This window comes from Aegilops tauschii, chromosome 1 (assembly GCF_002575655.3).
Source record: "Aegilops tauschii subsp. strangulata cultivar AL8/78 chromosome 1, Aet v6.0, whole genome shotgun sequence".
In the NCBI taxonomy this organism is placed as follows: Eukaryota; Viridiplantae; Streptophyta; class Magnoliopsida; order Poales; family Poaceae; genus Aegilops; species Aegilops tauschii.
The window spans coordinates 327828020-327891016 of NC_053035.3; the positions used below are offsets into that span (position 1 = coordinate 327828020).

The 62997-nt window shown below is 45.7% G+C and overlaps 4 protein-coding genes and 1 pseudogene across 4 annotated transcripts; 4 read left to right on the plus strand and 1 right to left on the minus strand.

The window, feature by feature from the left end:
* The first annotated feature begins 16438 nt into the window (after nt 1–16438).
* LOC109735887 (uncharacterized) lies at nt 16439–18195 on the plus strand. Its single transcript, XM_020295088.4, has 4 exons — nt 16439–16725; nt 16822–16961; nt 17044–17695; nt 17827–18195. Exons 1-4 carry the CDS (start codon nt 16653–16655, stop codon nt 17955–17957), a joined length of 996 nt encoding a protein of 331 aa, XP_020150677.3. The 5' UTR covers nt 16439–16652; the 3' UTR covers nt 17958–18195.
* Nucleotides 18196–21259: 3064 nt separating this feature from the next.
* Nucleotides 21260–24514, plus strand: LOC109735884 (pentatricopeptide repeat-containing protein At1g80880, mitochondrial). The gene is made up of 2 exons (XM_020295085.4): nt 21260–21860; nt 23097–24514. The coding sequence occupies exons 1-2, from the start codon at nt 21337–21339 to the stop codon at nt 24124–24126; spliced, it is 1554 nt and encodes a 517-aa protein (XP_020150674.1). The 5' UTR covers nt 21260–21336; the 3' UTR covers nt 24127–24514.
* Nucleotides 24515–25289: 775 nt separating this feature from the next.
* On the plus strand, nt 25290–26540 carry LOC109735886 (uncharacterized). Its single transcript, XM_020295087.3, has 3 exons — nt 25290–25576; nt 25677–25732; nt 26017–26540. The coding sequence occupies exons 1-3, from the start codon at nt 25423–25425 to the stop codon at nt 26464–26466; spliced, it is 660 nt and encodes a 219-aa protein (XP_020150676.1). The 5' UTR covers nt 25290–25422; the 3' UTR covers nt 26467–26540.
* Nucleotides 26541–28004: 1464 nt separating this feature from the next.
* Nucleotides 28005–32612, minus strand: LOC109735883 (nicotinamide adenine dinucleotide transporter 1, chloroplastic). The gene is made up of 9 exons (XM_020295083.4): nt 32168–32612; nt 31965–32060; nt 29859–29965; nt 29716–29764; nt 29503–29612; nt 29093–29190; nt 28895–28983; nt 28672–28766; nt 28005–28545 (listed from the first exon to the last, which is right to left on the minus strand). The coding sequence occupies exons 1-9, from the start codon at nt 32301–32303 to the stop codon at nt 28294–28296; spliced, it is 1032 nt and encodes a 343-aa protein (XP_020150672.1). The 5' UTR covers nt 32304–32612; the 3' UTR covers nt 28005–28293.
* Nucleotides 32613–55349: 22737 nt separating this feature from the next.
* LOC109735873 (NADPH-dependent diflavin oxidoreductase 1-like) lies at nt 55350–59780 on the plus strand (annotated as a pseudogene).
* Nucleotides 59781–62997: the final 3217 nt, after the last annotated feature.

Here is a 62997-nt window from a genome sequence, read left to right on the forward strand (position 1 = left end):
TAACATAGTTCCATTAACCAAAAGAGGTGGTGACCCAAATAAATCTATCATAGCATTATAAGAGTCAAAAGTATGGCTACCCAAGAAATTCCCTCCGGTAATGGTATCAAGAATATATCTATACCAAGGATTAGCACCTACATAAAAGTTGCGGAGAAGAACGGAAGTAGATTGCTTCCTGGCAGATCTATTTTGAGCATTGCAAATTCTATACCAAGCGTCTTTTAGATTTTCTCCCTCCCTTTGTTTAAAATTTAGAACTTCATTCTCGGGAGACAATGGAGAAGATAGAGGACTAGCCATAATGACAAGCAAGCGAAAAAGAGGCAAACAGAAAAGAGAGGGCGAATAAAACGGCAAAGGTGAAGTGGGGGAGAGGAAAACGAGAGGCAAATGGCAAATAATGTAATGCGGGAGATAAGGGTTTGTGATGGGTACTTGGTATGTTGAATTTTGCGTAGACCTCCCCAGCAACGGCGCCAGAAATCCTTCTTGCTACCTCTTGAGCACTGCGTTGGTTTTCCCTTGAAGAGGAAAGGGTGATGCAGCAAAGTAGCGTAAGTATTTCCCTCAGTTTTTGAGAACCAAGGTATCAATCCAGTAGGAGGCTACTCGCGAGTCCCTCGCACCTACACAAAACAAATAAATCCTCGCAACCAACGCGAGAAGGGGTTGTCAATCCCTTCACGATCACTTACGAGAGTGAGATCTGATAGATATGATAGGATAATATTTTTGGTATTTTTGTGATAAAGATGCAAAGTAAAATAAAAGCAAAGTAAAAAGCAAAGGAAATAACTAAGTGTTGGAGGATTAATATGATGAAGATAGACCTGGGGCCATAGGTTTCACTAGTGGCTTCTCTCGAGAGCATAAGTATTCTACGGTGGGTGAACAAATTACTGTTGAGCAATTGACAGAATTGAGCACAGTTATGAGAATATCTAGGTATGATCATGTATATAGGCATCACGTCCGAGACAAGTAGACCGACTCCTGCCTGCATCTACTACTATTACTCCACTCATCGACCGCTATCCACCATGCATCTAGAGTATTAAGTTCATGAAAACAGAGTAACGCCTTAAGCAAGATGACATGATGTAGAGGGATAAATTCCTGCAATATGATAAAAAAACATCTTGTTATCCTCGATGGCAACAATACAATACGTGCCTTGCTGCCCCGACTGTCACTGGGAAAGGACACCGCAAGATTGAACCCAAAGCTAAGCACTTATCCCATTGCAAGAAAGATCAATCTAGTAGGCCAAAACAAACTGATAATTCGAAGAGACTTGCAAAGATAACCAATCATACATAAAAGAATTCAGAGAAGATTCAAATATTGTTCATAGATAAACTTGATCATAAACCCACAATTCATCAGTTTCAACAAACACACCGCAAAAGAAGATTACATCGAATAGATCTCCATGAGAGAGGGGGAGAACATTGTATTGATATCCAAAAAGAGAGAAGAAGCCATCTAGCTACTAACTATGGACCCGAAGGTCTGAAGTAAACTACTCACACTTCATCGAAGGGGCTATGGTGATGATGTAGAAGCCCTCCGTGATCGATGCCCCTTCCGGCGGAGCTCCGGAACAGGCCCCAAGATGGGATCTCGTGGGTACAGAAGGTTGCGGCGGTGGAATTAGGTTTTTGGCTCCGTCTGATATTCCTTTTCTGCGAAACTCTGAAATAGGCAAAAACAGCACTTCTGGGCTGGGCCTCCGGTTAATAGGTTAGTCCAAAAAATAATATAAAAGTGAATAATAAAGCCCAATAATGTCCAAAACAGTAGATAATATAGCATGGAGCAATCAAAAATTATAGATACGTTGGAGACGTATCATGGCCCATTAAGGCCCATTAACTCCCCGGGGGGTTCCGGTAACCCCCGGTACTCCGGAAAATGCCCAAACTCATCCGAAACCATTCCGGTGTCCAAACATAACCTTCCAATATATCAATCTTCATGTCTCGACCATTTCGAGACTCCTCGTCATGTCCGTGATCACATCCGAGACTCCGAACAACCTTCGGTACATCAAATCACAAAACTCATAATACATATCGTCATCGAACGTTAAGCGTGCGGAGCCTACGGGTTCGAGAACTATGTAGACATGACCGAGACTCATCTCCGGTCAATAACCAATAGCGAAACCTGGATGCTCATATTGGTTCCTACATATTCTACGAAGATCTTTACCGGTCAAACCGCACAACAACATACGTTGTTCCCTTTGTCATCGCTATGTTACTTGCCCGAGATTCGATCGTTGGTATCATCATACCTAGTTCAATCTCATTACCGGCAAGTCTCTTTACTCATCCCGTAGTGCATCATCCCGCAACTAACTCATTAGTTACATTGCTTGCAAGTCTTATAGTGATGTGCATTACCGAGAGGGCCCAGAGATACCTCTCCGACAATCGGAGTGACAAATCCTAATCTCGATCTATGCCAACTCAACAAACACCATTGGAGACACCTGTAGAGCATCGTTATAATCACCCATTTACGTTGTGACATTTGATAGCACACTAAGTGTTCCTCCGGTATTCGGGAGTTGCATAATCTCATAGTCATAGGAACATGTATAAGTCATCAAGAAAGCAATAGCAACAAACTAAACGATCATAGTGCTAAGCTAACGGATGGGTCTTGTCAATCACATCATTCTCTAATGATGTGATCCCGTTCATCAAATGACAACTCATGTCTATGGCTAGGAAACTTAACAATCTTTGATTAACGGGCTAGTCAAGTAAGGGGATCCCACTCACTTTCTTGTAAATACAGGCTTCTCCAAAAGTTTGTATAAAACCATATGCTTTGATCACACTATCAAAACGTTTATTCCAACTCTGAGATGCTTGCACCAGTCCATAAATGGATTGCTGGAGCTTGCACACTTTGTTAGCATCCTTTGGATCGACAAAACCTTGGGGTTGCATCATATACAACTCTTCTTCTAGAAATCCATTCAGGAATGCAGTTTTGACATCCATTTGCCAAATTTCAAAATCATAAAATGCAGCAATTGCTAACATGATTCGTACGGACTTAAGCATCGCTACGGGTGAGAAGGTCTCATCGTAGTCAACTCCTTGAACTTGTCGAAAACCTTTCGCACAAGTCGAGCTTTGTAGATAGTAACATTACCATCAGCGTCAGTCTTCTTCTTGAAGATCCATTTATTCTCTATGGATTGCCGATCATCAGGCAAGTCAACCAAAGTCCACACTTTGTTCTCATACATGGATCCCATCTCAGATTTCATGGCCTCAAGCCATTTCGCAGAATCTGGGCTCATCATCGCTTCCTCATAGTTCGTACGCTCGTCATGGTCAAGTAACATGACCTCCAGAACAGGATTACCGTACCACTCTGGTGCGGATCTTACTCTGTTGACCTACGAGGTTCGGTAGTAACTTGATCAGAAGTTTCATGATAAACATCATTAGCTTCCTCACTAATTGGTGTAGGAATCACTAGAGCTGACTTCTGTGATGTACTACTTTCCAATTCGGGAGAAGGTACAATTATCTCATCAAGTTCTACTTTCCTCCCACTCACTTCTTTCGAGAGAAACTCCTTCTCTAGAAAGGATCTATTCTTTGCAACAAATATTTTGCCTTCGGATCTGTGATAGAAGGTGTACCCAACAGTTTCCTTTGGGTATCCTATGAAGACACATTTCTCCAATCTGGGTTCGAGCTTATCAGGTTGAAGCTTTTTCACATAAGCATCTCAGCCCCAAACTTTAAGAAATGACAACTTGGGTTTCTTGCCAAACCACAGTTCATATGGCGTCGTCTCAACGGATTTAGATGGTGCCCTATTTAACGTGAATGCAGCCGTCTCTAAAGCATAACCCCAAAACGATAGCGGTAAATCAGAAAGAGACATCATAGATCGCACCATATCTAATAAAGTACGATTACGATGTTCGAACACACCATTACGCTGTGGTGTTCCGGGTGGCGTGAGTTGCGAAACTATTCCGCATTGTTTCAAATGAAGACCAAACTCGTAACTCAAATATTCTCCTCCACGATCAGATCGTAGAAATTTTATTTTCTTGTTACGATGATTTTCCACTTCACTCTGAAATTCTTTGAACTTTTCAAATGTTTCAGACTTATGTTTCATCAAGTAAATATACCCATATCTGCTCAAATCATCTGTGAAGGTCAGAAAATAACGATACCCGCCGCGAGCATCAACACTCATTGGACCGCATACATCAGTATGTATTATTTCCAACAAGTCTGTTGCTCGCTCCATTGTTCCGGAGAACGGAGTCTTAGTCATCTTGCCCATGAGGCATGGTTCGCAAGCATCAAGTGATTCCAAAAGCCCATCAGCATGGAGTTTCTTCATGCGCTTTACACCAATATGACCTAAACGGCAATGCCACAAATAAGTTGCACTATCCTTATTAAACTTATATCTTTTGGCTTCAATACTATGAATATGTGTATCACTACTATCGATGTTTAGTAAAAATAGATCACTCACCAAGGGTGCATGACCATAAATGATATTACTCATATAAATAGAACAACCAATATTCTCTGATTTAAATGAATAACTGTCTTGCATCAAACAAGATCCAGATATAATGTTCATGCTTAACGCTGGCACCAAATAACAATTATTCAGGTTTAAAACTAATCCCGAAGGTAGATGTAGAGGTAGCGTGCCGACGACGATCACATCGACTTTGGAACCATTTCCCACGTGCATTGTCACCTCGTCCTTAGCCAATCTTTGCTTAATCCGTAGCCCCTGTTTCGAGTTGCAAATATGAGCAACAGAACCAATATCAAATACCCAGGTGCTACTGCGAGCATTAGTTAAGTACACATCAATAACATGTATATCAAATATACCTTTCACTTTGCCATCCTTCTTATCCGCCAAATACTTGGGGCAGTTCCGCTTCCAGTGACCAGTCCCTTTGCAGTAGAAGCACTCAGTCTCACGCTTAGGTCCAGACTTGGGCTTCTTCACTTGAGCGGCAACTTGCTTGCCGTTCTTCTTGAAGTTCCCCTTCTTCCCTTTGCCCTTCTTCTTGAAACTGGTGGTCTTGTTGACCATCAACACTTGATGCTCCTTCTTGATTTCTACCTCCGTAGCCTTTAGCATCGCGAAGAGCTCGGGAATTGTCTTATCCATCCCTTGCATATTATAGTTCATCATGAAGCTTTTGTAGCTTGGTGGCAGTGATTGAAGAACTCTGTCAATGACACTATCATCAGGAAGATTAACTCCCAGTTGAGTCAAGTGGTAGTGGTACCCAGACATTCTGAGTATATGTTCACTGACATAACTATTCTCCTCCATTTTGCAGCAGTAGAACTTATTGGAGACTTCATATCTCTTAATCCGGGCATTTGCTTGAAATATTAACTTCAACTCCTGGAACATCTCATATGCTCCATGATGTTCAATACGTCGTTGAAGTCCCGGTTCTAAGTCGTAAAGCATGGCACACTGAACTATCGAGTAGTCATCAGCTTTACTCTGCCATACGTTCTTAACGTCATCAGCAGCATCTGCAGCAGGCCTGGCACCTAGTGGTGCTTCCAGGACGTAATTCTTCTGTGCAGCAATGAGGATAATCCTCAAGTTACGGACCCAGTCCGTGTAGTTGCTACCATCATCTTTCAACTTAGCTTTCTCTAGGAACGCATTAAAATTGAAAGGAACAGTAGCATGGGCCATTGATCTACAACAACATAGACATGCAAAATACTATCAAGTACTAAGTTCATGATAAATTAAAGTTCAATTAATCATATTACTTAAGAACTCCCACTTAGATAGACATCCCTCTTATCATCTAAGTGATCATGTGATCCAAATCAACTAAACCATGTCCGATCATCACGTGAGATGGAGTAGTTTTCAATGGTGAACATCACTATGTTGATCATATCTACTATATGATTCACGCTCGACCTTTCGGTCTCAGTTTTCCGAGGCCATATCTGCATATGCTAGGCTCGTCAAGTTTAACCCGAGTATTCTGCGTGTGCAAAACTGGCATGCACCCGTTGTATGTGAACGTAGAGCTTATCACACCCGATCATCACGTGGTGTCTCGGCACAACGAACTGTCGCAACGGTGCATACTCAGGGAGAACACTTATACCTTGAAATTTAGTGAGAGATCATCTTATAATGCTACCGCCAAACTAAGAAAAATAAGATGCATAAAGGATAAACCTCACATGCAATCAATATAAGTGATATGATATGGCCATCATCATTTTGTGCCTTTGATCTCCATCTCCAAAGCACCATCATGATCACCATCGTCACCGGCTTGACACCTTGATCTCCATCGAAGCATCATTGTCGTCTCGCCAACTATTGTTTCTACGACTATCGCTACCGCTTAGTGATAAAGTAAAGCAATTACATGGCGATTGCATTTCATACAATAAAGCGACAACCATATGGCTCCTGCTAGTTGCCGATAACTGTTACAAAACATGATCATCTCATAAAAAAATCATATATCATCATGTCTTGACCATATCACATCATAGCAAGCCCTGCAAAAACAAGTTAGACGTCCTCTACTTTGTTGTTGCAAGTTTTACGTGGCTGCTACAGGCTTAGCAAGAACCGTTCTTACCTACGCATCAAAACCACAACGATTTTTCGTCAAGTGTGCTGTTTTAACCTTCAACAAGGAGCGGGCGTAGTCACACTCGATTCAACTAAAGTTGGAGAAACGGACACCCACTAGCCACCTGTGTGCGAAGCACGGTGGTAGAACCAGTCTCATGAACGCGGTCATGTAATGTCGGTCTGGGCTGCTTCATCCAACAATACCGCCGAATCAAAGTATGACATGCTGGTAAGCAGTATGACTATTATCGCCCACAACTCTTTGTGTTCTACTCGTGCATATAACATCTACGCATAGACCTGGCTCGGATGCCACTGTTGGGGAATGCAGTATTTGAAATTTTTTCCTACGATCACGCAAGATCTATCTAGGAGATGCATAGCAATGAGCGGGGAGAGTGTGTACACGTACCCTCATAGACCGAAGCAGAAGCATTAAGTAACGCGGTTGATGTATTCGAACGTCTTCGCGATCCAACCGATCAAGTACCGAACGCACGGCACCTCCGCGATCTGCACACGTTCAACTCGGTGACATCCCACGAACTCTAGATCCAGCTGAGGCCGAGGAAGAGATTCGTCAGCACGACGGCGTGGTGACGGTGATGATGAAGTTACCGACGCAGGGCTTCGCCTAAGCACCACGACAATATGACCGAGGTGGAAATCTGTGGAAGGGGGGCACCGCACACGGCCAAAATCAACTTGTGTCTCTATGGGGTGCCCCCCTCCCTCGTATATAAAGGAGTGGAGGAGGGGAAGGGCCGGCCTCCTATGGTGCGCCCCAAGGGGGGATTCCTACTTCTACTAGGAGTAGGTTTCCCCACTTTCCTAGTCCAACTAGGAGGGGAAGGAAGGGAAGAGGGAGAGAAGGAAAGGGGGGCCGGGCCCCCTCCCCAATTCAGATTGTGCTTGGGGGCGGGGCACGCCCCACCACTTGGCCGACTCCTCCTCTCTTCCATTATGGCCCATTAAGGCCCATTAACTCCCCGGGGGGTTCCGGTAACCCCCGGTACTCCGAAAAATGCCCAAACTCATTTGAAACCATTCCGGTGTCCAAACATAACCTTCCAATATATCAATCTTCATGTCTCGACCATTTGGAGACTCCTCGTCATGTCCGTGATCACATCCGGGATCCGAACAACCTTCGGTACATCAAATCACAAAACTCATAATACTTATCGTCATCGAACGTTAAGCGTGCGGACCCTACGGGTTCGAGAACTATGTAGACATGACCGAGACACATCTCTGGTCAATAACCAATAGCGGAACCTGGATGCTCATATTGGCTCCTACATATTCTACGAAGATCTTTATCGGTCAAACCGCACAACAGCATACGTTATTCCCTTTGTCATCGGTATGTTACTTGCCCGAGATTCGATCGTCGGTATCATCATAGCTAGTTCAATCTCGTTACCGGCAAGTCTCTTTACTCGTTCCGTAATTCATCATCCCGCAACTAACTCATTAGTCATATTGGTTGCAAGGCTTATAGTGATGTGCATCACCGAGAGGGCCCAGAGATTCCTCTCTGATACACGGAGTGACAAATCCTAATCTTGATCTATGCCAACCCAACAAACACCTTCGGAGACACCTGTAGAGCATCTTTATAATAACCCAGTTACGTTGTGACGTTTGATAGCACACAAGGTGTTCCTCCGGTATTCGGGAGTTGCATAATCTCATAGTCAGAGGAACATGTATAAGTCATGAAGAAAGCAATAGCAATAAAACTAAACGATCATTATGCTAAGCTAACGGATGGGTCTTGTCCATCACATCATTCTCTAATGATGTGATCCCGTTCATCAAATGAAAACACATGTCTATGGTCGGGAAACATAACCATCTTTGATCAACGAGCTAGTCAAGTAGAGGCATACTAGGGACACCCTGTTTTGTCTATGTATTCACACATGTACTAAGTTTCTGGTTAATACAATTCTAGCATGAATAATAAACATCTATCATGATATAAGGAAATATAAATAACAACTTTATTATTGCCTGTGGTTAGAATCATTACTATGTAATCTAGATTATTGACTCTGGTGCAAGTGGGAGACTGAAGGAAATATGCCCTAGAGGCAATAATAAAGTTGTTATTTATATTTCCTTATATCATGATAGATGTTTATTATTCATGCTAGAATTGTATTAACCAGAAACTTAGTACATGTGTGAATACATAGACAAAACAGGGTGTCCCTAGTATGCCTCTACTTGACTAGCTCGTTGATCAAAGATGGTTATGTTTCCCGACCATAGACATGTGTTTTCATTTGATGAACGGGATCACATCATTAGAGAATGATGTGATGGACAAGACCCATCCGTTAGCTTAGCATAATGATCGTTTAGTTTTATTGCTATTGCTTTCTTCATGACTTATACATGTTCCTCTGACTATGAGATTATGCAACTCCCGAATACCGGAGGAACACCTTGTGTGCTATCAAACGTCACAACATAACTGGGTTATTATAAAGATGCTCTACAGGTGTCTCCGAAGGTGTTTGTTGGGTTGGCATAGATCAAGATTAGGATTTGTCACTCCGTGTATCAGAGAGGAATCTCTGGGCCCTCTCGGTGATGCACATCACTATAAGCCTTGCAACCAATATGACTAATGATTTAGTTGCGGGATGATGAATTACGGAACGAGTAAAGAGACTTGCCGGTAACGAGATTGAACTAGCTATGATGATACCGACGATCGAATCTCGGGCAAGTAACATACCGATGACAAAGGGAATAACGTATGCTGTTGTGCGGTTTGACCGATAAAGATCTTCGTAGAATATGTAGGAGCCAATATGAGCATCCAGGTTCCGCTATTGGTTATTGACCAGAGATGTGTCTTGGTCATGTCTACATAGTTCTCGAACCCGTAGGGTCCGCACGCTTAACGTTCGATGACGATTTGTATTATGAGTTATGTGTTTTAGTGACCGAAGTTTGTTCGGAGTCCCGGATGAGATCACGGACATGATGAGGAGTCTCGAAATGGTCGAGAGGTAAATATTCATATATTGGAAGGTTATATTCGGACATCGGAATGGTTCCGAGTGATTCGGGTATTTTTCCGGAGTACCGAGGGGTTACCGGAACCCCCCGGGGAAGTGTTGGGCCAACATGGGCCTAATGGAGAGAGAGGGAAGCCCGCGAGGGGGGGGGGGGTGGCGCGCGCCCACCTCCTAGGGAGTCTGAATAGGACAAGGAGGAAGGGGCGCGGCCCCCCTTCCCTTTCCCTTTCCCTTTCCCTCTCCTTCCTTTTCCCTCCGGTGGAAGAAAGGAAAAGGGGGGGGATCCTACTTGGACTAGGAGTCCAAGTAGGACTCCCCCATGGCGCGCCCCTCCTGGCCGCCGGCCTCTCTCCCCCCTCCTTTATATACATGGGTAGGGGGCACCCCAAAGGCACATCAATTGTTCTCTTAGCCGTGTGCGGTGCCCCCTCCACAGTTTACTCCTCCGGTCATAGCGTCGTAGTGCTTAGGCGAAGCCCTGCGCGGATCACATCACCACAACACCGTCACCACGCCGTCGTGCTGACGGAACTCTCCCTCGACCCTCTACTGGACCAAGAGTTCGAGGGACGTCATTGAGCTGAACGTGTGCTGAACACGGAGGTGCCATACGTTCAGTACTTAGATCGGTTGGATCGTGAAGACGTTCGACTACATCAACCGCGTTAACCTAACGCTTCCGCTTTCGGTCTACGAGGGTATGTGGACACACTCTCCCCTTCTCATTGCTATGCATCTCCTAGATAGATCTTGCGTGATCGTAGGATTTTTTTTGAAATTGCATGCTACGTTCCCCAACAGATAGTACACAAGGTATTCCTCCGGTATCCGGGAGTTGCATAATCTCATAGTCGAAGGAATATGTATCTGACATGAAGAAAGCAATAGCAACAAAACTGAACGATCATAATGCTAAGCTAACGAATGGGTCTTATCCATCACATCATTCTCCTAATGATGTGACCCCGTTCATCAAATGACAACACATGTCTATGGTTAGGAAACTTAACCATCTTTCATTAACGAGTTAGTCTAGTAGAGGCTTACTAGGGACACGGTGTTTTGTCTATGTATCCACACATGTATCAAGTTTCGGGTTAATACAATTTTAGCATGAATAATAAACACTTATCATGAAATAAGGAAATATAAAATAACAACTTTGTTATTGCCTCTATGGCATATTTCCTTCACCTGTCTCGACAGTTCCCGTGGAAGGCATGATTCCTATTCTGTGAGATGTGAAAAGTAAGAAGTGCCCTCTTGAACTGGGTCACATCTAGGAAACAAAGTTTCTTCATAAATTGCTCTTCTGGGTTCTCCCTTTGCTCATCGTACCAAACTCTGGGCTTCTTCTTTTTAGCCCTGCTCTTCCTATCATCTGGAAGCTTAACACATGTTTTTTGAGCCCCATCATTGTCGTCCTGACTTAGGTCACCAGGGTTGCTCTCCTCATCAGATGAAGGCAACCAATCTTCCTCAATAATCTCATCCAAACTAGCATGAGATCTTGTGGTTGGCCCCTTTCTTTTACTTCATCTGCTACTTCCTCCTATGTTGCTCCCTTCCTCCTCCTCCTCTGGTGCCTTCTCCTCCTCCTCCTCCTCCTCCTCATCTGCTTCATATGGCTCATCCACATCAATGTCCCCTTCAATATGATGAAGTGAATCATCTCTATGCTTCTTCATCGCCTCAAGCCTAGCAATTATATCCTCATCTGCTAGTAAATCTGTGTCACTATCACTATTAGTGAAATCTTGAGCCATTAGCTCTCAAAGTTTTCTTTTAGCTGTCTTGTATTTCTCTTTTTCTTTCCCCCTTTTCTTGAACTTCTCAATCTCTTCATTCCTCTTCTGCTCCATCAGTTGCTCAATTTGCTCTTGATCTTGGTCTTGCTCCATGAAATACTCATGCCTCTCTTCACCAATCTCCATTGCAAATTATGGTATTGGTGGACACTTCTGCTTCAAAAATGAACTCTCCTGTGTATTAATGACCTGCACTGGCACTGGTTGTGGCTTTGTTGGGCTAGGAAACAATACTCACGTTGTATCTATCTCATACACCACTCGCACACCAATTTTAGACAATGGAACCTGCTCTTCACAAACATTCAATGTTCAAATCACTAGGTCTTAGAGCATCACTTCTTATGACTGTTATGTTCACCGCCTTCTGACCTTTGATAACTAGGTCATCCAACATTTCCTCCACCTTATCATCACCTATCAGTTCTTCCATTCCTGAAACCCCAACACCTGGATCTCTAACATAATACTCCCTCCGTTCCTTTATGTAAGGTGTATTATTTTTGGCACGGTGACCAAGGCACAGAATTATAAACATGTTAGGACAAAATTACCCTTGTCAAATTTATTGGTTAGTGGCAAGTAAATCATTAGTCTAGGAAAGTATGAGATACATGCAATCGACAGAGGGATACTTTCCTTCTTTTACTACAAGGAGAGATACAGACAATCAGAAGAGACATACTTTCCCTTTTTCTGGAGGGCTAACAAAGGAATTATGAGGAATTACAAGAAATGCACCTTACATTCTGGAGTACATAAAGTCTGTCATCCATATCCTTCAAGCTCTATTAGTGCAATCAGATTGTAAAATGTTATATCATCCACATTTAGGCTTCTTTCAATATTATCTCTGTCATGGAAATGGAATCTGACTTCCCACACTTCATCATTCAATCTACAAATAAAATAAAACTTAACATTGAGTTAACGATTCAGTTAAAGTAAACAATCAGTAAAAGTTTCAGTTAACAATTCAATTAAAAATACAGTTAAAGTAAACAGTTCAGTTAAAAATTGAGTAAAAGATTCAGTTAAAGTAAACAATTCAGTTAAAGTTTCACTTAAAGATTCAGTTAAAGTTTCACTTAAAGATTCAGTTAAATTTTTAGTTAAAAATTCAGTTATAGATTCGGTTAAAAATACAGTTAGAGTAAACTATTTAGTTAAAAATTCAGTAAAAGATTCAGTTAAAGTAAACAATTCAGCTAAAGTTTCACTTAAAGATTCAGTTAAAGTTTTAGTTAAAGATTCAGTTATAAATTCGGTAATAGTTTCATTTAAAAATTCAGTTATAAATTCAATAAAACATTCAGTTAACATTGAGTGAGTTGAAATTGAGTTAAAGTTTTAGTAACAGATTTAGTTAACACATTGTAAGCATATTGTGTTCAGTCCAAATTCACTTGTTAAATTTCAGTACAAAGTTTTGTTATGTTAAAATTGAGTTTAATTCCAGTTAAAGTTTAGGCGCCTACTCACACTTCACTTACATGTCTAACCACATAAACAACCTAGAACAATAATCCTATAACCCTAGAACTACATACACTTAGAACCCTAGAAGCCAAATCGGGGTAGGGAAAGAGAAAACTTACTGAGGCACTGCCGAAGGAGGATGCGTAGTGATGGCTCCCCTCTGGATCTTCCTTCACGGCCTTGGCGAACGCCCTCGACGCCGCGTATTCAACACAGTAAGCCGGCGACGGCGGCTGCGGAGGTGGAGCCTGAGATGGGTTTGAACTGTCGCAAACCTCTGCTGGATCTGCAGGAGCACCACTGCCACCACATGGATTGCCAGCACCACCTCCGCCGCCATCGTCACCGCCACGCGAGGTGGCCATCACCGGCGGCGAGCAGGGGCGAGAGAAAGGAGAGGGGCGCGCCGGGGGGGGCTGTCTAACCAGGACCGACCGGCGCGGGGTCTCGACCATGTTTGTCCAAACGGCGTCGTCTGCCCAGCCGTTATGCCACGTCGGTGTTTTCTGGGCCCACCTGTCAGAAAAGAGATCAAACGAGGCTAAACGGCTGATCAGTGCTTTTTGCAACGAGTTAACGGATTTTACGGCGAGTTGGTAGTTTCCTACAAACCTAGCCACAAGTGTGGTGTTTTTTGCAATTGACTCGACTCAACAATGAACCGGCCGATGAACATATCAGTTGCATGTGGACTTTGAAATATGCCCCCAAGTGGCCCATGACATGACACTTATGGGCTTTATCGAAGAAAAAAATGACATGACAACCAGCTTCACAAACTCAACATGCCGCATGAGATAACGTATGAAGCAATGAGAACAGTCACTTGGCACTAGGGTCAGTTGTAACAATTAGGTGCTCTGCCAGCTCTCCATCGACCAATGCCCGAATGCATCTCGACAGAGACCATTCGAGTAATGAGTGTCTCCGTGAGTCCTCTGCACCACACAGGCCACAGGAGCTAGTACATTTGAACGGTGGCACTAAAATTCCACTTTGATGACGCCCCGACGATGCCATGCCTTGGTCGCAAGTGCACGTCATTGATAATCCGCGCCTCGCACTGACACGAATAGGCGATGCCATGAAACTCATTTCACGAGGCATGCAGGTCCCATGGCCCGGTCATCCACACTGCCGTCCAGCATCTCCGCCACGCACGCCACACCATAGTACAACGCCACACGGAACCGACCGAGTACCTCGCGATCGAGGTTTTTCTCCACGAACAGAACAGGTACGCACGTGTGGAGGTGTAGCTCAACATGTAGGTGGGAAACCAGCCAAGGCCCCAGGTTCAATTTCGCACCTAAAAGTGCCATGCCATGCGTGTTCCACAAGACCGTGCCACACTCTCACACTAGCCTGGATCGTCTTGGTCATACGTTTAGGTAAGCTCAACTTGGCGTGTTTAGGAGAAAAAAACAACTAGTAAGCGTACTGGTTAGGGTTAACTAGCTGCCGTTCGTACGGACCGGTAGCTAGCACGGCTTGGATTCGGGATCGCCGGCGGCCGGAGAAGAAGGTACGACCCAGGGCTCATTAGCCATGCATAGGTCTCAGATACTAGGAAAAATGTGATGGATCGGCAAATGGTTAACTGTTAGGTGATCGGTATGTGCGCTCATCGTCCTACGCAAGCAGGCAGGCAATTTCGAGAAACTAAAGCAGGTCGGCTCCTTGACATGTACCCCTCCCTCGATCACGCACGGTTTGCAAGCCGGTCAAGAGTGAGCTCAACGACATGCGCTCTAGCTACGCAGCATAGCCACTTGTGGACTTCTGCATGCAATGCAAGCGCAAAGGAGCAGGCTGTACTCGACTGCGACCGACTTTTAAATTGAGGCGCAATATAGAATGGATGAATCAGTTTTTGTTGTGCGTCGTCAAAAGGTCTTGAGGCCAAGAAATCGACTATGGTGGCAAAATTTTGGCTCCGTGAACTTTAGCAAATCCGGCGAAATTTAACCGAGTTTCAGTTGCACGTGCAATTAATAGACGCTCTATTTTTTAGGTCTGCCTGAATCTCTCGGATTATGAAATGCTGTGGAGCTCCTGCCGCCCCTCTTTTTCAGAAAATTTGTGGTTCACTTGAATGTCTCAGATTATTTCCATGCGCAGTGGGATTTCCGCATAATCATCTGAAAACTGACCATGGCCATTGCTGCCTAGCTGGCTCAACAAGCATTTTGACAATTGTCATTCTCCGCGCCTACCTGACTCGTACATGTACAATGCATAAAGATTACTCCCGTCCCGTCCATTTTTCAGGTCGATATACTCCCTCCGTCCGCGAATAAGTGTACTTCTAGCTTTTGTCTTAAGTCAAAGTTTTGAGATTTTGACCAGCTATATACAAAAGAGTAATAACATATATGACATCAAATTGATATGTTCTGAAAGTATATTTCAAAATAGATCTAGTGATATTAATTTAATGTCATAAATGCTAGTACTTTTTCCTATAAAGTTGGTCAAAGTTTTAAAACTTTGACGTAGGACAAAAGATAGAAGTACACTTATTTACGGACAGAAAGAGTAGGTGCCATCTGTGCGTATCTGCACTGGCAACACCACGAATAGAACTGGTGAAAACCTGTGAATCTTGGTAAGAACTAAAACACGCCTGCCATTCCTCATTCATCAGAAGCATCAAGGTACAGAACTAGGTCTGGCATAGTCAACAGAACTAGGTCGGAACTACACCCCCGATGCCAGTTTAGGTGTGATTTTATTTTTTTTAGAGAAGTTTAGGTGCGATTTATGCACACGTCCACAGTTAAACAAAGTCCAGGAGACAAGTGAAGAGTAGTTGGTTCTTGTATACCATAGGCAATTAGTTTCCTTATCTTGTTTTTGCCAGCCGGTTGTGGCGCTATGGCTCTATGTGAGCTTTTTGTTTACTGTCATTACGACTTTAAAACCGCTGTTGAACCTTTTTGATTCTCAATAAAGTTGGCCGTATGATGCAGAGGCCGGGGACTCCCCCCTTTTCGGAAAAAAAATTAATAGATGAAGCAAATCTTTTGCCTCCGTTTCGAAAAAAAAAAACAATACACAGGGATTACTCCCATCCATTTTTTACATCAATGTACTTCCCTCAGGTGACATGCCATGTGTGCGCGCATATCCGCACTACCTACACCACGAACAGAACCGGCGAAAACTTGTGAACCTTGGTAAGAAGACGCTTGCATGCCATCACCCTTCGTTCATCGGAAGCCCTGAACTGAAGCATCAAGGTACAGAACTAGGTCTAGCATAGTCAACACAACTAGGTCGGAACTACACCCCGATGCCAGTTTAGGTGTGATTTTAATTTTTTGAGAGAAGTTTAGGTGTGATTTACGCACACGTCTGCAGGCAAAAAAGTCCAGGAGACAAGTGAAGAGTAGTTGGTTCTTGTATACCAAACACAGGCACCTGACTGGCACAGACCATCATTTTTATATTGCACTGGGTCATGCAGTCGCAGCTCACAGGGCCATATATAGCATCGATCATGTGTCCCTGGAATAGAGCAAGTAACATCGCAGGCCACAGTTGTTTAAGCCACTCACTCTAGCTTGCATATCATAAGCTTAAACTAGCCGGTTCAACTCAACTGCATAATCTGCACAGACAGGAAGCAGCAGGCTGCGAGAGTTGAAACGATCTTCTGTCTGTTGCCATGGCCTCCTTCAAGCTGACGAACCTGTGCTTCATAGTTGTCATGTTCTCTGCTGTCTTCTCCTGTTGCAGAGGTAAAGTACAGCTCTGGTTTGCATCACTTGTTAAACTGCTAATCTTTTTATTACGGAACACGCTAATCCGTTTTTCGCTTCGTCCCAACAATGCAGGGCAGGGAGGTGGTGGTGGTGCCGGAGCAGGAGCAGGAGGCGGAGCCGGAGGGGGGTCGGGCATCGGTGCAGTAGTACCAGGAACGCAGGACTCGGTTCAGATCGTGGCGCAAGCTGCTCTCTGCTTTGACAACAGACCAGTAATAATCATCTCTCGTCTGCACTTGTAGACTTGTAGTGGCATAAGCAGCCAGCTAATGAATAGCAAACTTTGCGTGGCAGGTGCTCACCGGGTGTCTGCAGGCGATGGGCATCAACGCCAGCGGCACCGGCGCGAGCATGCCGCCGCCTGCTCCGGGCGGCGCGGCGACGGCGATCATGTGCAGCCCGCCGTGCTTCGGACACGTGACCATGATGATGAGCTGCGTCAACGCCATCTTCGGCAACTTCGTGACCTACAACCCCGGCCTCATGCAGGGCGTCCAGGCCGTCTTCCAGATGTCCTGCGGCAACGTCAACGGCCCAGGAGGAGCCGGAGGTGCTGCTGGTGGAATGGGAGGCAGGCCGGCTGGTAACGCTGGCGGTGGTGCCGGTGCCGGCGGAATGGGAGGCGGGCCGGCTGGTAACGCTGGCGGCGGTGCCGGTGCCGGCAGTGCCAGTGGTGGAGTTGGAGGCGGGGCTGCCGGTGGCATTCCTAACGGCATCGGCGGGCCCGGTGGCATTCCTAACAGTATCGGCGGTGCCGCTGGCGCGGCCGGTGCCAGCGGGGGAGGTGCCGGTGGTACTACTAACATCATCGGCGGGGCCGCGGGCGGAGGCGCCGGTGCCGGCGGAGCTAGCGGCGGGGCTGGAGGCGGCAACGGCACTACCAACGGCGGCGCTGCCACCGGTGCCATTGGCAGCGGCAACATCACAAGCGTCTCACCCAATGCAGGTAAGGAGTAACACCAAATCCCTGAAGCAAAATTTCAATATTTCCTTGGAGATCGAGAGACCATTGGAACACTGCAACATGCCAAGAAATTTTCAGTGTGGTAACATTTTTGCGTGGACGTGCACTTGCAGGCTCGCACGTGGCGGTGAGCAACCAAAGTCAGCCGACCAGCAGCGCGGGCGGGCCCGCTCTCGGCCTCAAGGGCGCCTGCTCCTCCTCCGTGCTGGTGATCTGGGCCGGCGCATGGCTGGTGCTGTTCTAGGTTTGACAGAAACGGCGACGGACACGTTTCTTCTCCAGATGACATACTTAAAGTGTTGATTTTATCACCGTCAGTGAGCGAGGCTGGATGATCTTATATGTAACCGCAACGCGTGATTCCCTCGTCTTGATGAATGATGTGTTTCCACGCGTTGTTTTTAAGCCTCCTAATGTTGATGGCCTTCTGTTCAAAAAAGAAAAAATGTTGATGGCCTGGTTGTGCTTGATCACTCCTATAAGTCGGATCAGTTTTGTCCAGAATGGTCCAACTGGGTGGCACCTCCATCGTAATATTTTCTTTATGATACTGGTAAGATGCTCGTGCTACGCTCACAAATGATCGGTAGGACATTATCCTCCTACTTTAAGTGATAATCAAGAGATCGACGAACAGTAACAAAAGTAGACATTGAACAAAGCGACCTTATATTGTTGACAGGTGCACAATCAAACATATAGTTATTTTTTTTACGAAAGGCATATGCTCGACTTTATAGGAATAAAGCCCAACGGCACCAACCAGAGTTCAAACATATAGTTTTTTTTTACGAAAGGCATATGCTCGACTTTATAGGAATAAAGCCCAACGGGCTGCCGCCTCCGCGCGTGGCGGCAGGCGCCACGTGTTGGCTGCCGCGCCTGCCGCCACGACCAAGCTGATCTGTTTTGTCAATGTGACTCGAGGATTGTCTTTTTTGTCAATTACGTTTGGCAGGTGGTCTTTTTAGACAAAAAATCAAATATTGAATCTAGTGGGCTCAGCACACCGTCTATATGTGATTATACGATGCAAATAATGATTATAATACACTCAACTATAAATAACTATTGAACAAATACAATGTGGTGAAGTGCGCCAAGGAGGGGGGCATCTGCCCCCTGACCATGTTGATTTCTTGTTCTGCAAATCGTTTTTTGCATGTTATTTAAGTATGCGGATATATTGGGCCTTTATTTAAGATGGGCCCTAGGCCGCAACACCTTTTGTCATGGCCTAGGCCTGATCGTGCATATATCATGACGCGGATCCCAACTTAATCTAGTCATGAGCGTCATACTCGAAGCGATGGCGTGCAGGGCAGCACTTTGTGCAGCCGAAGACCTCCTGCTACATCAGTTCGTGGTAGCATCAGATGCAAAACAAATAGTTCGGGATATTATTCAAGGTTTTCATGGCAAACACGGAGCAATCATAAGCGAGATCAAAGCTTGCTCAACTGCATTTTCTTGTAGTTTTATTTTTGAAGGCCGGGATAGTAACATAGAAGCTCATAGTTTAGCTAGATTTGCTCTTAATTTATCCCTTGGGCGTCATGTGTGATTTGGCCAACCACATGATGTAAACATTATCCCACTCTATGTGGACTATGAGGAATAAAATTAGGCCTTACCCCTAAAAAAAATCTAGTCATGTGTGTAGCTTACATAGTACTTCATGTGTTCCATTTTATTAGACGTTTTACACATTCCAGACATGCACAAAACAGTTCAAACTAGACTGGCTAAAACGTCTTACAAAAAGAACGAAGGGAGTAGTATTAATTTCTCCTTGTTTTTTGTTGGGGTATGGAGTTCTTTCACCGCTGGTGCAGTGGAAGCGCCAATGATCGTCACCGCCGGCGATGTGCGCAAGAGTATAGCACAATCACATACCGCCACATTAGCGGCTGATGTTCACACTGATTTATCAAGAAGCTTAATTAAGCATGTTTAATTAACCAGTTTGTTAGTTAATTTAGCTGTACGTATTCCATGCATGTAATAATCCTCGCCTGTATGTAGTTCCGATTTTACCTTTGTTGCATGGGTTTGAGAGGCACTGCATCTGCAAGTTAAGCTGCTCCTCACTATTTTTTCTTTCTTTTTTCTTTTATGTGGGTACATTCCCGGATATGATGAATTTGAAATGTTGTGGAGCTCCTGCTACCCCTCCTTTTCAGAAAAATTGTGGCACTTGAACGTCTCAAATTGTTTCCATGCGACTGGCGCAATGGGATTTCCGCAGAATCATTTGAAAACTGGCCATTGCCATTGCTGCCTAGCTAGCGCATCAAGCATTTTTACACGTGTCATTCTCCGCACCTACTTGACTCATACGTGAATAATGCACTTGTGTTTCATAGTTGTGCTGCTCTCTGTTGCCTTCTCCTATTTGCGGAGGTAAAGTTCAACTCTGGTTTGCTTGACTTGTTAATTTGTTTATAGAACACGCTATTCTGTTTTTCGTTTCATTTCAACAATGCAGGGTAGGGAGGAGGAGCAGGAGCGGGAGGCGGAGGCGGAGGGGGGTCGGGCATTGATGCATAAGGTGTTGGGTGGAGAGAGAGAGAGAGAGAGAGAGAGAGAGAGAGAGAGAGATGCCACATGGATAGATCACTCTCCAAAACCACCTTCCAAGCTTTTAGGGACGATTTGTCGGTTTTGTAAAATTGAGGGGCGAAATACATGATTTTTGTGTCTCTTTGGATTGTAAGAATTTTGGGCCGTTTCAATCTTAAGAAAAAAGTGACTATGAAAACCCTTGGATCATAGGATTGGAGTCACCAAATTTCTATGAATCATTTCCTATCCCCCCGCCCCCTCCATAGGATTCTCAACATGAGCACAAACCTCATTTTAATTTTCCTCCGAGAAGTCCAAGTCACTTTCATTCTATCTCTCTCTACCCCATCTCATCAATCCTTTAAAATTCTTGTGCACTAATGAAAGGCACATATTGCGGAATATAATGTAATTTTTTTCACATTACATGACATCTTAACCCTACGCTTCCCCCCTATTTCTACGTTTTTAAATCCCTACAGTCCAAATAGGCCCTTACAGTTGACGGGTTAAGTAGTCGATTTGCAAAACCTCAAAAAGTATGTGGACTTCTTTCCCAATACACTGCTCCCATCCCGAATAGTAGCCTCTACCGTGGCGGCGCCGCCCTGCGTTTTCAAAAATCAAAGCGACAACAACGGGAAAGGACTGGGAAAGAAATGCGAAAAGACGGAAAATAGAGAAGTAAAAGATAAAATAAAATGTTCCTGAGATTTTTCATGAAACTTTGAAGTAGAAAGAAAACCAGAAAATAGTAAGGGAAAAGAAGAAAAACAAGGAAAAGAAAAAGGGAAATATAAAGATAAAAAACTCGAAAGAGTAAAAAATAAACATGATAAAAATGAATACAAGAAGAAAAGCATATTAAAAAAGAAGCAGAAAAAAACAGAAAAGACAAAAATCGAAACACAACCATGGTCCCTGTAATAACCAACGAAAACCGCACGAAACGAAATGCACAAAACTCAGGAAAAACCGGGCCGATCGTCCTACTGGGCCGACGGCCCATGTTGGCGCGCTTGTAGGCGACTCGCCCGTAGCGCTCGCTGGTCTCTCCCATGGCTCCGCCGCTCTCCGCCGCCCTCCGCCGCCACCTCCTCCCCCACCGTTTCCCCCTGCTTCCCTCCCGCCACGTTAGCCTCTCCACCAGCCACTCCTCCTCCGACCAAAGCGACCTCGAGTACGTTCACCCTATCCCCCCTGCCCCCGACGACGACGGCGAGCTCACCTCCTTCCTCCGTCGCATCTCCCACGCCTCCTCCGCCGCGTCTTCCCCGAAGGACGCCCTCTCCCTCCTTCTTTCCTCCTCTTCTGGCCCATCGCCGTCCCCTCCCTCCTTCGTCCGCGCGGTGTGGGAACTGCGCCGCGACCCGGAGGCAGCAGCGCTCGCGCTTCTCTGGGGCGACGAGTGCAGCGCCACGTCCGGCGCTGAGGGGGCGGGGTCCCTGCCGGCCGAGGCGTGGTACCTGGCCATATGGTCTGCGGGGAGGGCTGGGCGGTTCGACCTGGCGTGGGCGGCCGTGCGGTGGATGCAGCGCCGTGGGGTGCTGACCCGCCGTGCCATGGTCATCTTGATGGAGAGGTAAGGTCGTATGCTCATGATCTGTCACCATTTTATGATATTATTAGGTATAATCAAGCATTTGGCCAGCATAGTGTACTTTATGATGGTGCTCTTGTAGTACTCTGTTCCGTTGGCTATGGCTCTATAATGTAGGCAAAATTTAGAATTTGTCTCCGTGCATTGCGGTTTAAGGATTTGCCACTCGATGTCTGATCAACGGCTTGGTCCAGACCAAATGTGAGTGACTCATATTATTACAAGACATAAATTCCCCTAATAATAATGTTTGTAAACCCATTTCCGTGGGTTGGTTTTAGTTGGTTTGGTTTCTTGGAGTGGTATTGCAGTGAATGTGAGCCAAGGGACTAGGTATATAACCAGCAACAGAGTAAAGGAGGTGCTTACTTTACTAGAAATCTCAGTAGATTTGCAATAAAATACGTACATCATAGCAAAATTGCATTGCACCGATACAAACACTGGTGTGTTAGTGAAGTAGACATAATTCTGAGAACAAGAAAAGGATGATGGTCACACTGGTGAGTTTTCTGCAATGATCCAGTGCTTTAGATTGGGTTTCAGGTAAACAAGGGAAAAGTATGACTGTAGGAGTGAACAGTGAACACAACATTCTGCTGAATAACTTTTGTGACATTCGACATATTTTGTTATGCAATGTGCATTGCTTCTATTGTGGTCATAGAAGGGGGGTGGATGCTTGAGCTATAGGTGCTTAAGTTATTTTGAGAGCTAAAAAAGTGATTGCCTGCTTGTAAAAATGTTGTTGACATAAGAAGCTTTATTACTCGTCTTCATAGGATATTCTAATCTTCTAGCCATGTGATGATGATAGTATAGTGAGTGATGATTGACATGTATTGTGTGAGTGCTTGGTTCAATTTACTTTGGTTCGGTTACTTGTTGTGTTGATGTTTGAAGTTTCAGGAGTGCTCAACTTAGCATCTTGATTATTGAGTGTGGTGTTGTTGCTGTCATAAATCCTATATTCACGCTTTTAGTGTAATTGATGTGTTGGATGGAACTTATAATTCCCTACATCTGAATCTATTTACTAGCACTGCTATGGGGCTCCTCTTACATTATCCGATCACTTTCGACATCATAACTGTATTTTGCTTTTGTAATGTGAAGACCAAAGTGAAAAGAAGCCGTTGCCATTGTAGTACACTAGTTACTGTTACTTTTGGTGTGCCATGCTTCTTTCATTGTAAGGATTTGTTTATGAAATTTCAGGTATGCAGCTGCCAATGAAGTGAAGAAAGCAGTCAAGACCTTTGATGTGATGGAGAGGTTTAAAGTGGAAGTGGACCAAACTGTATTCTATTCCCTTCTTCGTGCTCTTTGCAGAAGTAAAAACATAGAAGATGCTGAAGAGTTGCTTCTTGCAAGAAGGAAATTTTTCCCACTCACGGCCGAAGGTTTCAATATAATACTTGATGGTTGGTGTAATATCTTCACCGATGTGGCCGAAGTAAAGAGGGTTTGGCGAGAAATGTCAAATTGCTGCATTACTCCTGATGGTACATCTTATGCTCTCATGGTCTGTTGTTTCTCAAAGGTAGGGAACCTTTTTGATACTCTGAGGGTTTACGATGAGATGAAGAAGAGGGGTTGGACTCCTGGTATTGGTGTCTATAACCAACTTATTTATGTTCTGACAAGAGAGAATTGCATGAAGGATGCAAGAAATGTTCTCAGTAAAATTGTGGATGAAGGTCTCCAACCGGATGTTGAAACATACAACAGTATTATAGTTCCACTTTGTGAAAGTTGCAAGCTTGAGGAAGCACGAGAGGTAATGGAAGACATGACAATGAAAGGCATTGTTCCAACCATTTCGACGTACCATGCATTTTTGAAACAGGAAGGCATTGACGAAACACTGCAGCTACTGAAGAAAATGAAAGAAGATGGCTGTGGCCCTAACAGCGACACATTTCTCATGCTCATTGATAAGTTTATCCAATTGAATGAGTCTGGGAATGCTCTGAGGGTGTGGACTGAAATGCGAAGATACGACATTAGGCCTGGTTATGCACACTACATGGCAGTGGTCCAAGGTTTGGTTAAACATGGATGCATACCACGAGCTTTAGAGTATTATGATGAAATGAAGGCAAATGGTTTTGCTTCGGACCCAATACTTGATAAGGAATTCAGAACTTTTCTATTGGCCAACAGAGACCATTGGAGAGGAGCAGGCAAATACAATCTTATTCCACAGCATAGCAAACATTCTACAAGACGGACAAGAATTCCGTAATACATGTGTCACTGTTAAGCACGCTTCTGGTGCTTCTTTTGTACGACAAAAAGGTAAATGCAAACAAATGTGACTGTGAGGTATGTGTGTTCAGTTAGCAAGTTTCTCCTGAATCCTCCTAACTACTCCCTCCGTCCCATAATATAAGAGTGTTTTTTACACACACTAGTGTCAAAAACACTCTTATATTATGGAACGGAGGGAGTAACAAACATGAAACCGCTAAAGTTCTCGCCCGAGTTGCTTCTTCTGAAATGATTTGCCTTTGAGGGATGTTTCCATGTCCCATGTACATGGTGTAGCTTCAAAAAGACCTATGATAGCCATGGGTTATGGTTCTTATTGTTGTGTGTTTTAAACATGTTATAATGTGTAATCATTTCATATCTATGCCTTCTCAGAATTACAGGTATTGCAGTAGGCAGAGGAGCTGGGATTTTCTTCCCATGTAAGAAATCCTGTTAGAGGGTCCTTGATTATAGCGATCAAGTAAATAAATCGATAAAAAATAGGCAGAGCCGTTTAGTGATTTGATACAATTTTGTTATTTTGCGAAGATTAAGTTGATCACATGAAAAGCATACGTTTTACGAGATGAGCAAGTAGGCTTTTGGATATTGGCAGTGGTTGGCTACAGAATCGGCAAAAGTTACACAGCACCTAGAGAAGCTGGCGTAACAAGTGAAAAAATGTTATCGTGCAAGACAGCACTTGGACAAAGATTGGTTTGCCCGGCGGGCAGAATTGGCAAAAGTTGGGAGTCCTGCAGAGAGAGGAGGTCAGATTAGAGTAGCAATATCAAATGCAGACTTGTTACGCATGGACCTGTTGTTTTTCCTCCGGCGCATATCAAAAGCTGAGATGAAACTTGATGCCGGTGAAGTGCTTTTCTGATAGAAACTGTTGGTGGTGCACACCTTACGAAAGTGCACCTAGAGGAGTCGAAATATTCTCACGAACTCTTGACATATACCAATCTCTCTCTCTCTCTCTCTCTCTCTCTCTCTCTCTTTATAACAAGGATAAGAGAATTTACAGATTCTGTGTTGATGTTATTCCGTGTTATGCCACCAGCGCCGCCTAGGTCAGACTTCAAGTGTCAGAATTTCTTTTCAGATCTTCGCAAAAAAAAAATCTTTGCAGAAAGTTGGACCGTGAGCATTTCTTGTGGGCAAACTTAGCAAAGAGTGAGCAATTGACCGTCCATTGGAGTAATGGTAGGGCAAGGCAGGGAACGTTCTCTGCTCAGACGGGCAAGAAATTAAACCCGTATATATAGTCAATCAACCGCCCCGGATGAAAACGATCAGATACGACGGCACTGGCGTAAAACACATCTGCTCAACTGTTAGCCCGTGTATTACAATGGCAGCATCTCACCCCTCTCGAAGCAGTGTCTGCTTAGCCCTGGCTGTTGCCATTTGCATCTTGCTCCCAGGCTGCTTCTCCAGTAAGTATACATCTAATTCATTTCTTGTTTCATTTTCTCGGGAAATTTAGATCAAACTCCCACTTGATCTGGACCTCCTTTCTTCCGTTGATTGTTGCAGGCAAAGTTACCCTGGAGATTTTCGAGAGGGCATGCCACTGCTTCGACGACCACAATGTAAGTCATCTCGAAGCGCAAACATACCGGGGTTACTAAATCTCAGTCGACTGAGATTTAACGTAGTCGCAGTTCATGCTATATTCGTGAGACCTTACGTGGAGATCCGTGTAAAATTTCCTTTTAATTTTTTTATTTCTTCCTTTTTATATGTTGTGTCATTTGACTGGTTAAGTCTTGATCGATTGAGATCTAGCCACACCTTAGACATATGTGTTTGTGAAAGTGACGACGTACGTACATATATGGTGTTTGAAACTGCCTGTGGGCCGAAAACTTTGAAGGTGTACAACGAGTGCGCGGAGGAGCTCCGGCTGGGCGTGGAGGGGGCGTTCCACGTGGGGCGGGAGAGCGTGGACGAGTACTGCGGCGGGGCCTGCCTCGCCGAGACGGAGATGGCGCTGCGCTGCGTGGAGGAGGTCGCCCACGACGGCTTCAGGTTCTCCAACGGCGCCTCGCTGCTGGCCGTGAAGCAGGCGCTCGGCAGCGGCTGCAGCTACACGCCGGAGAGAGGAACCTTCGACATACGTGAGCGCAGGGAGTGCGGCGACGAGTACGGGTACGGCTACCACGGCGCGCTCGGCTACGGCGAGGAAGGCGGCGACCGGCGGTACGAGTACCCGGGCGGCGCGTTCGGCAACTACTGCTCCGGCGCCACCGGCGGCGGCGCGGTGCAGACGCTCCTCCTCGCCTTCCTCCTTGTCTCCGCGTCGGCGCTGCTTCTTGCCGCATGAGCGATGGTGATCTTACGATGTACTGTATTTGTAATGATTTTGGTTTCAGGTTGAGTTTTATCCCATGATCCGCATATTGTAATTCTCCCTTCTTATTTTTGCACGATGCACCTGCGCATGGTATTCTCTCACAGGGCAAGGAATAACTAAAAAAAGAGTACTTACTTTGATCTTAAAAACAAGGATATCTCCATGACTGAGATTTACCTAGCAAACAAAAATCCTCCAAAAATGTTCATTTGCACCAAGCCCTTTTCCTGACGAGAGAATTTGACAGGATATAGTTCAATTCACTCAAGAGTAGGAGAAAACAGAATTGGAATGCCATCACGTGTAGAACGAAAATGCTAGAGCTACATGTGGAATGCTGAACAGACCCTCGCAAAAAAAAAGAAAAAAAAAAGAGAGAAAAGAATGCTGAACAGACGTGCCGCAAGAATTTGCAGCAAAGTGTGTTTAGACTTTGGAGGCTTCACTAAAAAGTACTCCCTCTATATAACTTAATATAAGACGTGTTTTGACACTGTCAATCTGTGGACTCTAAAAACATCTTATAAAAAGTTACAGAGGTAGTAGAATTAATATTCAACGTGTACATGCTTGTTACTGAGAAGCAAAAGGAAGGAAAATCCTCTAAATATGAAGATAGTTTTCGCATCCTACAGGTACCTTTAAAGCAAATCATACAATCAAAACACCTTTAGGTCCATCTAATTGTTTTTAAAAACAAAGATTCATTTTCCTACTGGAGCGCAGAAACATCAACCATATGCGCGGACCAACTCAAACAGGGCTAATATTGCTTTCTCACTAAAAAAAGAGGCTAAATATTGCTTACAACCAATTGGACCTCTACACATGAGCACAGCTACGGCCCTATAGAAATTTCACAAGAAAAAGATGATACAGAGTATTTCCCGTAGAAACCATTTTAGATCATAGAGATGGTGCTACCAAATTCTTATAGGTTGTTTTCCCATCCCCCCATTTTCTAGAACAGCAAAATTCAGATAAAGATGCACCAAACACTTTCTTTATTCCACCACCAGAACAGAAAACGCCCAAACAGAACAGCAAAACTCAGGTAAGGTGCACTTAAATGGTAAGCAGCTTATATGAAGATGTACCATTTGCACTTAACTTCAGAGTTTCTAAAGATTTTCAAAACAATTAACGGATGCGGGCAAGATGATCTAAATCTCCGCAAAAATGACGTTATAAATTTCAATTCTATTTTCAGAGCGCAAAAATAGACAATCACTTGCTGAGATGGTGCCCAAACAATATACTATTTCAGCAAGCATAAAACATACCAACCAATTTCTGTTTAGTCATTTGGATACTTCTAAGTTGGTGAAAAGGGAAATTTTACACTAACTCCACATATGCACCAGATATGTCAACCAGTTTAAACCTTCTGTCCTGGTTGAGCTCGAAATTTCAAGAACCATAAGTAGCACCAAATCCAGTAAAGTGCTCCAAGATAATGTACAAGATCACAGATCTCCCGAAGTAAAAAAGGTTAGGGCAATTATTCGTGTACCAACAATAAAATTCTTTTCTTTTCATCATCATCAGACAACACACCGACCAATATCACTGTTCCCCCACACCCCGTATACCTCCACACTGCGTGCTATCAAGACTAATTCATACACAAGTACTAATTCCTGTCCTACACTATGGTTTGAGCTTTGAATGACAGCTACTTGTTGCGATACCAAAATCTCTGTTGTGAGAGCCCCTCAAGGTAAATGGTGTCGTTTGATAGTAAGCGGATTTCAACTTGTCAGATGACAGCAGGGATAGGACACAGGAATGGTACAGTCAATGCTTCAACGGATGGGGATGGTGTTGTTCAGGTTCAGGCGGGCCTAGATTGAGAAGGAACCTGTGAATCATCTCGAAGCTGGTGAATGTTATAACTGCAGCAGGAGTTGTCCGCAACAGATTTGTGGCGCATCCACGGTAGAACCCAGCTACACCCTCTGCATGATAAACCTTTCTAACACAGTCTATTACCCCTCTGTATCTCGCCTCGGAGTGTGCTCCTTGCTCTTGCAACCTTGATCGAACAACCTGTAATTATTATCAGGAGTGAAAATAGTCTGAGATATATAACCAAACTAAGAATATTGAGAGTATATTCATTTAACAAGTAACAAGAGTAGAGTAGATCATAATTGCAGAGGATTGACTTAATACCTCATGAGGATATGTTAAGGTTGACGCAGCTAGTTTTGCCAGAGATGAAGCAACAGCGACGTCACCAAAGCTTAATGCTTCAACGGTAGTGTTATCTGTGAAAACAAGATGCTGTCATACGCAGAGCTACTAAGCAGGCCATCCAATATGGCCTCTACAAATTTAGCAGCCATGATCATCCAGAAACATTTCTCTGTGGAAAAACATTTGCTGAGAGTAATACCTCGCTCAGCCAGGTAAGCTTTTATCTTCTCGTATACAGGGAACTGAATGGCAACATGAGTGATACCAGCCAAGGCAGGGACGAGTCCACTTTTGGAATATAAAAAATCAGCAAGCATATCAAAACATAGAAATCTTGAGTCACCAGCATGGCTAAAAGTTGTTCACAATAGGTTTCCATCATTCCGTCAAAAGTTACCTGTATAGTCCACGGATGCCTTCCTCATGTGCTATTCTCGTCAATGCAGCAACCGTGCCTTTGTATGGGATCGTCGCACCAGCTCTTACTCCTTGGGTCTACAAAACAAAACATAAAGCTGTTGTTGACAGGAATCCTGGTATCTACTGGGATCATATTTCTTGGAATAATGCTAGGTATGACCACTGAATACAAGAGACCCGAAAAGTTTACCATATTCAAAAGCATGCTAGCTAAAGATGGTTCCCTTGCAAGCTGGATGTATCTAATTACGTACAAAATTGCCCAGACATTTTGAACAATCGCATACTCATTGGCGAATGAAGTATTTCAGGAACAGAAATTTCTAACTACAGTTATGTTGTATCATCTCTAATACTGCTCAGGACAAGGCATGAATCATATCATACCTGAAATCTTGTCTTGACAACCCAAAGTGGATTTGTTGCTATTGTAGTTGCAGCTCCAGCACATGATGCAGCCATAACATTTGCCCCTAGAGAGAGTTGATGGCTTCCTTCTACAATATTAATGTAAGGTATGACTTGAGAACTGATATGACATGATCCTATGGAAGGTTACAACATCACAAAACAATACCATTGGAAGGTTAAAGCACTAACCGCTGGAAGCAAGCATGCTTTTAAGCTGCTCGTATACAGTAAAGTAGACCTGCCCATTCATACAGGAACGGTTAGCTCTACAACAGCATGGAAGAAAAACATAACAGTGATTGTTGTTAGAAAAGATAGGGGCAAATACTCACTGCCCAGTTAGGCAAAAGCGCCAGAATAGTCGGGGAAAGACCACGATACAATCCCCGAAAGCCTTCCCGTCTAGCAATCTGTTCTAAGCTCCCAATGATGACACTACCTAGTCAATATATAACAGAGAATCCTGTCAAAAAAGATAGAAGAGAGAACTGATGATGTAATAAACCTCAGCTTTCTAAGCCATCCTAAAATATAAGCAATAACAATATGTTGGTACAACAGGACGTAACGGTCTAATGGAAGCCCAGCACACATTTGTATACACATGATGTGTGCTAATAATCAGATTTCTAGATGCAAAGTCAATAGCAATGAGCATTAAGAATGGACATCATCCATGCACACATCACTTTCTCCACATGCATGGGATTTGCTGATGGCTTTCTCCTGGAGTATCATTGGGCAAAGCTATGCCCAAAAGCATCACCGCAGCGTACTTGAAGTGAAAAACATTTTATTTTATTTCCATTCACCACATGCATGAGCATAAGTTCTAAAATGTAATTGTAAGCTCAGCACATCTCTAATAATCCCTGGAACATCAGGCTTAGAAATATTATTACGCTCTAGTGTTCTGTGCACAACTAAGGTTCATAGATAACTTATTCCCATCTAAAATAACCAATACATATTTTTAGAAGGTGCTGCCAAGAAAAATAGCCAATACATATTGGGTGTGGAATGGGAGCATACAGTGTAACTAGGTGCAACCGTGCAAAGGAACTCCACACATTGCACAAAAACACGTAGATGAGATCAGTTACACCCACTCAGCCACCCCACAGACCATCTTTCATGTTCTTACGCGTCCAGATGTTTTCCGATAATGCAGCCTTCACCATTCTTCTTTCACGATATTCTCCTGTAATTAGCTGCATCTTTGAACCTTCTGCTCATCCAAACCCTCAGAGGAGACATTTTCAACTGATTCTACTGAAGAGGGCAGATGGCAGCGTGGTCTCTTCAATTGCTATTATTTACATTCTTTCCTTATTTCACTTTTAGCAAAACAACAACAACAACAAAGCCTTTAGTCCCAAACAAGTTGGGGTAGGCTAGAGGTGAAACCCATAAGATCTCACGACCACTCATGGCTCTGGCACATGGATAGCAAGCTTCCACGCACCCCTGTCCATAGCTAGTTCTTTGGTGATACTCCAATCCTTCAGGTCTCCTTTAGCAAACAACTTATATTTTTTGGCAGATGGTGTCTAGAACATGTTGTTCCATTTTGTCAGAAAGACTTCGAAGTCCACTGCTTACAGGGCAAGAAATTGTTGTGTTCTTCAGTATTGTTCAAAATCAAAGTAATACTGGAATTTAAACTTATTTGCTAGTGAGATCTTCCTTAATCCCTAATGAGAAGACTTATTAAGGGGCAAAGCGCAACCAGATTGGCAGTAGATTCGTGACTCATGAGAGAAAAAAGAAACTAGATGACATTGAAGGATTGCGCAACGAAATCGTGGGAGATTGGAAAAGAGGTCGGGGTAGGACAGCTAAGCCTAGATTGATCTCCCAAGCATTTGTTTTACCTGGCAATCACTGAATACTACCACAAACATATTCAGCACTAAAGCAATCTATCAGCAGATAACGGCCACATTACAGCTGGTTGTTCGTGCGTGTTCTCCATGCTTTTCACATGCAAGAACAAATGCATGCATTATGCATATCCCTTTCCACTCAACATGCAAGATTTCATAGGTCACGCAATCTCAGATCACCAGATGATGCCTCCCATATGATTCAAGTAATTCTAATAAGTGACGATTACGCAAGACACGAACCTGTAAGAAGGCCGAGGATGACATAACTGATCCAACAAGCGATTCAAACCATTATAACATTTACAGTCAGATGTGTATTCTATTGCTGAAAAGGATTCTCTCTCAACTCCCTAACTTTTGGACTGTGAAAAGACACCACAAACTAATACTACACGACATCCCCTCCATGCAGACACTCTGCTCTCACCAGTGGATGCATTCAAGCCCAGCATCAAAACTTTGTACCGAAAGTGGGTTCATGTAGTGTTCTAACACTATGGCCGTAAACTGAAGCAAAAACTGCAATAGTTCATCCGAAGAAATGCTCACCTCCAGCTGTGCCAGGGGCTAGCTTGGGCCAGCCGTGCACCTGGAACCTCGTCTTGATCACATCGAGCGGGCACACGAAGGTCGCCGCTATCACACCTGCGCACAAGCCCCAAATCCAGCAATTACTTCCCACACATACGAATACACCCCCAAGCCGAACAACACACTAGACCGAAATGGAGAGAGCTGTCGCCACAAATTACCGGCGGAGGCGCCCGCGACGGCGTTGGAGAGGGCGCTGCGGGCGGAGGTGGCGGGATGGTGGTGGTGGTGCGAAGAGGACGCGGCTGCCGGCGGCCCCGACGCCGTCACCGGCGAGGTCGCGACGTCCCCCGGCATGTCGCGCGCCTCCCCGATCTGCGCCAGCGGTGCGGGGCCTCCCCCTGAGGCAACAGAAGCGCGGCGCTAGAGCGTCAACGACGGCGGCGCCTGGCCTGATCACATCAGCGGCGGGGTCGCCGGCGGGCGGGGCGGGCGGGGCGGGCGGGGGCGGAGGTGGCGCCTAGGGTTGTGGTTTGGGATCTGGGCAGCGGGAGCGGGAGCGGGGATGGGCGCAGGGAGGGACGGGGAATTCGTAAGCTGCTCTATTCCTTCCTCCGCTGCTCGTCCGCTTGCGCTTCTCGTATGATATCCTCCTCCCTCCTGCAGGCGAGGCGAGGCGAGGCGGAGGTGAACATGCCCCGGGCCGGGCGGGCCCCAGTGGGTGGAGCGGGGCCCGTAAGCGAGGTCCTCACACACTGACGAGTGGGCCTAGGTTATTCGTTCGGGCCCGCATGTCATGTACTACTCGAATGGACGGGGTTGGTTCTTTCCTTGCATGAACACGTTGCTCTGGATTCTCGCCGCCGGCGGGCACGTGCCGCTGCTGTGGCTGGCCCGCGGGCCCATACGGACTCAAATGGCTGCGTGTGTGGCGGGACCCAAGTGTCATTGGTACTAGCCCCGCATTTTTGGGAACAATCGTGTACGTCCCGTGTAGCACTTGTTCGTTTAACCATTTTTTTAGTGAAACTTGTTCGCTTGTTAGTAATATTTTTATTTTCAGAGAACTTGTTCGTTTACTCCTGTGCTGCTTCGGCTTTTCGCGAGACAAGGCCACGTCTCCCATTCAAACCCATCCGCTGCCACGTCACCGTCTTATGGGCCCAGCGTAGCAATGGCCCTGTGCCATGGACAGCGGACGCGCATGTGGTAGCTAAGCGTTGCCGGCGGCTGGGTCCACGGCGATGTCCGGTCGCCGCTTACTGGTGGCGTGGCGCAATGCTGCCCATCGGTCGCGGAGAGCCGGGACTGACCGGACGGCCCTGATGGGTTCGTGGGACCTCGCGCCGCCTCCCTCGGGCCACACAAACATTTTGGTTCTACGCTAGCCTTTTCCTTTGATGCCCATCGATAGGGGGGGAGAAAAGAAGCACCTGCTCTCCATGCTTATCTTTTTTTTTTCCTTTGCCGGGTATATTCATGCTTATCAATCTGCATATGCTCCCTATCCAAAAAAGTCCATATGATAGGCAAGTTTCATGACTTTCATCCAATCCGGCAGACAAAACAGAAGTTGGTACCGGCGGCACCACGCTGTCGCCCGCCGCGGAGAGGGCAAGGGCCTGCGCCATTGCCGCCTCGTACCGAGCCTCCTCTTCCGCCTCCGCCGCCTCCGCTCTGCGCCAATCGTCCTCCTCGCTCTCCCGGTAGACGGCCGCAAGGGCCGCCTGGTAGGCGTCCTCCGCCGCCTGGTCCTCCTCGCGGACGACGAGCGCCGGTGGCGGCGACCTCCGGCCGACCTCGCGCACGCCCCGTCGCCTCGCCTCCTCGTGCTCGAAGGCGAACCACCTCGCCAGTTGGGCGAGTCGGTTGCGTAGGCGGGGTCGCAGCGCTGCTCCGGCGTCAGCAGCGACCGCCGGCGCCACACCTCCTCCGCGTGAGCACGAGCCGTCCGCGGCGCCGCCGGCACTGGGATCCTATCTGGATCCAGATGCCAGTCGTGCGGCAGCGTCACGTCGGGATACGGCAGAGGCTGGCGGTGCTGCCAGTGCCACTCCGCCTGCTGCACTGGCACGTTCACGCGCTGCCTCTGCCGGCGAGGCACCGGCGCCGACGGAGGTAGGAGGAACTCTGAGGGAAAAGGGGTGGCGGGGGACTTGCCCTTGGCCTTGCTGCCGCTGGCGCCGGAGAAGAGGCCCATCTCGTTGTGGTTGTGGTGGCTAGGGTTTGCCGGCGACGAGGGAGCAATGGATGGCAGATGTGGACGACGAGTTTGGATGAGGACGGCCCCGCCGCACGGTCGGCTTAAAAAAGGACGAGCGTCGTCGCTGATGCGTGGGCCCGTCGTCATAAATTAAGCTGACCGCGTGGGCAGCGGGTAGTTGGACGGCCGCCATGTGGGAACGCGGCGGATAGCGAGAAGGCGCGCAAAGCGTCCGTTCGGCGTCCGTGCCGACGCATTTGGGGCGCAAATTTGGGCCGCAAATGCGTCGGCGCGGACGCGACGCGGACATGATTTGGGTTTGGGTCGGCGCGTTGGGCCGCCACTTTTATTCACGCCGACCCAAACGGATGTAGGCGGACGAAATGAGTCGGCCCTTTGGAGTTGCTCTTATCGGCACATTTCATCACCCCAAGCAAACAAAACAAAGTCATGCCTCTCATTCATTAATTTTTTTAGACGAAATCGTAGAAGAAATCATAACTCACACAAGCCACTTGTTTTTTTCTCTTGGCGGCTATTATGTTCACCGGCTAGTCCGTGGAATCGCCTCCCCTCCGCCCGTCTCTCCGGCAGCCGATGGCGGGGAGGGATTTCTGGTTCCTCGGATCCGGCTAGTAGATAAGTAGGGTTCTAGTCCTCGCTGGGCCGACGTTTAGACGAATGGCGGCGCTTCTTCTTCGAGTTAGTCTTGCGGGCTCCGATCCTCATCAAGCTCGTCAGCATAGATCACTGCCAGCTCCTCGGGGCGACGAGGTTAGGATTTCTCGTTATGCGTACACAATGGTGATATATCGATTCAACGGCGACAACTGCTGCCCGGGCTGCTGGTCCTTAAGGGCACTTGCACAAAGACTTTTCGGCTGTCATCGATAAGGTCAGACCGACTCCGGCTCTCTCTGGCAGCGGTAGTGGTATTTTTATTATGTTTGAGATGTTTTGTACTTTCAATAAATTTTATTATAGATCTAATCCTTCTCGTAAAAAAGCTAGCTACGTTAGCAAAAAGAAGCTTGACATATACAGTTACGGTATGGAGCGAGGATGTCGTTTGTGATGATCCTTCCATGTGATGGAACTTGTTTCATGCTCTCTTTTTTGATGGAAAAGACATGCAGTGCTTTTGCATGTTCTTGAAAAGAAAAATACAATGCAGTAACTTTTCCATCTGAAAAAACTATTTCTACGCGACGTGGAGTTTCTGCTCCCGAGCTTAAATGCACTCTCATGAAAAGTAAAATTAAAAAGCCAATTAAAAAATACCTTTTATGCAACAAAAATTGTCGGCTATTCTATATATGTGCAAATTTCCGTGAAAAAAATAACATTCCTACTGCTCTACAGAAAAATTGATGCTCCGAAAAGACTATCTTTGAAAACATTTTGATCTGCATATTTTGTTATTTTTGCGCGGCCATGCACGATTGTGATTTTATCACGAAAAATTGCATGCGGACAGAAACCAAGTAATGTTTGTTGTAAAAAAATCAAATTCTGAATTTGGTTTTTCTATTTTTCTCAATTTCATTGTTCACCTCCTTGGCGGAGGAGAGTGGGAGCAAGAAGGACCCTCATCCTCAGCGGTCCACCTCGTGGTTGTCAACAGTGACGGATCCAGGACCCGGGCCGGGGGGGGGGGGGGCCTGGGGCGTGGGCGTGGGGAAAACTTACTTCGTTAACTATAGCATATTTTGGTACTGTAGCAGCATGGGCCTGGGGCTTGGCCCACTCCTAGCTCCGCCCCTGGTTGTCAACCATAGTCCACTGCAAGCATCCTTGACTTTGACACCGCCGGTCGCGCTCATCTTCGCCCAGCTCTGGATAGGTGCACGCCGGAGCAGCAGGACCAAACCAAGAGGAAGCCGTTGTTGCGCTGCAGAAGCCACAACCGAGAGGAAGCTGGCCTGGCAGATCAGGCACCAGCGGTGGATCTTGAGGTTCGTGATGGAGATTAGAGCATCTCTAGCAGACCCGTATAAGTGGTCAAACCCTTATAATTTTTACATTTTACAGTTTTGGTTGAAAAAAGTGTCCAGAACAAAAACCGTAAAAAGTGGCCCAACCCGTAAATTTTTTAAGGGTCACCGAAAATGCACACCCGAAACCCTTATGTTTGGAGGTTGGAAGGCCGAATCTAGGGGGGCCCGTATACCGGTCAAATCTCGTCAGAGCAAACATGCCACCGTGGAGTTTGCCGGAATTCGCCCTAAACTCGCCGGAATTCATCACCGCACACCGGAAAAGGCCGCTAGACGCCGCAATCGATCGCCGCCGGTTCGAATTGGACGAGTTTGACATCGCCGTGGCCTCCCATGAACTCAGCCTGGCCGCCGGAATCATCCCGACGCGGCAGGCAAAGGGGCACGGCTCGGCCGGCATGGCTGGCAATAGAGCAAGGCGCGGACGACGGAGGCGACCGGGCATGGCCGGCTGCTACCTCTTGAGCACTGTGTTGGTTTTCCCTTAAAGAGGAAAGGGTGATGCAGCAAAGTAGCGTAAGTATTTCCCTCAGTTTTTGAGAACCAAGGTATCAATCCAGTAGGAGGCTACGCGCGAGTCCCTCGTACCTACACAAAACAAATAAATCCTCGCAACCAACGCGATAAGGGGTTGTCAATCCCTACACGGTCACTTACGAGAGTGAGATCTGATAGATAAGATAGGATAACATTTTTGGTATTTTTATGATAAAGATGCAAAGTAAAATAAAAGCAAAGGAAATAACTAAGTGTTGGAAGATTAATATGATGAAGATAGACCCGGGGGCCATAGGTTTCACTAGTGGCTTCTCTCAAGAGCATAAGTATTTTACGGCGGGTGAACAAATTACTGTTGAGCAATTGACAGAATTGAGCATGGTTATGAGAATATCTAGGTATGATCATGTATATAGGCATCACGTCCGAGACAAGTAGACCAACTCCTGCCTGCATCTACTACTATTACTCCACACATCGACCGCTATCCAGCATGCATCTAGAGTATTAAGTTCATAAGAATAGAGTAACGCCTTAAGCAAGATGACATGATGTAGAGGGATAAATTCATGCAATATGATAAAAATCCCATCTTGTTATCCTCGATGGCAACAATACAATACGTGCCTTGCTGCCCCTACTGTCACTGGGAAAGGACACCGCAAGATTGAACCCAAAGCTAAGCACTTCTCCCATTGCAAGAAAGATCAATCTAGTAGGCCAAACCAAATTGATAATTCGAAGAGACTTGCAAAGATAACCAATCATACATAAAAGAATTCAGAAGATTCAAATATTGTTCATGTTGGAAATATGCCCTAGAGGCAATAATAAAATGGTTATTAGTGTATTTCCTTGTTCATGATAATTGTCTGTTGTTCATGCTATAATTGTATTAACTGGAAACCGTAATACATGTGTGAATACATAGACCACAACATGTCCCTAGTAAGCCTCTAGTTGACTAGCTCGTTGATCAATAGATGGTTATGGTTTCCTGACCATGGACATTGGATGTCATTGATAACGGGATCACATCATTAGGAGAATGATGTGATGGACAAGACCCAATCCTAAGCATAGCACAAGATCGTGTAGTTCGTTTGCTAGAGCTTTTCTAATGTCAAGTATCATTTCCTTAGACCATGAGATTGTGCAACTCCCGGATACCGTAGGAATGCTTTGGGTGTACCAAACGTCACAACGTAACTGGGTGGCTATAAAGGTGCACTACAGGTATCTCCGAAAGTGTCTGTTGGGTTGGCACGAATCGAGACTGGGATTTGTCACTCCGTATGACGGAGAGGTATCTCTGGGCCCACTCGGTAATGCATCATCATAATGAGCTCAATGTGACTAAGGAGTTAGCCACGGGATCATGCGTTACGGTACGAGTAAAGTGACTTGCCGGTAACGAGATTGAACAAGGTATTGGGATACCGACGATCGAATCTCGGGCAAGTAACGTACCGATTGACAAAGGGAATTGTATACGGGATTGATTGAATCCTCGATATCGTGGTTCATCCGATGAGATCATAGTGGAACATGTGGGAGCCAACATGGGTATCCAGATCCCGCTGTTGGTTATTGACCGGAGAGTCGTCTCGGTCATGTCTGCATGTCTCCCGAACCCGTAGGGTCTACACACTTAAGGTTCGGTGACGCTAGAGTTGTGGAGATATTAGTATGCGGTTAACCAAAAGTTGTTCGGAGTCCCGGATGAGATCCCGGACGTCACGAGGAGTTCCGGAATGGTCCGGAGGTAAAGATTTATATATGGGAAGTCCTATTTTGGCCACCGGAAAATGTTCGGGATTTTTCGGTATTGTACCGGGAAGGTTCTAGAAGGTTCCGAAGTGGGGCCCACCTGCATGGGGGGACCCACATGAACGTGGGTAGTGGTGGCAAGGCCCCACACCCCTGGTCAAGGCGCACCAAGATCCCACCTTAGAAGGAATAAGATCATATCCCGAAGGGATAAGATCAAGATCCCTAAAAAAGGGGGATAACAATCGATGGGGAAGGGAAATGATGGGATTTCTTTCCCCCACCTTTGCCAACGCCCCAATGGACTTGGAGGGCAAGAAACCAGCCCCCTCCACCCCTATATATAGTGGGGAGGCGCATGGGAGCAGCACCCCAAGCCCTGGCGCCTCCCTCCCTCCCGTGACACCTCTTCCTCCCCGCTTGCGCTTGGCGAAGCCCTGCCGGGATCCCGCTACTTCCACCACCACGCCGTCGTGCTGCTGGATCTCCATCAACTTCTCCTCCCCCCTTGCTGGATCAAGAAGGAGGAGACGTCCCCGCTCCGTACGTGTGTTGAACGCGGAGGTGCCGTCCGTTCGGCGCTAGGATCATCGGTGATTTGGATCACGACGAGTACGACTCCATCAACCCCGTTCTCTTGAACGCTTCCGCGCGCGATCTACAAGGGTATGTAGATGCACTCCCCTCTCTCTCGTTGCTAGATGACTCCATAGATTGATCTTGGTGATACATAGAAAATTTTAAATTTCTGCTACGTTCCCCAACAGTTCATAGATAAACTTGATCATAAACCCACAATTCATCGGTCTCAACAAACACACCGCAAAAGAAGATTACATCGAATAGATCTCCACGAGAGAGGGGGAGAACTTTGTATTGAGATCCAAAAAGAGAGGAGAAGCCATCTAGCTACTAACTATGGACCCGAAGGTCTGAGGTAAACTACTCACACTTCATCGGAGGGGCTATGGTGTTGATGTAGAAGCCCTCCGTGATCGATGCTGAAAGATCGTGGATGTCGCCTAGAGGGGGGGTGAATAGGCGCTTTAAAATAATTACGGTTTAGGCTTGAACAAATGCAGAATAAACCTAGCGGTTAATTTGTCAAGCACAAAACCTACAACAACTAGGCTCACCTATGTGCACCAACAACTTATGCTAAGCAAGATAAACAACTAGGTGATAGCAAGATATATAACAAGAAACAATATGGCTATCACAAAGTAAAGTGCATAAGTAAAGGGCTCGGGTAAGAGATAACCGAGGCACGCGGAGACGATGATGTATCCCGAAGTTCACACCCTTGCGGATGCTAATCTCCGTTTGGAGCGGTGTGGAGGCACAATGCTCCCCAAGACTCCACTAGGGCCACCGTAATCTCCTCACGCCCTCGCACAATGCAAGATGCGGTGATTCCACTAAGGGACCCTTGAGGGCGATCACCGAACCCGTACAAATGGCAACCCTTGGGGGCGGTCACCGAACCCATACACTTTGGCAACCCCTGGGGGCGGTCACCGGAACCCGTCAAATTGCTCGGGGCGATCTCCACAACCTAATTGGAGACCCCGACGCTTTCCTGGAGCTTTACACCACAATGATTGAGCTCCGAACACCACCAACCGTCTAGGGCGCCCAAGCACCCAAGAGGAACAAGCTCAAGGGTACCAAGCACCCAAGAGTAATAAGCTTCTCAACTTGTAACTTCCATGTATCACCGTGGAGAACTCAAACCGATGCACCAAATGCAATGGCAAGGGCACACGGAGTGCCCAAGTCCTTCTCTCTCAAATCCCACCAAAGCAACTAATGCTAGGGAGGGAAAAGAGAGGAAGAACAAGAAGGAGAACACCAAGAACTCCAAGATCTAGATCCAAGGGGTTCCCCTCACCTAGAGGAGAAAGTGATTGGTGGAAATGTGGATCTAGATCTCCTCTCTCTTTTCCCTCAAAAACTAGCAAGAATCCATGGAGGGATTGAGAGTTAGCAAGCTCGAAGAAGGTCAACAATGGGGGAAGAACACGAGCTCAAAGGATAAGGTAGAATGGGGAAGAAGACCCCCTTATATAGTGGGGGGAACAATACAACCGTTACCCCCAAAATAGCCCCGCAGAGGGCGGTACTACCGCAGGAGGCAGCGGTACTACCGCTGATCACAGCGGTACTACCGCTCCCCCGGGCGGTACTACCGTGGAGTCTGGAGGGCAGGAGAGTGACAGACCCGAGCGGTACTGCCGCGGTGGTTGGGCGGTACTACCGCTCGTGAGCGGTACTGCCGCCCTACTGCCGCTGCGAAGTACCGCACTATCCGACACGAAAAATGACCCCTCGATTCGACGCGGTAGGGGCCTGGTACCGTAGCGGTGCTACTGCTGAGGACCCACCAGCGGTACTACCGCTGTGGAGCGGTACTGCCGCTTGTGACCCCTAAGCGGTACTACCGCTGGGTACCGCGGTACTACCGCTGGGACCATCCTAAAGCCACTTCCACGAAAACAAGTATACTCCACGAGAAACCAAAACTGCCATAACTTCTGCATATGAGCTCCGAATTGAGCAAACTCAAGCTTGTTGGATACAAGACGACGAGTAGCATCAACCGAGAAGAACCGGTTATAGTAAGAAGAGGCAGGGAAGGTATGCCAACAAAATAGAGGAGTGAAACCTCCAACCGAGAAGAACCGGCATAACCTTCCAACATCGAAAACATCATAGAAGATGCGAGTGAACTCCGCTTTCGATGAACTCGAGCTTGTCATCAAGATGACCATAAGCTCCAAAACTCACAAAGAGAAAAACCAAACAAGAACCAAGAAAGATGATGCAAGGATGCAATGGTTTGAGCTCTCTACGAATTATACGATCAAGCTACTCATCGAGAGCCCCCCTTGATAGTACGGCAATCGATCCTATAACCCGGTCTCCCAACTACCATCATGAGACCGGTAAAATAGAAAACCTATCAAGGGCAAACCTTTGCCTTGCACATGGTCCACTTGAGCTAGATGATGACGATCTTGACTCCCTCAAGTCGGACCACCTTTCTTGGTTGCGTTGGCTCGATGAAGACTAGTTGATTGCTCCCCCATACTCCACTATGGGTGAGCCACTCTTCCGCACATCTTCACAAGTCCATTGTCACCACAATGGACGGCAAGCTTCAAGCATTTGATCTCTTCATGATGCTTCACTTGAACTTGCACACCGCAACATCTTCACAAGTCCATTGTCACCACAATGGACGGCAAGCTTCAAGCATTTGATCTCTTCATGATGCTTCACTTGAACTTGCACACCGCAACCTAACCCCACAAAGAACTCTCACGAAGATCATGGGTTAGTACACAAAGCGTAATTGACAATACTTACCACACCATGGGATCGCTTGATCCCTCCCGGTACATCTTCTACGCTTTGTGAGTTGATCAAGTTGATTCACTCTTGACTTAGTCTTGATCAACCTTGACTCTTTCCAACTCTCTTCATTTGGATGATGTCTTGAAGGTAAACATGAATGATCACACAATCTTCTTCTTCAAGACATGCTTGCAATAAGCTCAACTCTCAAATGGCCAATCTTTGGATAATTCCTTAATAACACCTTGGTCACCACATAAACTCCTTGAAACCAACACATGGACTTCAAGAAATGCCTATGGACAAATCCTTCAAATATAACTCAAGGCAACCATTAGTCCATAGAGATTGTCATCAATTACCAAAACCAAACATGGGGGCACCGCATGTTCTTTCAGATGCCCTCCGGCGGAGCTCCGGAACAGGCCCCAAGATGGGATCTCGTGGGTACAGAAGGTTGCGGCGGTGGAATTAGGTTTTTGGCTCCGTATCTGATCGTTTGGGGGTACGTAGGTATATATAGGAGGAAGAAGTACGTCGGTGGAGCAACAGGGGGCCCATGAGGGTGGAGGGCGCGCCCCCTACCTCGTGGCTTCCCTGTTGGTTGCTTGACGTAGGGTCCAATTCTCTTGGATCATGTTCGTTCCGAAAATCACGTTCCCGAAGGTTTCATTCCATTTGGACTCCGTTTGATATTCTTTTTCTGCCAAACTCTGAAATAGGCAAAAAAACAGCAATTCTGGGCCGGGCCTCCGGTTAATAGGTTAGTCCCAAAAATAATATAAAAGTGAATAATAAAGCCCAATAATGTCCAAAACAGAAGATAATATAGCATGGAGCAATAAAAAATTATAGATACGTTGGAGACATATCAAGCATCCCCAAGCTTAATTCATGCTCGTCCTCGAGTAGGTAAATGATAAAAACAGAATTTTTGATGCGGAGTGCTACTTGGCATAATTTCAATGTAATTCTTCTTAATTGTGGTATGAATATTCAGATCCGAAAAATTCAAGACAAAAGTTCATATTGACATAAAAATAACAATACTTCAAGCATACTAACTAAGCAATTATGTCTTCTCAAAATAACATGGCCAAAGAAAAGTTCATCCCTAAAAAATCATATAGTTTAGTCATGCTCCATCTTCGTCACACAAGAATGCTCTCATCATGCACAACCCCGATGACAAGCCAAGCAATTGTTTCATACTTTAGTTATCTCAAACTTATAAACCCTCACGCGATACATGAACGCGAGCCATGGACATAGCACTATGGGTGGAATAGAATATGATGATGGGGGTTATGTGGAGAAGACAAAAAAGGAGAAAGTCTCACATCAACGAGGCTAATCAATGAGCTATGGAGATGCCCATCGATTGATGTTAATGCAAGGAGTAGGGATTGCCATGCAACGGATGCACTAGAGCTATAAATATATGAAAGCTCAACAAAAGAAACTAAGTGGGTGTGCATCCAACTTGCTTGCTCACGAAGACCTAGGGCCCTTGAGGAGGCCCATTGTTGGAATATACAAGCCAAGTTCTATAATGAAAAACTCACACTAGTATATGAAAGTGACAAAACAAGAGACTCTCTATCATGAAGATTATGGTGCTACTTTGAAGCACAAGTGTGGTAACGGATAGTAACATTGTCCCTTCTCTCTTTTTCTGTCTTTTTTTCTGGGCCTTCTCTTTTTTTATGGCCTTTCTCTCTTTTTTTTATATTTTTTTTATTCCTCACTTGGGACAATGCTCTAGAAAATGATGATCATCACACTTCTATTTATTTACAACTCGATACTAGAACAAAGTATGACTCTATATGAATGCCTCCGGCGGTGTACCGGGATATGCAATGAACCAAGAGTGACATGTATGAAAGAATTATGAACGGTGGCTTTGCCACGAATACTATGTCAACTACATGATCATGCAAAGCAATATGACAATGATGAACGTGTCATGATAAACTAGATGGTGGAAAGTTGCATGGCAATATATCTCGGAATGGCTATGGAAATGCCATAATAGGTAGGTATGGTGGCTGTTTTGAGAAAGATATAAGGAGGTTTATGTGTGAAAGAGCGTATCATATCACGGGGTTTGGATGCACCGGCGAAGTTTGCACCAACTCTCAATGTGAGAAAGGGCAAGCACGGTACCGAAGAGGCTATCAATGGTGGAAAGGTGAGAGTGCGTATAATCCATGGACTCAACATTAGTCATAAAGAACTCACATACTTATTGCAAAAATCTACAAGTCATCAAAAACCAAGCACTACGCTCATGCTCCTAGGGGATAGGTTGGTAGGAAAAGACCATCGCTCGTCCCCGACCGCCACTCATAAGGAAGACAATCAAAGAACACCTCATGTTTTAAATTTGTTACATAACGTTTACCATACGTGCATGCTATGGGACTTGCAAACTTCAACACAAGTATTTCTCAAATTCACAACTACTCAACTAGCACGACTTTAATATCACTACCTCCATGTCTCAAAACAATCATCAAGCATCAAACTTCTCTTAGTATTCAACGCACTCATAAGAAAGTTTTTACTAATCTTGAATACCTAGCATATTAGGATTATTTAAGCAAATTACCATGCTATTTAAGACTCTCAAAATAATCTAAGTGAAGCATGAGAGATTAATAGTTTCTATAAAACAAATCCACCACCGTGCTCTAAAAGATATAAGTGAAGTACTAGAGCAAAAACTATGTAACTCAAAAGATATAAGTGAAGCACATAGAGTATTCTAATAATTTCCAAAATCATGTGTGTCTCTCTCAAAAGGTGTGTACAACAAGGATTGTGGTAAACTAAAAATCAAAGACTTAAATCATACAAGACGCTCCAAGCAAAACACATATCATGTGGTGAATAAAAATATAGCTCCAAGTAAAGTTACCGATGGAAGTAGACGAAAGAGGGGATGCCTTCCGGGGCATCCCAAAGCTTTGGCTTTTTGGTGTCCTTAGATTATCTTGGGGGTGCCATGGGCATCCCCAAGCTTAGGCTCTTGCCACTCCTTGTTCCATAATCCATCAAATCTTTCACCCAAAACTTGAAAACTTCACAACACAAAACTTAGTAGAAAATCTCGTGAGCTCCGTTAGCGAAAGAAAACAAAAGACCACGTCAAGGTACTGTAATGAACTCATTCTTTATTTATATTTGTGTTAAACCTACTGTATTCCAACTTCTCTATGGTTTATAAACTATTTTACTAGCCATAGATTCATCAAAATAAGCAAACAACACACGAAAAACAGAATCTGTCAAAAACAGAACAGTCTGTAGTAATCTGTAACTAACGCAAACTTATGGAACTCCAAAAAATCAGCAAAATAGGACAACCTAGACAATTTTTTTATTGATCAGCAGCAATTGGAATCAATATTTTATCACGTTCTGGTGATTTTTAACACATGTTTTCGTGAACAGAAAGTTTCTGGAAATTACAGCAAGATCAAATAACTATCATCCAAGAAGATCCTATAGGTTTAACTTGGCACAAACACTAATTAAAACATAAAAACACATCTAACCAGAGGCTAGAACAAATATTTATTCAACGACAGAAAGGAAATATATTGGGTTGTCTCCCAACAAGCGCTTTTCTTTAAAGCCTTTTAGCTAGGCATTGATAATTTTAATGATGCTCGCATAAAAGACAAGAATTGGAGCGCGAAGAGAGCATCATGAAATACGTGACAAACACATCTAAGTCTAACATACTTCCTATGCATAGGCATCTTATAGAAAAACAAATTATCATAGCAAGCAAAAACTAGCATATGCAAGGAAGCGGAAAGGAACAATAGCAATCTCGACATAACGAGAGGTAATTTAGTAACATGAAAATTTCTATAACAATATTTTCCTCTCTCATAATAATTACATGTAGGATCATTATCAAATTCAATAATATAACTATCACATACAATATTCTCAACATGATCCACATGCATGCAAAGTTGACACTCTTCCAAAATAGTGGGATTAACATTAACTAAAGTCATGACCTCTCCAAACCCACTTTCATCAAAAATACCATAAGGTTGAACATTCTCCAAATATGTGGGATCTAAAGTTGACACTTTTCCAAAACCCACTTTCAATATTATTGCAAACATTATTATCAATCTCATATTCATCACGGGGCTTAAATAAATTTTCAAGATCATAAGAAGAATCACCCCAATCATGATCATTGCAACAAGTGGTAGACATAGCAAAACTAGCATCCTCAAGCTTAGGGTTTTGCATGTTATTAGCACAATTGTCATCAAAATAATTTATAGTAAAATCATTGCAATCATGCTTTTTATCGAAGGAACTATCGTGAATCTCTTCATAAATTTCTTCATCACAATTTTCAGATTCACAAATTTCAAGCAAAACTTCATAAAGATAATCTAGTGCACAAAACTCACTAGCAATTGGTTCATCATAATTGGATCTCTTAAAAAGATTAGCAAGCGGATGAGGATCCATAGATCTTAGCTTCTCTGTTCAGGAATAAATACTCAACTATTTCAACCAAGCGAGAAAACGAGCCAAGAAAGACATCAAGGCGAACGGAAAAAGGGCGAATAAAACGGCAAGGGTGAAGTGGGGGAGAGGAAAACGAGAGGCAAATGGCAAATAATATAATGCGGGAGATAAGGGTTTGTGATGGGTACTTGGTATGTTGACTTTTGCGTAGACCTCCCCGGCAACGGCGCCAGAAATCCTTCTTGCTACCTCTTGAGCACTGCGTTGGTTTTCCCTTGAAGAGGAAAGGGTGATGCAGCAAAGTAGCGTAAGTATTTCCCTCAGTTTTTGAAAACCAAGGTATCAATCCAGTAGGAGGCTACGCACGAGTCCCTCGTACCTACACAAAACAAATAAATCCTCGCAACCAACGCGATAAGGGGTTGTCAATCCCTACACGGTCACTTACGAGAGTGAGATCTGATAGATAAGATAGGATAATATTTTTGGTATTTTTATGATAAAGATGCAAAGTAAAATAAAAGCAAAGTAAAAAGCAACGGAAATAACTAAGTGTTGGAATATTAATATGATGAAGATAGACCCGGGGGCCATAGGTTTCACTAGTGGCTTCTCTCAAGAGCATAAGTATTTTACGGCGGGTGAACAAATTACTGTTGAGCAATTGACAGAATTGAGCATAGTTATGAGAATATCTAGGTATGATCATGTATATAGGCATCACGTCCGAGACAAGTAGACCAACTCCTGCCTGCATCTACTACTATTACTCCACACATCGACCGCTATCCAGCATGCATCTAGAGTATTAAGTTCATAAGAACAGAGTAATGCCTTAAGCAAGATGACATGATGTAGAGGGATAAATTCATGCAATATAATAAAAACCCCATCTTGTTATCCTCGATGGCAACAATACAATACGTGCCTTGCTGCCCCTACTGTCACTGGGAAAGGACACCGCGAGATTGAACCCAAAGCTAAGCACTTCTCCCATTGCAAGAAAGATCAATCTAGTAGGCCAAACCAAACTGATAATTCGAAGAGACTTGCAAAGATAACCAATCATACATAAAAGAATTTAGAAGATTCAAATATTGTTCATAGATAAACTTGATCATAAACCCACAATTCATCGGTCTCAACAAACACACCGCAAAAGAAGATTACATCGAATAGATCTCCACGAGAGAGGGGGAGAACTTTGTATTGAGATCCAAAAAGAGAGAAGAAGCCATCTAGCTACTAACTATGGACCCGAAGGTCTGAGGTAAACTACTCACACTTCATCGGAGGGGCTATGGTGTTGATGTAGAAGCCCTCCGTGATTGATGCCCCCTCCGGCGGAGCTCCGGAACATGCCCCAAGATGGGGTCTCGTGGGTACAGAAGGTTGCAGCGGTGGAATTAGGTTTTTGGCTCCGTATCTGATCGTTTGGGGGTACGTAGGTATATATAGGAGGAAGAAGTACGTCGGTGGAGCAACAGGGGGCCCATGAGGGTGGAGGGCGCGCCCCCTACCTCGTGGCTTCCCTGTTGGTTGTTTGACGTAGGGTCCAAGTCTCCTGGATCATGTTCGTTCCGAAAATCACGTTCCCGAAGGTTTCATTCCGTTTGGACTCCGTTTGATATTCTTTTTCTGCGAAACTCTGAAATAGGCAAAAAAGCAATTCTGGCTGGGCCTCTAGTTAATAGGTTAGTCCCAAAAATAATATAAAAGTGAATAATAAAGCTCAATAATGTACAAAACAGAAGATAATATAGCATGGAGCAATCAAAAATTATAGATACGTTGGAGACGTATCACCGGCGAGGCTGGGCGCGGCCGGCGTGGCGATGGGGCGCGGCCGACGGGCGACGGGGCACGGTCGGCGGGCGATGGGGCGCGGCCGACTGGAGGAAAGAGCTCTTTATCCCAGTTTTACAGTATTTGTTCGGCCGTAGCTAAAATGAACCCTTAAAATGCAATTTTTTTTAACTCGTACCCCAATTTTACAGTTTGTGATTTTAAGGGGTCTGCTAGAGATGCTCTTAGGCCCGTCGCTCCGACGCCGCCTCCTCCAACTCATCGTGGTGTGCCTGAGCCCGCTCGTCAGCCCCAGCTCGGGTGCTCGCCGCCGGTGCCAGCAGCCGGACCAGTCGTCCCTGGGCAGGAGGAGGTGGAGAACGTGCCGGCGGCGTGTCGGGGAGTTGTGAGGAGGGATGCGTCACCGGCCACTCAGAGTGAAAAAGAGGGTCCCACATGCCTATGTGGCATTTTTCCGAAAGAGCCAGATGACCAGTTAGTGATGTTAACCAAGCAATTAGCTTTTACCATCCGTATTTTTTGTCGCTGTCATTTTTTCAGCGTGGTGAAAAATGCAACGATTTCTAAAGTTGTAGTTTTCTGCTAATCACACCGCAAATGCGGTGGTTCTGTGCATTTTACTCCAAGTGCAAATCAGGATTCAGACTAGCTTTGGGGGATGCTATGAGCTCTTTGTATATGTAGCATTTGATTAGGATTTTTGTAGATAATGATTTGATCAAGGTTCTTATCCTTTTATCAAGTAACCAAACCATTTCATTTCTCAAGCCAAGAAATCGTCGAACCAAATAATCCCATTCCTAAAATAAAACAAAGTCCATGCAGGCATGGACCACATCATCCACGAGATCATGAATGGGAGGATCTCATGATGAAACCAATCCTCTGTGTTAGAAGGGAGAGAGAGGATTGGTGAAATTGTCGTTGTATTGCTTGAGCCTCGTGGGTATATATATAGGAGTACAAAGACCAACTTGGAGTACAAGACAAGGCAGGACCAAATCCTAGTCTATCCTATACTTCCTAATAATCCTTATACTCAACATCCCCCCGCAGTCACAACGGTAACGACGCAAATAGTGAGACTGGAGAAGAATCCAAAGGCACGCCGACGGACAACCCTTTGTGCCGACGAGGTGGCTGGAGTGGCAACCGACGAGGTTGCTCAAGCAAGGCGATAGCCCTTTGTGCCGTTTGTCGATGTAGCCGAGAGCGTGGGTGGTGGAGCCATGGTCGAGGTAGCCGTGAGAAAAATGTCGTGGTCGATGTCGAGTCGGGGAGCCGGTGTCGAGGATGTCTCCGTGGAGCCGCGGGCGCAAGGAGGCGCCGAGTTAGCATGGGCGCATTGGTGTCGAAGCAGTGGTGCGCCGGGAAGAAGATGTTGTTGACGACACGTCGCGGCGGGTTTGCCAAGCCTGGGGACACATCGTAGACGAAGGCACGCACCGGTGTTGCCAGCACCGGGCATGCGTAGACGGACGAAGACGAAGTTGACAAAGCGCCGCACCAGGCTTGCCAGGCCCATGGACACGTCGTGGACGAAGGCACACATAGGTGTTGCCAGCACCGGGCATGCATAGACGAGGACCTGCACAAGCTGTACACCATGTCGGAGAAGTCAGAGAGGCCAGCAGAGAAGGACTCGACGACGGTTGCGGCATCAATCAGCGCGGGGCCGATGTCGCCTGCGGTTGTCGGAGTAGACGAAGTGGTCGGGGTAGATGACGGCGACGCTGGTGACGGGCTGGTGCTGGACGAAGACGAATGAGGTGAACGGGCGGTGGCGGCGGCCAAAGAAGTGCGGCGGCAGCGGCCTGACGACGGCGGCGGCAGCTAGGTTAGGAGCGCGGCGGCGGTGCTCGAAGTAGGCGAAGAACCCGACAGCATGACGAAGACCGGCGCGGACGGTGGCGTTCCCGCGCCAAGGGAGGCGGCGCGACGCATACCACGGGAAGTCAACACGCGTGGACGACGAAGTGGACCATGGGCCGCCGCGCTACGGCCCGAAGGGGCGACGCAACGGCGGCGGGCAGGTCGGGGTGACGACGGGAAGACCTCGGGGCGGCGGCAGGAACCGCGGGCCGCGGCGCGACAGCCCGAAGGGGCGGGGCGGCGGAGGAGCGCAGGTCGGTGCAACCGCGAGGACGGCCTCGAGACGGCGGCGTGGACCGCGTGCCACGCTCGCTACGGCCCGACGGGGCGACGCAGTGGCGGCGCGAGGGTCGGTGCGGCCACGGGGACGACCTGGAGCGGACGGCCTCTGGGCGGCGGTGAACCGCGGGCCGCGGTACTACGGCCCGAAGGGGCGACGCAGCGGTGACGCGGGTCGGTGCAGTCGGGAGAAGAACCACGGGGCGGCGGCGCTGCGGCCCGACGGGGCGACGCAGCGGCAGCCCGTTGCTCGATCGGTAGAGGGGCGCGCTGAACTCGGGACGGTCTTCACGGGGCCTGCGGAGGCGCGCGCAACCGACGGGCCAGGTCGATCGCCCGGCGTAATGAGGCGGATCGCGGTGGCGGTCGGGTGATCAATCCGATCGCGCGCGAGGTCGGGGACGCCGCTCGGTGGAGGCGGAGTCCGAGATGAAGCCGCCGCCGGCGGGCGGCAGGGCGGCTATGATTGGCCGCCGCATGGCGCGAGGCCGCCGGGTCGGGGTGATGCAGGAGTCCCGGTCGGAGCAGGGCGGTGAAGGGCCGTCGCGACCGGGACTCCTGCATCACCCCGACCCGGACTCCTGCATCACCCCTGGTCGGGCGGGCCGTCGCGCGAACGGCGGCGGTGAAGGGCCGCTGCATGACGCGAGGCCGCCGGGTCGGGGCGACCGGCGGGCCGACGCGGGGACGACGCGCGAGGCCGCTGAGTCGGGGCGACCGACGGGCAGACGCGCGGACGACGCGCGAGGCCGCCGAGTCGGTGAAGAAGTCGGCCAATCGCGCCGATGTTGGAGTAGAGGCGCACGGGGTCGACGTCGGCGGTGGGCGACACAAACCGGATCATATAGACCGGAAAACCAAAAAATAGACGCCGATCAAAGCGACCGGCGAGAGAGAGAAAACCCGGATCAAAGGATCGGAAAAAACTCTCTAGGGCAGCCGGCCAACACGGCCGGCGGACGAACCCTAGGTACGGGCGGCGCAGCCCCCGGCGGCGGTCATGGAGGCCGACCGCCCCAGGGGCAGCGCGCGGGTGCGGAAGCGGCGGCGGCTAGGGTTTAGAACCCGGAAACTGATACCATGTTAGAAGGGAGAGAGAGGATTGGTGAAATTATCGTTGTATTGCTTAAGCCTCGTGGGCATATATATAGAAATATAAAGATCAACTTGAAGTACAAGACAAGGCAGGACCAAATCCTAATCTATCTTATACTTCCTAATAATCCTTATACTCAACACTTTGAAACTGAATGCGCCGCTAGAAGAAGCAAACGTTGACCTATTTATTTCTCTTCTGAAACTTGCTTTTCACAGTTTGGTACCCAGCTCTGCTCCACCACACGCTAGTATTCCCATGGATGTGGAATCCTTGCAAGAAAGATTGCAACAGGCACCTACAATTGATGCTTGAACGCAGAGTGGAGGAAAAGGTGGAAAGACAACAGGGTTATACTATGAGAGTGAAAGCTGAAAAGGAAAGAAAGATTGGTGTCTTAATCTTTGTTTTTTCCAGTGGTGTTCGCCATGCCACGCCATGGTGAAAGGTGACAGTGCAGCTAGGAAATAACCCCAATTGTTATATGTCCATGTCTCGCATAATTGGCAGGTTTGCCTTTGCAAGCTGATATCACTCTCATGTCTCATCTACTAATAAAGAAAATCGGATGCCTAGATTCTCCACAAAACTTGAAAGCGATAAGATAAAATGAAAAAGAAGGATGCTAGCAGCCTCGCCTCTGGTGCCGAGCCGGCACAGTTGTCGTAAAAGAATCAAAGCCTAGATGCATGAGTTAGTCTTCTCCTAAGGGGTGGCTGCAACCTAGGGGTAAAATTGGATTGATGATAGCGATGATGATCTCCATGATAGACGTGTTGATGTCAATGGCTTCGATTTCACCCACCCAAAGAAATGAAATTCTGACAAATCAGTCTGTCATAGGTGAAAAGTGCTCCATCTCATTTTCGCCTCAAAGATGATGACATGAAAATTTTTATAAAATCAAGAGGTTTCTAAGGTAAAATAAGACCAAGCATGTTGGAAGCACTGGAGGGGGCCGATGCCTCCCCCCCCCCCCCCCCCCCCCCCACCACCAAAACCAAAATAAATCTAGAGGTATCAGGGGTAAAAAATGACCAAGGTGTCTTGTACGTGGTTCCCCACCCGCCCCTGGCTTGCTGCCCAAGGGCCGGCCATGTGGGGTGGATGCGTGGGCCCCACATGGGTCTCCTTGGCTGGGGTCTAGCCCCTGGATCTTTTCACGTGAAAAACATCCGAATGTATTCTTTTATCATTTTTTTCAAACATCGGAAAAAAATTTCCTCGGTGGATTTTGTTATGGTGCTTTTCTGTAGCTTTCCGACAAATTGTCTCTCCCAGTGAAACATGAAGATAAGAGTGAAAATGTATTCAGACGATGTGATAAATGTGTTAAATATCATTAACAATGACTAATTTACACTGAGAAATAGTGATGCAACATTGACGTATCATTTGGTCACAAAGACATCAACTAAAAACAATAGGATGTCAAAAAACTATGGAAGATGGAAAGCACTAGAAGAACGAGCTCGGGATTGAATTGCTCTGGGTGGGGCTTATCTATTAGTTAAATCACTTGAGTAAGCCGAGAAAGATGAAAGCGATGTATGTATGCTTCAAAGAGAACTTCTGAACATGAAAGCCAGCCTTTTCTCCAAATATTTTAGGGAGCTATACAGAAATCCTAGGCTATGGAATTCCTACGAAATTACTGTGACCCTAGATATTTCGAAATCACTAATTAAGGAGTACTCGTTGCAAAGAACACTCTATCTTCCCAGGTCACGACAAGTGGCGCACATGCAGCGCGCCACTTGTCGCAACCTGGAGTTTTCCCTTTTTTCGTAGATTCGTTTACTCAAAATGTTTTATCTCTTAAACCGTGCGTCCAAATCTCAAACCGTTTTCACCATTGGATTCCTCGCGTCGAGATCTTCAAAACTAGATCCCATGTTGATAGGTTTTGACGAACTTTTTTTCACAAAAAAACCGGACGAAAAAAACCTGACGAAAAAACCAAAACGGGAGCACGGTTTTTTCCCTTTCCGAAAGAGGCACGCCCGTGCCTCTCGCGAAATCACAACCGTGCCTCTCGTGGAAGCAAAACCGTGACTCTCGTGGAAAGAAAAAAACAAAAAACGCGTTTTTTTCCTTTTCGAAAGAGGCATGCTCGTGACTCTCGCGAAAGCACAACCATGCCTCTGGCAAAAGCAAAACCGTGACTCTCGCGAAAGAAAGAAAAAACAGAAAACACGTATTTTTTTCCCTTTCCGAGAGGCACGGCCGTGACTCTCGCAAAAGCACAACCGTGCCTCTCGCGAAAGCAAAACCGTGACTCTTGCGAAAGAAAAAAAAAACAGAAAATGCGTTTTGTTTTTCGCTTTCCGAGAGGCACGGCCGTGACTCTCACGAAAGCACAACCGTGTCTCTCGCGGAAGTAAAACCGTGACTCTCGCAAAAGAAAAAAAAAAAAAAAACGCGTTTTTTTTTCGTTTCCGAAAGGCACGGCCGTGACTCTCGCTAAAGCACAACCGTGCCTCTCGCGAAAAAAAGTGACTTTTCACGAAAGAAAAAAAAAGTAAACACGTTTTTTCGCGCAGAAAAAAAAATTGGTCGAAACGCTAAGGAAGACCGGGGAAAAACCAAAACGTCGAAAAAACCCGGGAAAAAACCGTTTAAAAAGCTGAAAACGCGTGCGGAAACATAAAAAAAAAACAAAATCTAGAGGAAGCGTCCAGAGCGCGACACGTGGCGAATGGCTGAGAGCGCGCCAAGTGGCGCTGATCGTTGCGAGGCTTCCGAAGGAGCGCTCGTTAACTGGTTGCTCCCTAGATATTTTAGGAAGTGACACAAAAATGCTATGCTTTAAGAGTCCTTAGATGCTAGATTTGGCCCAGTGTCAGCCCAGATTCCTCTTTGCCTGCGCTTCTCAGCCGGCCTAGCTAGGCCCAATAAGAGCTTGGGCCCATGCGGGGGCGATCGATCGTCTGCCCCGCCGTCCTCGCGTCCGCTACTCCGCTAGGCTGTCGCCTATCGCCGCCGACGCTGCGCCGCTGCCCGGCCCCCAGCCTGCTCTGCGCCAGACGCCGCCCCCCGCGTTGCCTCCCTGCACCACAGCGGCGGCTTTTTAGTCGTGGCGTCGAGCACTTCGTTGCGTTCCCCGCCGTCTCGCCAGCAGGGCGGCTTCTGTCAGTTTTTTGAGCAAAAGCGCGGGTGTTATCAGGTGATGGACGTCCTAAAACCTCAAGTCTCGCAGATCTTCCTCAATTTCCTGTTCTTGTAGCAGTGTAGCTTAAAATCTAAAATATTGATGCATTTTCTCATCAATGTCATGCAACAGAGGGACAAGATGATTTTTTTATTTATCTATTCCCCTCCGTCCCATAATATAAGAGCGTTTTTTACACTAGTGTATATCACAGCTCATTCAACCAGTTATTGACTCCAGAAACCAAAACAAGTACAGAAAAATGAGAATCTTCTGTATCCCCGTAGTTTATATGGTGTTTTTGCCATGGTCTATGTAGTTCGTTGTATTATTAAGCACCGAGTTCGAATTCTTAAATAATATTAGTCCAAATGAGCTGCATCTTTTTGTATACTTTGCATGAGGTACTTTTTCAAATAGTCATACACACTTAGATTTTGGTCCGGGTCTTGCTCCAATCCTGGCTCTGCCACTTTTTCGGTTGCCCTAAATTGGCATGGTTTAATTTCTTTCTGTTAGATCTCTTGGCTCCTTCTAGAGATATACACTAGTAGATAGGTTATGTTAAGATTGGTGCCCAATTCGGTCTCTGGCCAACTTGGTTTGCATTTGCTTTTATATACCCATAGGTTCAAGCAATACAAGTTGAATTACTTTTATCAGCAACTTTTGAACTTGTTTTCAATTCTGATAAATTTGGAGTGGTCTGTCCTTGTTCATGTCGTTGCAATAAACTGGACGGGAAAAAATATATAATGAACTTGCATCTATCATCTGTGTCAAAAGAGGATTTATGTCTGGGTCTAATGGACCGAGCATTGAACTTGTAGGCCCGACACCATTTGTCCCTCCTATGGTCCCACCTCCCCATGGCGCCCTCGTCATCACCCTTGCCAGGCCGTCTCGTCATACTCTACTCATCGCAAACCGGCAACGCCATAGACGCTGCTGAACGTGTAGGCCGAGAGGCTGAGCATGGGGGCTGCCCAGCTGTCGAGGTTCTCTCCACGGATAGCTTTAATCCCGTAAGTTGGGAATCCTAAATAAAAATCCATCCCAAAACCCTCCCATCTGATGTCATGTGAACATCTCACTCGCCGCTCACTTATTTGTGCAGAGTTGTTTGCCTGACGAAAGGTTTATGATCTTCATTGTGTCTACCATGGGGCAGGGAGACCCCCCAGATTCCATGAAGGTGGGAAGATTGAAATGCCTCTTTTGCTTGGTAGTCGGACTGTTGATTTTCTAATTGCGATTTTTTCTTTCGGCAGGATTTTTGGAAATACCTTCTCAGAAATCATCTGGGTGTGCGATGGCTGAAAGGATTGCATTATGCCGTGTTTGGGCTCGGCGACTCAAGCTATAGGGAGTGCAATGTGGGTCTTCAGACTAGATTCTACAGCCTGCTATTGTGCTATGTGCTGCTTTTAATACAATGGTTTATGTTGATTTGTTGAAATGATCTGTAGTTCATTAGTTTCTTGGGAATTAATTGCAGATATAACATTCCAAAGTTCTAGCAACATGTGATGGTGCGCGGTGTTGGAAAAGAAGTATATGGTTTTAGCAACACTCTATCATCTGTTTTTCTGGTGGTTGCAAAGGATGATTTTGGGAGGGATAACTTCATTGTGCCATATAATTGTATCATTACAAAAAAAAAAGTTACTATAGCAGATTGAGAAAATGTCGCAAAGCATACTAGAGTATGATATATTCAAATCCTTAGCTAGAAATATCATCAAGATAAAAAGTCATTTTGGAACTGCCAGATTTACACGTAATCAAGAAGTAAACATTTTTTGTATGTTCCAAACATGCATTTCGCTGCATGATTAGCCATGCGGATTTCTTATTGCTATCGTGGCTATAGTACCATGTTTGTTTTTCTCACTGTTTTTCAAGGAAGTCTTGGCTAGTAGATTGTCCTCTGTTACTCAGAAATCATGACTATTATGGTTTTCTTCTTGTTTCTGTTTTCCTCTTCACAGTTGTGTTTGCTCTGCAGTTTCCTGCAATCAAGCTCGATCAAAGGATTTTTGATCTTGGTGCCAAACGAATCACAGAGAGAGGCTTGGGAGATGATCAACATTCTTTGGGGTATGATTTTAGTATCTATTATTTGTAATTGATATTCATGTGTGATCTCTGGAGAAGCCATATGCCATATGGTTTTTTGGTTACGTTTTAAGCAATGGTTTTCCCTTCTTGATGACAGAGAGCATTTATTTGTGGGCAGTTCAGAAGCAATTCCCAAAGTTACTAAGGAATTATTTTCTTATCGTATATCAGATACGAAGGAGAACTAGATCCATGGTTGCTATCTTTGTGGAAATCCCTGAATCGAACAAATCCATCACTGCTACCAAGAGTATCTGACGCCAGTCATCGTAAATTGAATATTTTGGGGGATGCAAAGGTAGAAGTCATCTATTACTCGGCTCCGCAAGCTACTGACATTTCAGGTGGGTGGTCTCAATCTTGCTAATGTTTACTAGTAATCTGCAAACTTCTGTGTAATTTCTCTTATAGATTCTGTATGTCATCTTCTCCAGACTCCAAGATATTAATTGAGAAAGCACGCTCAATGTCCCCTGCTCTAAAGTGCCATAATAGCATAGAGCCACTACACATGTTACAAATGGTATGCTCTGTGTACCTCTCTAAGAGCTTAACAGTTCAAGTCAGTTTCTATTTTATTCTTTGGCATGTTTAGCTGATCCAGCAACTCTATATGTGGATATACATTTTCATCTGTAGGGAATGTTCTGCATTAACATATAAGATATTTCCCTATCTTGTGTATTAGGTGACTGAATTATTTACTCCTCAGAAACTTTATAATGTTTATATGCTACACTCAACAAATCCATCAGTTGTCAAAAGGATTTGAACTGAATTCCTAATCCGTAAGTGATAGTTTAGTAGGCTGTTTTGTACGACTCGCTGTACAGTAGTATTATGCATAAGCTCCTGCATAGTAGGTGGGTGCTGGAGCCTGGAAGGACAAGTGCAACTCCATCATCATAGGCTCATAGCCATTCTGCTATTGACAGTTGCCATGACTGACACCTTCGAGGTATATCTCCAATATAAAAGAAGGTCATCGTAACTCATGCTCACTGTTGTTAGTATGAATGGAAGAATCCTTATTAGCTCATGCTTCGTCTGTATTGTAACCATAAAATGAATATTGCTTTTTAACTTAGTTGATCCGTTTTTATTTACTTAGTTTCTGTTGTTGATGGCATTGCTAACCTTTTTAGGTAACAAATCAGCGTTTGACTAAGGGAGACACTGACAGAGATGTCCGCCACTTTGAATTGGAAGATTGGCGTTCTGTATGTTCTTTGATCCGTTTGATCATATTCGCTTGCAACCATCTTCTGAACACATGAAGGAAACTAAAAGAATGTACCGTTTTGTCATTTTAGGCCATCAGTTATCAAGTTGGTGATGTTCTAGAAATTTTACCAAGTCAGAATCCATCACTTGTTGATGATTTCATTAAGCGCTGTAACTTGGATCCCGATTGTTACATTACGGTATGTGGATCTGTTCTGTCGTCTTGTGGATTTAGCTTTTTATTCTCTGTATGTTTCTCTGCTCCACTTTTGTGGCCAACATTAGTAACTTTGTGCACACTCATTTATATTGCAAAATGAAAAATAACTAATTGCTTACTTTAGTAGCTTAGCTACAGCTAGAGAGTAGCCTAGATAGCAGTAGTGCGTGCCAAGTAAAGATGTAAGAAGATGGCTGTGTTTTACTTGTTTGTGTTTATATGTATGTCTACTGCTTGAGTAGGGCTAGCAGTTTATCATGGTCTAGACAATAAACACTTTTTCTTTCTCAATCTCAAATGTGTAGTTTTGAGTTTATCCATAAAACTAGGGATATATCTTGAATTCTTGTATTAGTTGTGTCTTTGTTGCTATACCTTCTCAAGCAGTCAATCTGTTGCAGTTCTCTTGCTAACGAAAGAGGGAACATTTCTTTTTTCTGCGCAGGTTCGAACGAAGGGTGGGGACAAAGTTCCTAAAGATCCCATCAAGCTAAAGACCTTTGTTGCTTTGACAATGGATGTAACACCAGCTTCTCCATAGCGATATTTCTTCGAGGCAAGAGAAATTACCCTGAATGCTTCATCACATACACATGTTGTCTAGTTGTTTGATACTATCTTATACTGGCCTCTGATATCCTTGATGCCTATGACTAATATGCCATGCTGTTTGGTAGGTCATGAGCTATTTTGCAACAGATGAACGTGAAAAAGCAAAACTTCGGGATTATACTTCTCCTGAAGGAAGGGGCGACCTTTACCGGTACAACCAAAAGGAGAACCGGACTGTTCTAGAAGTAAGTAATGCCTTAATTACCACTGATTCTAACACCAACTTTCTTGCAGGTGTTGTTGTCCTTTGACTTAAACTTGCGTGGATTTTGCACTGGTTTTAGGTATTGGCGGATTTCCCCTCGGTGCAAATGCCTTTTGAATGGCTGGTGCAACTGACGCCTCCGTTGAAGAAAAGAGCATTTTCCATATCGTCGTCCCCCTTGGTCCACCCAAACCAGATACACTTGACTGTTAGTGTAGTATCATGGCTTACTCCATGGAAGAGGACGCGGCATGGTCTCTGCTCCACATGGCTAGCGGGGCTCAGTCCAAATGAAGGTACGCATTGCTTGTTTTAGCTAGAAATCACACGAGAAAATGCAACTCACAGTGCACTTACACGCAGACGATCATCTTATACCATGTTGGATACGCCGAGGATCGCTGCCTCGCCCACGGCCATCGGTTCCTCTCCTGCTCATCGGGCCAGGAACAGGATGCGCACCATTCCGTGCATTCGTGGAGGAAAGGGCCGCACAGAGCGTGGCAGATCCAACTGTTGCTCCTGTTCTATTCTTTTTCGGCTGTAGAAACCAAGAAAGTGATTTCCTGTACAAGGACTTCTGGCTGAAACACGCCCAGGGGCAAGGAGGGGTGCTGTCCCACGAAAAGGTCGGCGGTTTCTTCACTGCTTTCTCTAGGGATCAGCCTCGGAAAGTGTACGTGCAGGACAAGATAAAGGAGCAGGGGGCGAGAGTGCTGGACATGCTGTGCTCCGAATCGTTTAAGGCTGCGATATACGTCGCCGGGTCTTCCACCGGAATGCCCGCCGATGTTACGGCGGCGTTGGAGGAAGTTCTGTGTCAAGAGGGCGGTGTTCCGCGGGAGGATGCTTCGGGGTGGCTGAAGGATCTGAAGAGGGCTGGTAGGTTTATCGTTGAGACCTGGTCGTAAGGGAGGAGATTTTCTGGGCTTGCGATCCAAGCAAGATTTCCAAGCAAGATTTTGAGCCACTGCTAGGAGAGCTCCAAAGCAATTAGACTAGGCCCTGTTTGGTTCATAAGTCCTAGGACTTTTTTTAGTCCCAACTTATAAGTCCCAAGTCCCTAAAAAGTCCCTACCTGTTTGGTTCCTGAGACTTATAAGTCCCTATAAGACCATATTACAACTATAAGTCCCTATAAGACTCTCCTTGAGAGTCTTATTTCATAAGTCCCAAATGCCCATTTAAGTCCTTATAAGTTCTTCCTGTTTGGTTTAGATGGACTTATAGGGACTTTTTTAAGTCCCTAAACCAATAAGTCCCTGAAAACAAACACCCTCTAATGATGTTCTGCTATTAACTAGGAATAGCGGAATGCCTTTTATGATATATTTTTACGAACAATGTTTTCATCTATATTAAGAGGAAGTAAAGCATTGGCAGCCACATTTTAGAATGCCATGTTGTTCTGCTATTCCCAGATCAACCACCAGATGGCACACACAACCATCGTATTAAAGTGCAGCTCTTGAAAGTGCTCTTGCGGCTGATGCTGAAAAACAACATTTTGATCAAAGATAATCTGCTCAAGAGAGGGTGGGTTGGTAGTGACCAGTGCCACTTTTGTAGGCACAAAGAAAGCATTGAGCATCTGTTCTTCAAATGCAGTCTAGTCAAGTTGATATGGCAGATAGTGGTGGGCCTCCTGATAATGTTGAGGACCTAGTTGGGGATTGGGCTCTAGTGGTAGCGCGCGGGGGGGGGGGGGGGGGGGGGTGGGGGGTCCACTATTTTGCCAGCCCATCTGCAAACCTGAAACAAAGCCAAAATGCTGCTGTGATTTTCATGTGTCATTACCTTACTCGTTGGAGCATTCTGCAGAAAGAAGATCGTAGAAAAACTGAGGAGGCCTGCATGAATATCAAGATGGTGCTGGAGGAAGCATACACCATAAGTCATGGTTATGTAAATGTGATACGGGCAATTAATAGTAACCACCTTTCAACTTCGCTGGTTTGTTTTAAGTTTTATACTCCACCGTGGCGGCGGGACCCATCGCACCGTGGATGTCCCTGATCCAGGTGATTCGATCAAGAGCATTGCAAACCAATCTGGAGCGGTGACGCCTGTGCGGAACCATAGCAGAGACAGTAGGCGACAACTCCTGAATAGAACGACCATCTTTGCGCCCCCTTGGCCGAATCCGGAATAGAACCATAGCTGTGATTGAGCCAGAATCGCCATCCTTGGCCCTGCCATAATAAGTCTCGGATCACCCTTGTAATCTTCTTCAGGTGTCGTTGGTAAACAGGCTATTTTATAGGTCCATCAGGGGGAGCCTAACATAGCTCTGCATGTGAAGGCTCTTTATCCTTTATCCATGCTACTTAGTGCTTGCCATCATGGGAGGGATCAATCTTGGTATATAGGTGCAAGTGCCACAACACACGCATTAGTTTAGACATTTATCTTTGGAATTCCCCAAGCTAGTTGGCCTTATGGTTTATTATTTTGAGCGCATCCATTTATTAAGATGAGCGGACAAGCAACATGATCAAACTTGTAAGTGGGATATTTATAGCTCAATCATGTACTTAAGTAATAGAAATATCAATAGATGGTAGTGAGATTTTGATTCGTAGAGGGGGAGGGGGGCAAGGGCCCCCTGGCCCTAATGTAGCTCTGCCTGTGAGGGATATTTATATGCATGCTACTTAGTGTTTGCCATCATGTTACTTAAGTCATAATCTTAGTGAAGACACCCGAGATTGGTGGGAAGCTCCCTTGGCCCTAACATAGCTCCGCATGTGAGGGCTCTTTATCCATATTATTGGGGACTTGCTATTATGGGACGATCAATCTTGGTATGTAGGTGCGAGTGCCACAACACAAGCATTAGCTTAGCCATTTATCTTTGGAATTCCCCAAGCTAGTTGGGCTTGTGGTTTATTATTTTGAGCGCATCCATTTATTAAGATGAGCAAACAAGCAACATGATCAAACTTGTAAATGGGATATTTTATAGCTCAATCATGTGCTTAAGTAATAGAAATATTAATAGATGGTAGTGAGATTCTGATTCGTAGAGGGGGAGGTGGACAAGGCCCCCTGGCCCTAATGTAGCTCAGCCCTCATATTTATCCATGCTACTTAGTGTTTGCCATCATGTTACTTAAGTCATAATCTTAGTGAAGACACCCGAGATCTCCCCGAAGGCATCTTCTGATGTTTGAAACCACCCTAGCTCCACATTTTTATGTGCATGTGTCAAAGCAAGGAGCCGAGATGTTCCTTGTTCCTCTAGAGTTTAAGTTAGAAACATATCATACGAATGTCATGATGTTGTATGATGCTGTTTAAAATGGTTTCTCGTGTGTCTTCTTGTTGTTCTGGAATGGTGGGTAGTCCCTTAATTTTATAAGTATTTTTTTAGAATCAAGAGTAATAAATTACTCAAGAGGGGGATTACACTCCGAGAGCATAAGACTACGTAAACTATCCGGAACACCGGTAATGATTAGCATGTCTCCCAATTGTCTAGCCTTCGCTGCCAGCTCATGAGCAAGTCTATTGCATCCCCTCCCAGCAAAAGAGATTTTGTGGGTAGCAAAACTAGAGAAGACCTCTTTGATATCCTGAATTACTCCATAGCAGGAAGACCGGATCTGACTTGTAGTTTTTAGGTGCTCAACCACCGATTTGCAGTCCATCTCCAACTTAGCTAGTCCATTATACACTGCAGCCAACGCCTAAGGCCTTGTACAATGGGAGATACTTAGGGAGGTGCTTAGAAAAATAAACCGAGTTTTTCTGAAGCACCGGTGCCTATTTCTACAGAAGAGATGCTTAGTTAAGCGTCTCTCCTGTACAAATAGGCATCGGTGCTTAAAAAAAGCCTGGTTTATTTCTCTAAGCACCTCCCCTAAGCATCTCCCATTGTACAAGGCCTAAAGTCCTGTAAGAGTTGCTCGAGCCTCAGCTTCCTCCACACCGCCCAATATCCCGAGTTATTTGCCTACAAACAGGAAGACGTGACCGTTGTGATCCCTAGCAACGCCTCCCGCCCAACTCTGCCCGCTGTCAGCCAGATAGGCCGCGTCCAAATTGATTTTGGTTGTTCCAAGTACAAGAGCTGTCCACTGCATGCATTTTTGGGCGGGAATGCTCGGCGCCTGGTCTGACAGGGAC

Coding starts and splice junctions, on each gene's coding strand:
- LOC109735887 (XM_020295088.4), top strand. CDS start 16,653: ATGGCCTCCTTCAAGCTGACGAACCTGTGCTTCATAGTTGTCATGTTC. Junction 16,726..16,821: donor TGTCTTCTCCTGTTGCAGAG/GTAAAGTACAGC, acceptor CCAACAATGCAG/GGCAGGGAGGTGGTGGTGGT. Junction 17,696..17,826: donor AAGCGTCTCACCCAATGCAG/GTAAGGAGTAAC, acceptor GTGCACTTGCAG/GCTCGCACGTGGCGGTGAGC.
- LOC109735884 (XM_020295085.4), top strand. CDS start 21,337: ATGGCTCCGCCGCTCTCCGCCGCCCTCCGCCGCCACCTCCTCCCCCAC. Junction 21,861..23,096: donor ATGGTCATCTTGATGGAGAG/GTAAGGTCGTAT, acceptor ATGAAATTTCAG/GTATGCAGCTGCCAATGAAG.
- LOC109735886 (XM_020295087.3), top strand. CDS start 25,423: ATGAAAACGATCAGATACGACGGCACTGGCGTAAAACACATCTGCTCA. Junction 25,577..25,676: donor GCTCCCAGGCTGCTTCTCCA/GTAAGTATACAT, acceptor TGATTGTTGCAG/GCAAAGTTACCCTGGAGATT. Junction 25,733..26,016: donor ACTGCTTCGACGACCACAAT/GTAAGTCATCTC, acceptor AAAACTTTGAAG/GTGTACAACGAGTGCGCGGA.
- LOC109735883 (XM_020295083.4), bottom strand. CDS start 32,303: ATGCCGGGGGACGTCGCGACCTCGCCGGTGACGGCGTCGGGGCCGCCG. Junction 29,966..31,964: donor AGCCCCTGGCACAGCTGGAG/GTGAGCATTTCT, acceptor TATATTGACTAG/GTAGTGTCATCATTGGGAGC. Junction 29,613..29,715: donor AAGCATGCTTGCTTCCAGCG/GTTAGTGCTTTA, acceptor TTAATATTGTAG/AAGGAAGCCATCAACTCTCT.